Source organism: Columba livia, chromosome 1 (assembly GCF_036013475.1).
Source record: "Columba livia isolate bColLiv1 breed racing homer chromosome 1, bColLiv1.pat.W.v2, whole genome shotgun sequence".
In the NCBI taxonomy this organism is placed as follows: domain Eukaryota; kingdom Metazoa; phylum Chordata; class Aves; order Columbiformes; family Columbidae; genus Columba; species Columba livia.
Window position 1 is genome coordinate 45665380 of NC_088602.1, and position 60948 is coordinate 45726327.

The following is a 60948-nucleotide window of genomic DNA, read 5'->3' on the forward strand; positions in this document are numbered from 1 at the left end:
TATTTGTCTACTCACGCTACCTCTCTCCTTCCTCGCTACTGACACAGCTACTGGGATGCATGGGAGGGGGGATGAGGGTACCAGCCGGGATACAATGGCTGAGCAGGGACATGGTGGCCAAGCAGGGATATGGCAGTCGAGGCATGACACAGTGACCTCCCGTCCCTGGGGCCATCAGGAGGTGCGTGCATGAGGAGAGAGGGGGCTGCACTGGGGGCTGACCTGCCTTGTGCAGGGAGGCAGGCACCGGGGTGAGGAGAGCGCAAAGGGACAGGGAAACCCTCCACGTCCTCCCTCCTCCAGGCCAGGAGGGGACCGTGGATGCGAGGGTGTGCAGGGGCCACCACCTTATCCCTATGCGGCTGCTCAGTCCCGGCAGAAGACATACTCGGTGTAGCTGGTCCAGATCTTGTCATCGGCAGGACCGCCCTGCTCGGGGCCAAAGGCGCAGGTGCCAGTGGAGGAGCAGGCAGCCATGCGAAAGCCAGCCTCGGAGAGCCGGTCGAAGGCTTGCTCGAGAAAGTTGAACTTGAGGTAGTAGCGGGCGGTGTAGCGCTCGGGAGGGCGGTCGGGGTCGCGGCTCTCATTCAGTGTCTCCCCGAAGACCTCCTTGGCCAGCGCCGTCTTGCCGCAGACAGTGATGCGGGCCACCCGCCGGAACTTGGCATCGGCCTGTGCCTCCCGCCCGATGGTGTAGGAGCCCCGGTAGCCGATGGTGATGTAGCCCGAGCGTCGCCCGCCCGCCCCGTCCAGCGACTGCGATGGCGTGAGCAGCGGCCCGCCCGAGGGGCTGCGGCTGGCGGTGGGCGACGGGGCGGACGCCGCGGCTCCCCCACCGCTTCCTTCCAGCGGCTCGGCCTCCAGGTAGCCGAGGAGCGGCGGTGGCGGCTCGTCGGCGCAGACCGAGCCGTCGCGGTGCAGGGCGACCGGGCGAGCGGTGGCGGCGACCCGAGCCTGGGCCAGGCGGCGAGCCAGGTCGGGCAGCTGGAAGTACTCGGCCTCCCGCTGCAGGCGGCTGCGCTCGGGGAAGTGCTCGGGCAGCACCAGCTGCAGGTCCCGCAGATAGTCCAGGATGTAGCGGAAGAGGAAGCCGTCGCGATCGAGGAAGAAGCGGCCCTTGCTGTCCCGGGGCAGCTCGCTGGGCTGCTGCTGCGAGAACATGCGCCAGAGCAGAGAGTCGCGCACTGAGACCACGGTGCAGCGCCGCGTCACATACACCTGCCCGCCCACGTTCAGCTCCACGATCTCCGGGAAGGACGACCAGCCGCCCGCCGCCGCCGCCGCCCCGCTCCCCGCCGCGCCGCTGCCTGCCGCCGGCGAGACGCCGCCGCCGTTGGGCAGCCCGCGGGCGCTGTCCGCCAGGGCCATACCGGAGGGAACCCGCCGCCGGCGGGGAGCCGCCGCCCTTCCTCCTCCTCCTTCGGCCGCCTGGGCTCCGGCGGGGCCGCCGCCGCCCGCGGGGGAGCGCGCAGCCCTCCGCCGCTGCCCGCCGAAGCCTCCCGCCCCGTCTGTTCCCGGAGCCTGCGCGGCCGCTGCCGCTCCGCTCCGCTCCTCGCAGCCGCTCCGCTCCTCGCAGCCGCTCCGCTGCCGGCCAGGCGCCTCCGTCGGACTGCGAGCGGAGAGCCCCGGCGGTGGCGGCGAGGCCGTGTTTATGTAGCGCGGCCGCACCTCGCGGGAGGCGTGGGAGGCTGGCGGGAGGCAGAGCCGAGCGCACGGGGAGGGGAAGGGGACGGCCCTGCACTGACGCAGGGTCCCCCGTCGTCGTAACCCCCCCAATACCCCGGTCCTCCTTCCCCAGCTGCGGCGGGGACCCTCTCCCCGCCCGATGCGCCCCTGCCGCTCTCCCTTCGCCGACTACCGGCGCCGCGATGTGCGGCCGGCGGGGGTCAAACCTTGGGGTAGCCGCCCGCACCCCGGCACCCCTCCGGGCTTCTGTTCGCTCCTCGGCTTCTCCGAGACGTGTCTTCTTTTCGCAGGCAAGAGCCCCCCACTCCGTTCACCCCGAGGTGCGGGAGAGGGGCAGCAGCGAGACGCTCCTGCCCTGCCGAAGGAGTCGTGCTGTGCCCCTGCTCATTTTGTTAAGGCTTGTTCAAACCCTCGCCAAGTGGGACCCTGATGAGCTAGTTGTGTCCTCTCCCTCCTGTCGCCTTCACAGGGGTGTGCTGCCCGCATTGGCCTCAGCCGGGTCTCTTGCCTGTTTCTGGGCTTGCAAGACGCTGCCCCTGCACAGGTTTTTAATGCCCTGAAGGAGCCCGTGAAAACCTCCCGCCGATCCGCATCCCGTCGAGAGGCACCGAGGGCGCTGTGCTGGGTGTCCCCGCCGTCGGGGCTCGGCTCCCGCGGGATGGGAGAAGGGGCTGGCGGCGAGGGGGGACCCTGGAGCAGGTGGGGTCGCCTCCAGCCGCCTGTCAAGCAGGACTTCACCGTGAGAGCCTGGCTTCTCTTTCTGCATGGATATGTGTGTAATTGGGTGTCCTTACAGCTCAGATTTAATTTGGATTAATTAGGTGCATCGGGATCAGCGTGAAACATAAGCACCTATTTAATATGCGTTGCCAGAGAGCATTTAAATTGTTTCACGCTTTCGCTTGAATTTCATCTGCGTTTCTGTGTCTCTTTGCAAGCAACAGCAAAGAGATGCTTCCACCATGTACTTGGTTGCTCTCTCTGGGAGTTCAAGCCTGCTTTCTTCCTGGAGAGAAGAGCTGATAGGGGAGGAAGATTTGAGGATTACAAAGGCATTGAACGGTCAATGCCTTCCTTTTGTAGGGGTGAAAGAAGCCCTCTCGGGGCTACCTTGCTGCAAATTCCCTGATGCAGTGGTCTATGAAGTAGAAATGGAAAGATGCAGAGGCAAGGGGTAAGAAGTCCTTCAAAAACTCAGAAATGGGAGAGGAAGGAAAGGCAAGTTAGTTCTCAAGAGGCAAGCTAAGTTTGCCCAGGAGAAGAAGAGGAAGAGGAAGAAAAGGAAGATGAGGAAGAAGAGAGAGAATTGAGAAATAGAAGTTTCGAAAAGGGAATAGATGACAAAGAAGAATGATGTGTGGAGGTAGAGCTGACAGGCAAATATTGTGGTCTAAGGAAGGAGATGGGCTTGGGGCACCAGACATTTGGAAGTTACAGGATTTTAATCTGAACAAGACTAAGACTAGGGTAGCAAAGATGCAGAACATTACTTTTTCCATGTGGGAAAGACAGCTGCCAGGACTTTAACCACACAGTATTTTCATTTGTGGGAGCAAAATGGCAAAGTAGGTTAACTGATATTTTGCTGACGTTTTGTAACAAGAAGCTTATTATTTCTCTCTTTTTTTTTTGAAAGGAATAGGAGAGAGGTGAAAACAGTTCAGGAAGATCAGGAAAAAAATAAAATACTCCTGAATTAAGTTGATTGCTACTCATTTAAACACCTGACTTTGTCACTATAGAAATAAGGGAAAATAATATGAATTATCTGCTAGCACACAGGGGATATTTCTTTTCGGCCCTATACTATTTTAGGGTCAATTCACCAGACTAAAAGCACACAAAATTTTCACATTGTGGTTTGCAGGTGACAACTTCATGGAGTTACCTTAACCTTTCAGTCTCTTAATGTGGCATCTCTCCGCACATCACCCTGCTCCTGGCCATACTCAAGAGCCTCCTGCAGATTGGTATTTTAAACTCTGCTTCCGTAGTGTGGGCTCTCTGTTGAGAGCACTGTGATTAAACTGTGCAACCAGAAGATGAGATCATGTAATGCTCATGCAGGCACTTATTCATAGCAGAATTTGCAGTGGAAGATTTTGTACCTACCAGCAGGTGAGTGTTACAGCTGCTCCCATATATAAAAAAATTGGATGTTTAATTAATCTGTTAGATAAACTTAATTTCTCTGGTATTAGATGAATATTAATGTAGATTAATAAAAATAGCACTAGCATATTTATTAGACTTGAGCTTTTTATTTGCTTTGAGCTTTGTTAGATTTGAGACCACACTTTGTAAGTCCTGATCTTAATGGTTCTTCCAACTCGTGTTTTCAAAAGTTTTGCAGATGAATAAGTTATGCTGCTCCTTCAGACGCTGGCTCTCCAGAGCTTTACCTCCACCTGCCCATCATCTGGTAGAAGGCCAACAGACGAGGACTCACCATGCTCCTGTGCAGCACCGTGTGATTTCCAAAGCCGTCTACATTACAGGGAATGGGGGAACACAGCTGTAACAAGCACTTGAGTTGTGCCGCTGTTCCAAGTCTTTCTTTAGGGGCACAAACCAATCAGTCCCACTGCAGTGTCCTATGTGCCAGTGTGCAAACTGACCCCCAACCCCCCTTCAAAAAGAGAAGCAGGAGCCTTCTCATGGGAAGATGCAGTTCATGCAGCCTGTGCAACAGTCCTGGGCAAAGACCCAGCTCACAGAGTTTGTGTCTGAAATAGCCATCATTTTCTGGGCTTAAAAACATGCCCAGCACTGAAATATCTGCTTTGAATCAACCACTCTTCAGAATTATCTTCTCTGGGCATCTCACTGCAGCTTTGTGCAAATGAGGATGCTTTGCTTGGATGCAAGGTTGTGGTTACTGCAACTTCTTCCTTTAACAGATTTTTTTACTTCTTTTCACTAAATATTCAACTAGCTGCTTCTCTGTTTCCTATCTCTTTTCATTTGGTTACGTTTGTTTCCGGTGAGGAGACCTGGACTTCATCTGAGGCTATTAAAATGGGTAAATATATCCACTATTTTTATGTACGTGTCAATCACTGGGTTGCGTAACAGAGTCATAACCTCAATGCTTTATTCTTATTTTTTGCAGGAGACAGTAAAATATTAGTCCATGTGGTGTTCAAGGCTGCCACAGAATGCCTTGTAAGGCATACACCAATGTAAAGGGCATTAAATATGGTCTAAAGAACAGGCTAGGTTTTATGACAATAAATGTGCAGGTGGAAGTCTTTGTGCAGTACCAGCTTCAGATAAGCCAGTCACATTCCAGTGTTTGCTATTAGCTGCCTACGAAAACTAGCTATGTGCTGGGTGCATGCTGTCTTGATCTGATGGGTTACAACAGCTTTTCTTCTTTTAGTATTTTGAGATTACACTTTTTTTTGGGTGCTTTTCTTGGGGGTGGGGGGGGGAGAATTTTTTTGTGTCAGTGTTTAGAAAGATGTTTCCATCACGATGGGATGAAGATTGAGCCCCTATTTTCCATTTTGAGTAGGGCACTCAGGGGTGGTCCAGGTTTATTCAAGGAGGACGGTTTGCCTTCACAAACCATAGAGAAAGGATAACACCTAGTGGGAGTAAACCCACACTGCAATTAAGGAATGCAAAGGACTGCGAAGTATTACCATCACGACCCAATATACATAATAAAGAGAAAATCACACCTTTTTACTCACCAAAAAAAAAAAAAAAAAAGAGATGTAAACTATTCTATAAGTATATTCAACATATTCCTGAGAAACTTTACAAAGCAAAATGTATTGTATCCCTGTTCTGAACTAAAATTGGTGGTTAGCATTTATTATTTCTTCTTTCAGTTTGTGTTGTGTGAAATAGTATAACATTGGTTAGAAAATGCCTAATTAGATATGACTGAATTATTTGAATTTTTAATGCTGAATTCAGTGAATTCATCCTCCTGCATAAAACCAACAGAAGGAGTTAGTGATCTAAGCTGAACCAGAATCTCAAACATGTTCATGTAAACTTCACAATCTTGCTTAGAGGATGCAGGAAAAAAGGGTGTGATTCGTCCCTCAGCAGAGTTTATTGCCTAAGAGCTGGGAACTCTTCACATCTTTGGGATTTACACACTCTGTAAAATGTGTGTGGTTCCATAGGTTTGACTTCGACAGTCAATGGATGGCTGTAAGATGAACTCTTTCCCATTTCTGAATCATTACTCAGGGTGAAATGATCAGGCTCAGCGTTATACTCAAGTGATACCAAATAATGTTGCCAAAAACTTGAATTATGCATTATTCCACCCAAAGACAGAACTCAGCTCTCTCTCTGCAAACTCAGTCTCACATACTGTAAATAACTGGGCAACACAAATACACAAATTCATAGATTTACATATTTAACGTGAACTGTAATGAATGTTATTTGTGGGGTTATATCTGATCATGTCTGTTCATAGCGATTGTTTTGCCTGTGTGTTTGCATATATAGTTGAATATGTTTAGCTGGAACTTCATGTTCTACAAAGTCCAGCTGTTGTGAAAATATACTTGTTCAAGCATGAAAAATTTTGAAGAATCCTAGAATAATTCAGATGACCTCAGGAGGTCATCAAGTGCTCAAGCACTTTCCTCCTGCCAGTGTAATACAGACATTGCTTGAATAATTTTGTGAGGGGGATGCTCTGCAGAGCCTGGGGGAGAGAGAGGGAAGGACAGCAGCCATTAGTTGTGTAATCCATGTCCTTGGCCAATACAGACCTATAGAAGTTGGCTGAGAAACATAATCAAGTGAGCAATTAGTGAAGTTCAGGGCTGTATTAATTTCCTGGAAGCACCTTTGCAAAACTTGGAAGCCAGAAGGTATCCTCTCAATGCCATGGTGACAAGCGGGTTGTTTATGCCTCAGTAAAGAAAAGCATTGAAGGGGACACCTTCCATACATCTTAAGCATCTCTGAAATTGAAGGACACAATGAAAGAGGCTCTGCACCTTATGCCAAATGTGGCAGTGCTCTCAGCTGCTTCTTTTCAGGTGGTATCTAGCAAAATGTGATGCTTGATTTCCTGTTTCCCAGCTTTGGTTAATTATCAGGAAGTTACAGCTCTGTCTGATACCGAAAAAAGCAGAAGATAACGATTTCATTTTATAATATGTAGTTGTGTGATATTTTACATGCACTGCATGTGACGTTTTTCTCCTGTGCTAAATTACTCATAACCCCCATGGAGCAGATTTAAATCAGAGTTCTTTTTATGAGCCTTGGCTCTCTGAAATTACCGTATCTCTGTGAAATGCTCCATTCACATCTTTCAGTCTTCCCTTGCTGATTTTCCTGTCTGTGAATAAATAGCATTCTGACCCAGCTTCTACCACAGCAATGACAGAAAGACAATCAGACCTTTACAAACATGAGTAAAAACTACATCAGTCTTCTACATTAACCACCAACATGGATCAGCATCCGTACAACATACCCTGCAGTTTGACAGTATGAGGAAACAGCAAACTTCTTATCAGCCTGCCTTCCTGAAGGGCTGGTCAGGCTTCAGAATAAGTTTTAGTGGGGGAAAAGCGCATTTTTTTGGAGGGAGCTACGACGAAAAGAAGGTTTGCAGAGGAGCAAGGTAAGAATTACCTGATCCTCTGAGAAGCTAATCACAAGGGTGGTATCATTCCTGGGCAGAAACTCTATACAAGAGAAATGCTTTTTAATTTAATTTTCAAAATTTACAGATCTTGTTTGTATCCTTTTCTTACAAAAACGTGTTTTAACAAAGGAATTCAGAATGTATTGCTATACTTACCCTTTGCAACAGAGTGATTCTTCAAGGGTAAAACAGCTAATAATAATGACATTGGTGATTGTGTGTTTCAAATTGGTGTATTCACATTAGCTGTTGTTATTGTAGGTATACTATTCACTAATTTACCACTTTTCAAAAATCGTACCTGTGGTCAGTGAACAGTAATTAATAATTTTGCTTTCTGCCACTATGTACCAATGCAAATTGTGCTTAATCAATGTTAACTCTTTATTTTAAAATAAACAAATGAAATGCAATCATTCATTTTGGCAGGCTCTGAAATTGAATGTTCTGCTTTCTTCTCTTTGCATCTTTTCTTGTTGAAGTAAATTTTAAATTCCTGGTGTGTTTAATAGGAGAAATATCACAAACCTTACTAGGTATGCTGTAAGTATGAAGGGGATGAAAGTCATTAGGTGAAAGCCCACAGGAAGCGCTCTACTATAGATAAGTTCGTAAATGATTTTTGACTACTTTAGCTACCTTTCTTGACTACCTAAGGAAACCATATTTGCACTAGTTTTTTTTCTATGCTGAGACCTAAGCTTACGTCCTCAGTGGCAGAACTGATAGCATTGGTGTCAAACCCTGCGTGTTTCACAGCACGTGTAAACTAACGAGTGATATTAAACTGTCAAGGAATAAATGGCTTCACAACACTTGTATAGCATTTCGCTGTCTCCTGCTTGCTGATATCCTCCCAGGGTATCAGTCCTGAAGGATGCTTTGAATATGGTAGAGGTGGTTCCAGCTTTCTACTGGGCTCCACAGTTAAGTATCTGTCCACCAGCCTTCATCACCTCTTGACACAGACTCAAATAAAGTAAATGAAGAGAGACTTGGTGTTCACATTCACACCTAAAAGATGAAACACAACTTATATACATATAGAGACCCTTTATTGTTAGGATACACAAGCTTGTTTCTCTTTCTTTGGCCTCAGAGCACAGATCCTCCTACATGGAGGGTGCAGCTCCACAAGCTCTTAGCTGTTCCAGGCATCCTGGAAAATATGCATTCTGTCAGGACCTTGCCAAAGCACATGTCACTGATGGCTATAACTAGAGTTCATGCCAGCGGGGACATCTGTGAGTGAAGGCTGTAATTAGGTACTCTTAGCTCCTGCAGTCAGCATATCTCAGCTGTGCAACCCGTGCCAGAACAAGATGCTGGACCTCCTATTCTCTGATACCCTCCCTGACCTGCCACATAAACTAAAATGTCATGAAGAATACATTTCTTTTCACTTACTTGGCACGGGAAAGGATTTGCTGCCCAACTGCCAAAAATCTCTGCCTAGGGAGTGAAATGGCAGAAGTCAACCTCTGCTACGGCCAAAGTTGAATTTGCCAGTACATTTCTTTCAGCCCTCACCCACAGCAATGTTTCCAGAATTTCTCCACTGCGTAACCCAACTTGATTTTCTGCTTGGACTGAGCCAAGCTCAAAGAAACCTGGAATAAACTTCATCAGGCATTGCTGATAACTCCCCGGCTTCCTGACATGCTGTGCTAATGAGATGTTACTGCCTAAAGTAATGAAAAGCAGCTGCTTCTTACCTGTAAAGAAAAACTGAGAGTTACTGCAGGTCATTTGGAGGTGAGTTTGATAAGGCTGTCTTCCTTCTTAGGAAAGTTCACTGTGTATATTTTGCTGTTTAGTTGGAGAGGCCAAAATAGGATTAAATTAATGTGTCTAGAAAATTCTGAGTATGCTTTCCTGTTTGAGGTGTTTACATAGAGGGATTAGCACTCTGCTTTGCATGGATTTCCTGTAAGATATCATCTGTCTACGATATCTGGGGGTTTCAGTCTTGTAGGTAAATATAAGTAATCCATTATTACTGAAAATACACATAAACAGAATAAATGTTTGAGAGACCATCACGACATTTAAGAAATACGTGAAATGAAGAGTAGAAGTGTTTAGATTTAATGAAGTAAATGTCTGGATTCACAGAAAAATCACAGCCACTTAATTCCGGCAGTCTACAGATCCTTTAAGCCCTCAGGAGTATAGGAATTAAATTTTTAGGAAGCTCTTGTCTCTTTGTATACTTGCAAGCCACTGACAAATTAAACACTGCTTATTAATTACTGATGAAATAAGCATAGAAATTATCTTTCCTGTATCTGCAACAATACAATTGCAGAAGTATATGCCATCAAGTTTTGCTAGCCCAGAAAGAACTATGGCCATGCAAAGGAAATTGTTTGTTTCTTTTCACCTTTTAATTTTTCATGTGTGCGTGTATGTAGTTTTTGCCAAACTGCCTCTCTCAGAATAATTGAAAGCTTCCTTCATTGCTGTTTGTATTTTTTAACCATATTCCACAAGTCTAGAGTGTATCAGAACTGTGTCTCCTAAATAAAATCCTTTCAAATAAAACACGCAAAAAAAAAATCTATTCATCTCAAGGAAGTTAAATCACATAGAAATAGGTTGAGATTATAGGATGGATCTTAGTGAAGGGAGAGCTTATCTGAGAAGTATGAGATAAGCATGAAGCCTGCAGTCATAGTAACAAAAAATGCTTCTGGAATAAGAAAAGATTTCTTTGTAAGTCAAGACACTGTCTGTGACTGACAGTCTGAAAAAGGAAAAAATTAAAATTATCAAGCATTAGGTTTGTTAAGGGGTAAAAGGAAAAGGGAAGAAATAAAACATATAGCTAAGGGCAAGTAAAATAAGTACACAGAAATTCTTTCTGTATTTTATGAGCCATCAGGTATATATTTTCAGTGGTTTAGAGTAGTACAATAGCTAAGTATCCAGGTCTTTAATACTGTATAAAGATAATAAATCACAGTATCACAGTATGTTTGGGATTGGAAGGGACCTCAAAAGATCATCTAGTCCAATCCCCCTGCCGGAGCAGGAACGCCTAAGTGAGGTCGCACAGGAACATGTCCAGGCGGGTTTTGAATGTCTCCAGAGAAGGAGACTCCACAACCTCCCTGGGCAGCCTGTTCCAGTGCTCTGTCACCCTCACTGAGAAGAAGTTTCTTCTCAAATTTAAGCGGAACCTCTTGTGTTCCAGCTTGATCCCATTACCCCTTGTCCTATCATTGTTTGCCACCGAGAAGAGCCTGGCTCCATCCTCGTGGCACTCACCCTTTATATATTTATAAACATTAATAAGGTCACCCCTCAGTCTCCTCTTTTCCAAACTAAAGAGACCCAGCTCCCTCAGCCTTTCCTCATAAGGGAGATGCTCCACTCCATTAATCATCTTTGTTGCCCTATGCTGGACCCTCTCCAGCAGTTCTCTGTCCTTCTTGAACTGAGGGGCCCAGAACTGGACACAATATTCCAGATGTGGTCTCACCAGGGCGGAGTAGAGGGGAAGGAGGACCTCTCTCTCTCGATCTACTAACCATCTTCTAATACACCCCAGGATGCCATTGGCCTTCCTGGCCACAAGGGCACAGTGCTGGGTCATGGTCATCCTGTTGTCCACCAGGACCCCCAGGTCCCTTTCCCCTACACTGCTCTCTAATATGTAATTTCCCAACCTATGCTGGAACCTGGGGTTGTTCCTGCCCAGATGCAGGACTCTGCACTTTCCCTTGTTAAATTTCATCAGGTTATTCCCCGTCCAAATGTGGTTATTCAGACCTATTTGATAGTGGAGTGACTTTAAGCAGCAAAATACTGATCTGTAACCTATCCAGGTGACCTGTCTTCTTAACTAACCTCTCAACCTCTGTCCTCAGGTCAAAGCTGACATGGCTGTCCCCTTGACTTCTGGTGGAAAAAGATGATGTTTGGATCACTGACATTTGACAGCAGGAGATGTACTAGCAGGGAATGTTTGCTTTCTCCAAGAAAGCTCTTCATTTTTCCTTTTGCTGTGCTGGTGCTTTTTTCCATCATCTGGAGTGAATATATTCAATGGACCCATTTGGGGTTTTTGCTTTATAGTATAAAAAGTATTGGGGAAGCCAGAGGAGGTGCTTACCTATATCCCCAAGAACTGTATCTGTGCAGGTACAAGAGGCCAGATTATCAATAGCACCAAATTAACTGCACGTCATGGGTCCAGAGCAGGGGTCGGGACTGAGTTGGACTGAAGGAGCACATGAATGGAATGAAGACGGTCTTCTGCTACCTATACAAAGGAAAAATATTTCTAACTATGTTTAGTAATAGGAACTACGTTACCCACAGGAGCTCTTCAGAAGCAAGCTGGGTACATTCCAGCAATATATATTTGACATGCAGGTTGGGAAGCATCAAGATAATCTCATCTGTATTTATTATAATGAGTGACACTCTGTAAAACTGATTATACAACCACTGCCCAAGTGGTTTTTCTTGGTTTCACGTAATTGATTCTTCTGCATAAAACCTTTTCTTCCCATCCACTGAGCAAAAATTGTTTTCCTGATATTGTTCTTTCACTGTGAAGAATAAAATTTAGTTTACTAATCTCAGCCAGGTATTATCAGTAAGCTTCTTGAGCATTTAAACCTTACAGATCACACCAGCTTGAGCAAAAACATGGTTTGTTCCATTCACCGGTCCTATGTCTTATTTTGAGTGTTCTTGTAGGATTTAAATAATTCCTCTTCTAGATAATGTTCATCTTACCTGGAGCACAAACACTATGTTCTGTAAGAAAATTCATGGCACTAAAGATTCTTGGTTCAAGACACAAAGCCAATTAACGGTCTCAGCCACACAATTCCCACCTACAGTAGTTGGAGCTGTTTAGCTGAATCTTGGACTAAATGGTCATTGTAGGTCTCTTGCAACCAAAATATTCTATTTTCCTCAGCTTTGAGTATCTCACCCCTTGTTATTATGCAAATCATAAATCCATCATACTTCTTAAGGCAGATTGCTGCACAGGAAAGCATAGCTAATTTAATTAATTAATCCCTAACCCTAAAGCACAAACATCTATCACCTGAGCTAGTTGGACAGTAAATAGTTTTGTGCTTTTTCAAACTGCTGTATCAATGTGAGAGGCAATGTGTTGGTAAATGCACGTGAAGTCTGGATCTGTTTTGTCTGTTAACACTGATGAATATGCATATATGTACTAATTTACCCCATATAATTTTTTTCTTAACTTCTACTTTGCATCGTTGTTAAGTTTGAACTTCATAGTAGCTTACTATCCCAAGATGATTTATTGATTTATTTTTTTAATCTGTGTGTGTGTGTGTGCCATGTTTTAACTAGTCTGGGAGTATCACATTCAGTGTCATAATTTGTGTTAAGACTCATAGTAATTCTCTTTAGAAAGGACTCTGAGTACATCCACAGTGCTTTGGCTGGGCAAACATCCCAGCCTGATGCATCCAAATGAGAATCCAGTCAAATATACCTCAGCCAGGAAATATTAATACCAGGCATCTGGCTGTCCCAGAGGCAATGGTGTAAGTCCCTTTCTCACAGCTGAGAATTGTGCCTGGCTGTGGAACTATTCATTTACTCCACTTTTGTTCAAACCACAAGTGCTAGAAGATGACTGTTTGAATTTGCACTGAAGGAAGAAAGAAATACATTGGCACACATTTGTCTCAGTTGGCTTTTCTCGAACAACCTGAAGAGTTTCCAGGCATAATAAGTAAAAATGACTAGAGGCAGTAGTAGAGCAGGGCTCAGGTTCAGGGATTTGAATGATTTATGAGTGAGGACTCTAATAGGGACAAAAGAATGGGCTTACAAAGCAGCATTAATATACCTCTAGTAGGGAAGCAGTAGGCAGCTTGACTTGATAAGCAAGGATGATCCCGATTCAAAGCATTGGAAGACAAAATATGAGCAGGTTGTAATACCACACTGTGTGCCGAGTGCTGTTTTTAATGTGAAAAGCAGTTTTCTTTAGAATCTAGCACAAAGAAGTGACGCTCCAAAAGCCAGAAAGCAGATCTTGCCTGGTGGAATTTACATGCAAATGTAAATATAGAAGTTGAAATTCTGGCCTCTCTCAACTTCGTGGCAAAGTCCCTTTTGATTTGAGCCAGGATTTCACCCAGCATGTGTGACTGAATGCACTGTCTGTTTGCCTTCCCATAGACACTTCTTTATTTCAGCTATTTTCTAGAAGATCTGAAATTTCACTTCCCAATCAGTGCAGTGACTTTCCCTCAAAATCTACATATGCCTTGTTGTGAGACAAAATCACCACTCTTTTGCCAGTTTTGCAACTCAGTAGTTAAATCAGAAATTCTAATCAAAGTCTTTAATAAAGTATCATTGAAAGCTCCAGCGTCACAGGCCTAGCTCTTAAAACCCCAGTAAGGTTTCTTCAGCACTGACTTTATAGTGACCTTACAACTACCACTTCCTAGTCAGGTCTGTTGTGACTGAATTAACCTGGATGAACCACATCTCTTGCTAACACAGGTGCCCCATTTACACAAAGTTTTAGAGTATCTGTAGTAGCTATTAACTTCTGCCACTAATATACTATTTTAGCACTACGGATGTTCTGACAGTTTCTGTTATAGCCTTAAAATGGGAACTCTTTGGTGCATTTCTGGTAGTGTTTATCAATCAAGGACAAGACTTCTAAGACTCAGGCTAAGAATTTCAGCTGTATGGGATAGGTGATGTAGAAAAAAATGTAAATACATGCACTATCACTTTTAGGTCATACAAGATTTTGGTCTTGGTTTTCTCCTGTGCTGTAATTTCTACTTTTACTCTTTCTGCCTATTGCCCATCACATGTTTTTTAAGGACAATGTTGTTAGTATAAAGCCTTAGCCTGGTGGGATGATGATTGCCTACATTTTCGGTAAATTCCTAACAAAACGCTTTACACTGAACCAGCCAAAAAGAACAGCATCAAAACCTGTAACTACAAAGCTGCAAAACAGATGGCAAGATGGCTTGTTTTCTTTTTGAAACTGTGGCGGGACAGTAATGAAGGCTTATTTTATTTCCTGACACCTTGTGAAGTACAAAGTTCTTTTTTTAATTTTATGGTAAATATTTTTTTAAGTATTGCGTTTTGGATTGGTTTGTTTTTTTAAGTTTACTTTGACAATCAATGTACTTTTACAGTAACTACCCACTTTTAGCAGGCAAGCTGTGGTTGCCCTGGTGAGAGCTGGAGCCATTCCATTACACCTGGAATATTGTGTCCAGTTCTGGGCCCCTCAGTTCAAGAAGGACAGGGAACTGCTGGAGAGGGTCCAGTGCAGGGCAACGAAGATGATTAAGGCAGTGGAGCATCTCCCTTATGAGGAAAGGCTGAGGAAGCTGGGTCTCTTAGTTTGGAGAAGAGGAGACTGAGGGGTGACCTCATTAATGTTTTAAAATATACAAACGGTGAGTGTCACAAGGATGGAGCCAGGCTCTTCTCGGTGACAAACAATGGTAGGACAAGGGGTAATAGGTTTAGGCTGGAACATAAGAGGTTCCTCTTAAACTTGAGAAGAAACTTCTTCTCAATGAGGGTGAAAAAGCACTGGAACAGGCTGCCCAGGGAGGTTGTGGAGTCTTCTACTCTGGAGACATTCAAAACCCACCTGGACATGTTCCTGTGTAGCCTCATCTAGGCGTTCCTGCTCCAGCAGGGGGATTGGACTAGATGATCTTTTGAGGTCCCTTCCAATCCCTAACATTCTGTGATTCTATGATTCTGTGTCCCTGGGAGCAGCAGGTGGCAGTGCTGTCCCTGCTCTCTGTTTTTAAACTACTGCATTAGCACAGCTCAAACAGGCCTTTCATTAAGAATATTTAATAATTCAACTTCCTTCAAACAGAAGCACTTCTGCTCAGGGCCAGTGCCAACTAGCCTCATGAGGGTGGTGTGGACTTAGCCTCCAGTCTCCGAACAGTATCATTCTCCTTGCAAAATTAATCTAAGTCATGCATACAGCATTTGCTCCAGTGTACATATCCAGGAATAGGTATATATCAAGGTGTACAAGAGATTTTTAATTACTTTTCTTTTCAACCAAGATTTATTTACCTAAGAGTGAACAAACTGTTTATCTTTACAGCCGCTGTTGACAACCTTCCCTGGCAGGCACAGCTGCCATCTGTTGCCAGAGGTTAATAAAATGGTACCAGCATTGTGCAAGTAAAAAATTATTACAGAATTGCATGATAAATTAGCGATCACGCTTATTTCAGTTCTTTTCTCAGAAGTAAATACAGTAGCAGTGTCACTGACAGGAGCAAACACTGCTAATGCAATAAAGCTATCTCTTGATCAAGAAGGCAGTAGACAGGATGCCTCACCATGCCTTTGTCTTGTTGCACACAGGTGGTGGGAGTAAGCCACAAGACCAGGCCTTAATGATGAGTATCATGAGACAGATCGAGTGGTGTCATCCTTCCTTTTTTTCTTCTCTTTTTTCAGCCTGTATTTGAATGACCAAGACGGACACAGAACCAGTGAAAACAAGAAATGCCATCTGTGCAGCCTCTGTTATCCCAAGAGGACTCACATAAAGGATTAATTGGGCCTCTGGAGTTCTAGGGAAGTGAGATAAAAACCACAACTATTAACTGGGAGAATAAGCAAAGAAAAATATTTTTCTTTGAAAGTATGAATCACTGAGGTCAACAGTTTCAAGACATGCTAAACCTAGGTGTCTGCATAATCATCAAAGCATTTCTGCCAGCTTATTTACTATAGAAGTATGGATCTGGTTTTATCTTCAGTTGGACTTCTCAAATGGGACATCTGAGTTACCTGATGGGCAGTATAGAATCATAGAATAGAATCATAGAATCATTTGGTTGGACGAGACCTTTAAGATCATTGTGTCCAACCATTAACCTAACACTGCCAAGTCCACCTCTAAACCATGTCCCTAAGAACCTCACTTATGTGTCTTTTAAATATATATTTGATGCAGTGCCACCAAAACAAAGAAAATGCCCATCCTTTTAACATCACACCCTAAAAAGACACACCTGTCAAAATGGGGACAGTTCAGAAGTTTGGATGTTCCCCCAGAGACCAATTTTAAAATTCATTCCTGTAAGAGTGTCTTATGAAATGCGTTTTGCAGAAGGGGTTTGGATGAGAAGAGGTATTTTGGTGAGTCAGCTGAGGAAGTCATTCCTTCTACAAGGGCAGACAAAAGCAGGAGAAGGAAATGAGCAGAGGCTGTTGACACAAGGGTCGCTGCCAGGACAGAGAAAGGGGAGATTAACTGGTGCATCATCCTGCTTTGGACTCACTGAAGTAGACGGGCTACATCTGGCAATGGGGGAACAGACAACATCAACATCAGCACAGATCAGTGCTAAGTGAAAGTAAAATAAATAAACACACATGCATAGAGGCCTGGAGGAGCTGCCAACCCCTCTTCAGGGTTTTGTTAGCATTTTGTTCTTTCCTATTCCATGTATCAGTTATTCCTGCTCTTGCCATTGATTTATCCCTGTGATAAAAATACGCCTCTCGTCACTCAGGCAGTCACAACCATGTATCACACACTGCTGAATCAAGACCACAATGGCTTTAAAAATGTGTGACTGACCACAAAACTTCAGAGCAAAAAGTACATGTAGGACAGCAGGGAGAAATACGAGAGAGTCCCATCTAAGGGGGAGGACCTGGTTATTTTACAGTGTCTGCAAACTTCAGCATTCTCACACACAAGCTAAGAGAAGATGCTAATGTTAAAGAGCAGAATGAGGAACAAGCTAAAAAATAAACTATGGTACGTATCACAAGAGGTTGTCAGTGAAGCCTTCTAACTAGTTAGTTCACAGAGGCAGTGAAGTCTTTTGAAGTTTCCTCTCCCTCTTTAATCAGTCCCATTAGAACAAGTAGATCGGAGCTTCAAAGGTAGCAGGGCTTGTCAAAGAAGAAAGCTGCTCCCTCCTCAAACCCTGGATGGTAGCTCTGTGTCCCACAGCGGTGGTTCCCACGTGGGGCTGCACAGCATCAGCAGAGTGGGCGTGATCAGTTCTGCGCTCAGATTTCTTTGAAAGGCTAACACGCTCTCCCCAAATTATTATTGATCATCTCAATTTGACAAGACTTCCAAATACTTGAAAAGATACTCCATAAAGCACACTTCTTAGCTTGATCCCTCACCTGTATAGTCTAGATGAATCTGCAGGCTTGCTGCATTTGAACTGTTTTGTCTAGTTCTTCAGCTAACAATTTTTAACGAATTAAAGCAATTGGCATACGTTCCTGTATTCTATTCTCCCTACAAGGCTTTCTCAGGACTTCCCTGCAGTAAAGGGAGTAGAGGGCTTTGTATAGGAAAGATGCGGTGTTTGTCCACAAAACACTTCACTAGAGAATATCATTAGTAATGACATTTATTGACTGTGGGGAGACAGGGGTATTCTATAGCCTGTCATTTCTAGAAAAGTTTTCCAAACAAATAAATAAATAAATTCCTGAATACAGCACATCCCTCTGCTTCATTTCAACTGCAGTTTCACACTTCTGTAGTTTGAATATGAACGTCACTTATGGTTCAACAACAATCTGCTGGGTTTTATATTTTGCTTCTGATATATAGATGAAATTGTATATATCAGTGTACATACTTCCCCGCTGGTGACCCTATTTCCAGTAGCTGCACCAAGACTTCCATCACGCTCAAGCAACTACTTGCAAGTGTTGCAATCCCATTTGTGGCCTGAACCATAAGCCTGGGAACCACCTCTGAAGTGTGACTTGTTCTCATAGATTTATTTTCATCGTGCATTTTGAGACCAGCTGTGCCAATCTAGGAAGTTTTCCAGAATACAAAGATCATGAATGTTGTGTCTGATAATGTGTCTGTGGACAGCGTGTTCACAGAAGCTTCTCTGGTCTTCAACAAAATATTATTTAAATAGCAGTATTAGAATCCGACAGTGTTGTTGTTAAAGCCATTTTTCCAAGTAGTACTGCATTCAGTTGGAGCTAAGTCAGATAGGATGAGTGAACTCAGTAAACTGTGAGGTCAGAAAAAGGGAGGGATGGGATGAATCTCAAGAGATTCAGTCCACCTCTGCATTGAGACAGAATGAGAAACCTTGGACTAATCCTAGAAGACATCAGCATAATACACTGGTAATGATTCCAGTGAAGGAAATTCCACAATACTCTTATGTAGACTACTTGAATGTTTGAGTACACAGTACCCTTCCCCTTATAAAAGGTTTTTTCCACATAAACCAAGAATCTTGGTAAACCCTTGCCAGATTTATTTTTGTTTTCTTTCTCAGTGGATACAGCAAAGTTGCTCAACATCCTCTTCTTCCTAAAATATACAGATTGCATTGCTGTCTCGTGGACCCATATATGGTACACTTTCACATTAAAGCTAAGCCAGGCTGAAGATTAGCTGCTGCCAAAGTGAACCACCCCACTTTTTCCCCATTCAGCCAGCCCCCACGTGATTGTGTTGAAACAGTTCAGAGGATGATGTGGAAAAGATTTTGGTTCCTTCATAAAACGAGTTTTCTGCGGACTTAGTTGATCGAATCAAGCCCTGGGGTGGGCATCAAACAAGTGTCAGTGGTTGGACTGGCTTAGCTTTGATATGAAATGGTGCAATTTCTCTTTTCTAGGCTCCTCATACCTCTTTTGCAGGCCATGCTTTCTAAGCCTGTCTTCATTCTTACCCTCCTCTAATCCTCAACAGTTTTTCTGTAACTTTTTCATGCCTGGTGCATTTAACAGATTCATGTATCCAAATAATGTTTAAAATTTAGAATTCAGTTATGAGTTAACAAGCCACCAGAAAGGTTAAGAAGACTTGTTGTTGCTCATATGCTCTTCTGCCCATTTTTCCATGCCTAATTTGTGTGTGCCATTACCCTGATTTTTCCTGCCTGTGTAATAGTCATACTTACAAGGTGGATGGATAAACACAAGTTTGTTATCTTGTGCTGTGCTTTTTCAGTTTAAGGATGGTCATTTCAATCTGCACCCATCCTCATGTGGTCACTGCTCATGTGGCCATCACATCATATTTAACATCAACTTAGGACTTCATCAAAATTCCAGCAGAAATTCAGGCGAGAGGTTCTCTAGGTGGAGGACATAATTTCACGGAATTGCAGAATGGTTGGGGTGGGAAGGGACCTCTGGAGACCATCTAGTCCAATCCACCTGCTAAAGCAGGTTCACCTGGAGCAGATTACACAGGAATGTGTCCAGGCGGTTTTTGAGTGTCTCCAGAGAAGGAGACTCCACAACCTCTCTGGGCAGCCTGTTCCAGTGCTCTGGAACTCTCAAAGTAAAGAAGTTTCTCTTCATATTCAGATGGAACCTCCTGTGCTTCAGTCTGTGCCTGTTGCCCCTCACCCTATCGCTGGGCACCACTGAAAAGTCTGGTCCCATCCACCCTTGACATATTTAAAAGCACTGATAAAATCCCCTCTGATGCAGAGGTCTGACCACAAGCCATTTCTCCTTCTCCCAGACTCTTGAACGTTTCCCCTTTGCTGACCTACAGTCTCAAGGAAGGCTTCACAGCACACACCCTCCTGAGATATGGGAATGAAAGCTGAGTTTGGATGCATGTTGCAAAACTGCAAACTCTGGAGCAGCTGCCTTAACAGGTAGTGGCTAGCAAAGACGTCTCTGCCTATGGGAAAAGTCTTTGGGTACAGTCAATGATGTGGGAGAGCAGTCTGAAACTAGGAAGGAATTATGTGCTTGGGGTTTTTCATTTGCTTTGGGGCTTTTCTTCTCAGCCACACCCCAAGAACAGTCATCAATGTGGTCAATTCCCATGCTGCATCAAACCCCTGATTCAGGCAGTCTCTGGCACAAAGTCAAATCACAGACAACCTTCTTACTGCATCTGACAGAGGCAGGCAGCATATCTGACCAGAAATCATAGCACTGACAGAATGAAGTCAGGAGCAGAGGATAGATAGCATCAAGCTCATCTGGCCTAGGTCCTTGCATACACAGCCAAGAAAATAAAGGGAAGGAGCTGCTGCCACCACTGCTGAGCAGCTCCCGCTCCAGATGTGCCATACAGCTGGACACAGCCCCATGGGTACTTCAAGTTGCTCTTTACTGTCCACAGGAAAAGGAAGAGGCAAGTCAAATGCTGCCAGTAAAGACAACTAGGGCAGACAAAAAGCCATGTAACCTTGGCTCAAGGAGACACGCAGGGCAGCCAGCTTGGCCTGTGTTAGTGCCTACCAAAGCCCAGCAGCAACAGAGGGACTGCAAGCCACAGGTGGACCTTACTGCAGAGCTGGACCGGGTACAATTTCAGCTCAGGTGCAGAAGCTTTCTGGGCCAGCTGGTTACTCCTCCATCAAACAGCTCTGCATACATCGCCCTGTGCCCCAGTATACCAGAAAATGATGAAAAATAGGAGCAGTTGCCCTTTATTTCACAGAGGTTCATTAAGCAGAGGAGACTGTCCTGTCTCAGCCTGCTGTTGCTGCTGCTGCTGCTGCTGCTGCTGCTGCTGCTGCTGCTGCTGCTGCTGCTGCTGCTGCTGCTGCTGCTGCGGGAGGCAGGAGAAATTAGCACTCACTCTCCCTTTACAGACAGCAGGGATTTATTCAAGTTCTCAGTGGAAGAAAAGTTCAGTGTTGCTGTAAAACACATTTCTAGGTGCTGGGAAAAAGAGATCTGGGAGGAATCAGAGGAGCTTAGGAGCTGGGAACATATAAGGGCTTGTGGCCTCTTTCTTTCCTGTCTTCTTTTCCTTTCTTTCTCATCTTTCCTTTCCCTGCTTGACAAAAATGTGCTTTTCCAGCATCTTTAAGAGGCAAGGCATGGTTTATTCCCATGCAGCCATATGTCTTCTCTTTCCTCTCCTCCTTCACCTTCCCCAAGGAACCATCCACCCTTCCCTAGTTGATTCTGAGTGGATAAGCTTCCCAAATTTCCAGGGAGCAGAAAAGCACGGGGAATGTTAGCACAGGAGGAAAAGGGGATGAGCAGGGCTGGGCTGTGCTTGGAAGGTGGAGCAGAGTCCTGTTGCCAAGGGTAGCAGGGCGAGACAGCAGGAACCTGTGGGGAAAAACAACTTCTCAGCATCAGCCACCCAGTTCCTCCTCAGGAGCCCTTCCAAAGGGCAGCCACACAGGAACACACAAGGATAAAGCAGTGATGGGACAACCAGGCAAAACAAACAAAGAAACAAAAGCTCAGCTTTATTGTTTTGTACGTAGGCAACACAGGCAGCAAACTGCCTTCTAAAAGTTGCTATCCAAGGCAGCTGCCTGCTTTTCTTGTGCAGTGAAAGAGTATTGCCTTGGTTCTACCCCGTGTATTGCTGGTTGAGCCGTATGACTTTCAAGTCATACCTAGGTTTTAAGATGTGCCACATCATTTCAGTATTCCTTCATTCATTCGCGACTCAGTCAGTTAGTTGGGAGAAAAAAATGAACGTCCTCTCTCTTCTGACACTCTCCCTAACAAAGTATAATAAAATACCTTACCAAATCAAGGAGAAACATCCCAAAAGAAAACACAGACTTCAAAACTGCCAAATTTGATAGAGAATGGAAATAGCCAGATTGCAGGAAGGGGACAACTTTCTAATTGTGGAAAGGAGGAATAAGATTTGTTTATTTGCTTATTAGATTAAAACCAAAGTCACAGTGCTGGCATTGCACCATTCAGAACAATTACCAAAGTAAGTAGGATAAGATGTGTACATCGGTGGTAACGCTAACATCATACATTCCAACTGCATATGACCTGGAATAATTTCTTATGACTCAAACAAGATGTTCTTTTCCTTACAGCTAATTCTATTGCTCCTGCAATATCCTAGGCTACATAAGGAGGGACATCTTCAACTATTGCAGGGAGGGAAAAAGGTAAATAAAATACTTTCTGAGTTCCACTACATCTGACAGTAGGTACCATTTTTCTGTGAATAGTTTTAAACCCTGCTGATGCTGAAGAATCAACACAGATAATGAAAGGTTACAGAATAATTCCTTTCATTTTGTGAAAGTAGTTATTTTCCTTGATTTTTGTATGCTTCCTGCGTTTATCTTAATCTACGATGATGAAGATGAGTAATGTTAGGGAAAAAATAGTGTCATTATAAATTCTAAAAACCAAAATTCTTCAAATGCTACTTATGTAAAAAAGGACCAATTTAAATCAAATCATTAGCTTCTGCTTAAATTTTCAATTAGAAAAGTGTAATAATATGAATGTTTTATGTATTCATAGCTCTCATCTTCAAATTTAATCTTTCTTCCAGTTTTGCTGTTATTTCTCCCTTTCATAAATGTTGGTGTAATTATACCCATTTTCTCTTTAGAGGTGAATATACAATCACAGCTAGAAAATCCCCAGTATGTACTACAGTCTGGAACATGTAATAATCTCACAACTAGTAATGCTAAAACATGGCATGTTTTAGCATTACACCATAAATCAGAGATTGCCACATTTGAAGTGTAATTTTGTCCTGTTTTGCAAAATTTCTTGGCATTTTTTAAATAAATTCAGTGGAAAATGTATGATCTAGCTATGTACAACCACAGATGAGGAAAGAAATATCTTTCCCCAGTTACTAGCTAGAGTGACCCAAGAATGACCACAGGATGCTAAAGGGCAGTGACATGCATGTAGCTGATGGGATATCTGAGCTGCCTCGGGAATCCAAATGAGAACATATTTTTTGAGCAGAGGTTGTGGTCCAAATATTAAGGGGGGGCAGGGCGGGGAAACAACCTATGGCACAAGCTTGCAGAATGAGCAAGCCATTAGCAACAAGTGCTCTGTGGCTTTTTCAACATGGTTTGTTGTTTAAATCCTTCCGAGGGGGATTGTGCTTGGGAGGGACTAAGCTGAGAGGAGGAGAGCGAGCATCTGCAGTGAAATCTGGAGGAACAGTTCTGCCAACTCACACAGCATCTCCCAGTACCTGTCTCAAGTGCTTCTGCAGCTGCTGACAGGTAAATGATGGACTCCCACAAAATTGGGTGAACTTTTCTCCCAAAGCCTGTTTCTGTTTGAAAAAGAATGTTTTATTATTCATTCTGGTTTTGCTGTATATGCTTTAGGTATCATTTTAGCCCTTTCAGTGCAAACAAAAATCTGTAATGGAATTGGGGATAATTTCCTGGGAGTTCAAAATCCCGGAGTAATAGTTTAGACACAAAGAGGCTCCTTTACCCTTTAATTAATGTTGAAGCTTTTTATAGATGAGATCTTGATATCCACACCTCCCCACTGGACTGCCACAACAGGCTTGCTGGGACCTGTTATGACGTGACATCTGGGCTTGCTCTGAAATGATCAGGAGAGTATCTTTGCTGGATACCTTTCCAAGTGCGATGCAGCAGCCCAACATAGTGGCTGATGTCTCATTTGCACCACTGGAGTTCTCCTGGTAATTTAATTAAAATCAACACCTCCCTCACACTGATTTGGTTCCCGCTAATCAAAACTCTGAATTTATTCTAGTCAAGTTTTATCATCTTCTCAAATGGCACATATCCTGTACTGACATCTGGCAGCATTTGGCAACTCAATATAGACATCATGACTCTTTTTTGATTAAGAGAGCAATGTGTGGCACAGACTGCCCCAGGCTGCCAAAACCATCAACAAGGAGAAGTTATGGAAAAGTCTATGCAAGTGCAGAAAACCTATGTGACCTCTTAAACCTGTTGTTATTATTCAGGCTGGAGGCTGTGCCATTTAGAAACCCTACAGCCACCTGCAACTAGCTCAAGTAACCTTAATTCTTTAGAAAATAGGGTGGGAAGCTACAGTGGGGTGAAGAAAAGCCTTGGGAATGTGACTGTGAGGCATCCCAGGGAGAAGTGGTGGTACCCCAGCATGCAGGGATGATTCACTGGGGCTGGAGCTGCTAGGTCACCCTCCCCTGCATCTGGTCCTCCTGATCTGCCCTGCTGTGTACCCATGGTAGCTGAGTACAGTGTAGCCCCCTGCACTGTCAGCATCTGAATACAGGCACTAGTATTATAGGTAAAAGCTACAGTATGGGTGAGATCTAAAATTTACACTGGGTCAATGTGTTTTTATAGTTCAGGCCCCTTGATGCTACTCCCTAAGCAATGTTGAAGGGGCTTCCCTAATCATTCAGTGACACACTCTTGGGCTTCAAACATGCTTTTGCTGCTAGCGAAGCAGGAGTTTGTGGTGTGTCTATACTGAGATAATAAATTTATCTTGAGCAAGGTCCTATGTGATTATCCCAGTTATGTCTGCTGCCTCTTTCTAATTAAACTTGCAATGTGCTCACTGATTTGCTTGCACGAGCTGTAGTGATATATTAATGTGATTACGTTACAAGTTTAAAAACAACTGTGAGGACTTGCCTTTAGGTATAGCACCACTAGTTTATGAAGGTGAAAAGAACAGTGTAAATGTAGACCAGTGCTCTGACTCGTAGCAACCTTTACCGGAATACAGACGGGTACTTCCAAGATTTCCTGTGAGGAGTTTGAGAAAAGGAAACAAGGGTGTTGCAACTTCTAAGAGATTGCACTGCCCTTGTCACAACATAGGTTGTGCAAGTAAGTGAGTAAGAGAACTACTATAGGCTAGAAATTTCCATAGTTATGCACTTCATGGTGCAATTATCGCCTGTTGCTTTTGCTGTGTGTTATTGCTGACTGGCTCAGTAATTGCTGTTGGGGTGGACATAAGAAGGTAGGCTTGAGGAAAAAGAGATGCAGAAGACTGTAATGGTCGTGGTACAGAACTAACAAAGGGTTTATGGCTGCAGGGCTGTTAACAGGATTTAAATCAAGCCTTTTATTCGAGACCATCTGCTAAGATTTGCACCTCTTTACTGTACTGAAAATATCCCAGTAGAGAGAAAAGGAGCAGGTCCTGAACTTGTGAGGTGCTTTCAGACTCTCAGCAATAGCAAAGGCTCTGTAAATAGGGCACGTTGGCCCCTGCCTCCTGTTTTTTCATCTTAGCACAGCCCATGAACAAAGTTACTCCTTAAAAAGCAGCTTAGAGAAAAGGAAGCCTGGCCTCTGTATTTTGTCCTATTTTTTATATATTTCTTTAGAACAAAAGGAGCATAAGGCTAAGGCCAAAACTGCTTTCAGACGCAAACCTACAGATTGCAGGTGTGGGCAGAGTTTAGCCTAAAATAACTGGAGACAAAAGAAAGCAAAAAGCTGCTTAAAAATGTAATGTCAGCAGGAGAAAATAGGCCCTGTGGGACACTGGTTTTCTAAAGCCTTGTTCTGTAATCAACATAGCTCATTACTGTAGCTGTGCATGATGTTGCAAATGGCATTTGGATGAACGCATTTTGTCTTTCCATCGTGCTCGCTAGTTAACAAATTGTCTGCCCAAATTGCTGAACCATGCGTATTGTGTCAAAGAAGAGGAAAGAAGCAGATTCCCTTTGTCAGGCTGGACAGCCTGTGCCAAACCCTCAGTCAGTGTTTTTCAACCTTCTTCTGTTCAGACCCCTATGAACTCTCCTGGGGAGGTACAGGACTTTGTATAGATGCCTCTTCCCCCTGCAGTGATAATCATATTGCTTTCCTTTCCCTCCCAACCTACAGCATACACCTGACTGTAAGGTCTGTAGGCCACATTTTGGAAAACAGTCTCCCAAGCAATTGAACTATGTGCATTTGGAATTTCACTTCGTCCTTTAAAAAAACAAAACAAAACAACAAAACAGAAGTAGTAGCTTTCTCACAATATATCAGCCCACTCCCTAAATAGTACTGCTACTGTTGCAATGAGTAGAATCATAAACTCATAGAATAGTTTGGGTTGGAAGAGACCTTCAAAGGTCATCTAGTCCAGCCCCCTGCCATGAGCAGGGACATCTTTAACCAGATCAGGTTGCTCAGAGCCCCATCCAGCCTGGCCTGGAATGTCTCCAGAGATGGGGCATCTACCACCTCTCTGGGCAACCTGGGCCAATGTTTCACCACCCATATTGTCAAAAATGTCTTCCTCATGTCTAGCCTGAATCTCCCCTCCTTTAGTTTAAACCGTTACCCCACATCTTATCGTAACAGGCCCTGCTAAAAAATCTGTCCCCATCTTTCTTGTAGGCCCCTTTTAAGTACTGAAAGGCCGCAATAAGGTGTCCCTGGAGCCTTCTCTTCATGGGACAATCCATGGGACAAAACAAGATTACAGAAGAAAGTGACCACATATCTGAGATCAGCCAACAGCATATGACCACACATCACATCACAAGGCACATCACAAGTTCTGGCTCCCAACTGAATTCACTTTGGAATCTTAACATGGGATTATAGGTAACTGGACCTCTGCACTTTCCTGTAATAGATCTTTCAAAATGTTCAGGGGGAAACAAGACATTGTAAGCTGTAAGATGTTGTACAGGCCTTGTTTTGAGGCACGATGCAGGCTGAGGGTGCAGTCTTGCAGGCTGAAACTACATTATGCCTTCTAGACATAAGAAGGTTTATGGGCCATTTTTGCCCTATTCTGATTGTGGGCTTTCCAGTATAATGCCACCTGTATTAGAGCAGTTATTAGAGCAATAAAGCAGATTAATCAGGAGTTACGTTACTGCATACTTCTCTCAGACTTTCCAGCTGTTCAGTTCTATTCACTGTTCCATTAATTGGACTTGTCAGGGGAAATGAAAAAGGTCCCACATTACTTCTTATGTCTGGAAAACTCCCCTTAACTGGCTGTGGGGCTGTTGTGTCTCCTTTCTGACATCCAGAAGCACAGAGAGAGGCCAAGGAGATGTTCAAATTGCACTTCAGTCTCACTTGAGGATGAGGAAGAAATTAAAAGCAGAATGAGATTATAAATGATATCCCAAACTTAAAGGAAAAAGATGACTGAAAGAGGGCTGACTTTGGGATTTGAATATCTTTTATTTAATATGTAATTTTTTTGTGGTGAAACACAAGTTGCCCAGAGAGGCTGTGGAGTCTCCATCCTTAGAGATATACAAAACTCAACTGGACGCAATGCTGGACAATCTGCTTTGGGTGGACCAGATTGCCTCTGGAGGTCCCTTCCAACGACAGTCACTCTGTGATTCTGTGGTTCTGTGATTTAGATGTTTATTTCTCCATTTTTCTGGAGGGAAGAATGAGCTGGAAGAACAAAAGTGAAAGTTAACAAAAGCTTTCTGTTTTTCAGCCTAATAGTGTTAACTTCTACTAACTTTTCTAACCATTGTCAACCTTGTCAACGTGAGCAATCCCATTAGCTGGGCTGGATTTTATCAACACCAAACATAATTCTTCAGCACATCCAGGTTACCTCTGAGGTTTCCCTTAGTGTGGAAATAGGGGGCCAAGGAAGAAGCACTGATGCACGCTCTGGTTCTGTCTCTCCACGGGGTCAGGATTTGGCCAAAGTGTGCATCTCACCCAGGACCTAGGAAATCCTGCTGGGATGTTTTATGCAGATTTTTCATGCATGAATGAGGAAGATGTCATGTACTCACAAAGAAATGTGTGTGGGAAGAGGTTTAGTATCCATGCTGAACAGCTGCTCATATTTAAGAAAAAGACAGGACAAGGTTTTAAATGGAACCTGTGCATAATGCAGGTTAGCCCACACAGAAGGTATGTATGTGTTTTTAAGGCTGAGATTTAGAAGTCCTGGGCCTCAGGCTCTTTGGCTACATCCATGAACAGACACACTGCTTCTTCTATCATTTAAGGCACCCTGTTACCCAGTGCAATTTTCATCATCAGGTTAGGCATCTGAAGATGATGTCCATAAGCAGAGCTGGCTCAAGGCACAGGCAAAACAGGCAAATTACTGGGTTAGAGCTTGCTGGGGAACAGCTGACCCCCTCCCATCTCTTTTTACCTGCCCATGCCCTCCCAAAATTTCACAGAATACTACTAGCACAGCTCTCTCCCTCTGCTTGTGCTGCTAAATGTAATTTCACATTTCTGAGGTGATGAAACTCAGTTTTGCGTGACAGCTGAGAGTCCCTAAGCTGGCTCTGGAGACAGGTTGAACCAGCTCAGAAAGGGGTCTGCTCAGCATGAGGAGGAGGAGGAGAACTATGTGTCCAGGGCCAGGAGTGGGGAGAGGATGCAGCCTGAAACAAACCTTTCAGTGGTAGAGCCACTCAGATCAAAGTTTAACTTCACCTATAGATCGATGCTGATCTCTTCCTGGTGAGTGCTTACTCAGGAGTTAGATCAGGCTTTACAAAAGTGTTTAAGGCTAGGCGCAGTAAAGGGCTGAGGTTTCTAAAGTTTTAGGCAGCACTTAAGCATGGAAGTGCAAGACTGCAGTTCTGAATAGACTTGATACTTGGTTCCCTAACCCAGGAGATTCCCAGGCTTCAGACATATGTTACTTTTTCTCTTCAGAATTATTCAGTGGCCTCTACTCATGCTCCATTGAGGTCTGCTCCCTTCCTGAGGGGATGGGCAGGGATTCCTCACTCACTATATTCTCGTAGTCCGAGATTCCCGCAGAAGCAAAATCCCTAAACCGGTGGTGGGAGAAGTGCCTCCTTCCTCAGAGAAAACACCTTTGTCTGAGATGCAGAAAACCTGCTAGTAGAAATGATGGCCTCACATAGCAACTCATGCTGTTAAAACACTATTAAATGCCAAGAGCTGCCTTAATCCAGTTTATGGTCTGATATTCTTATGGCACACATTTCCCGTGTCTGAATTGTGTGTGTTACAGAGGAGACAGATCTAGTAAAGAAGCGTGGTTGGGGGCGGGGAATAAAAAGGAAAAACAAAGCACAAACAAACAAAAGGTTATTTAAGATAAAATAGCCTTTGCCATCCTGGAATCTAGTACTGGGTTGATCAGTCTCCCATCCATGGCCTACTGTGGTTCTCCAAGGTCAGTTTGACACACCCGGTGATATCTTCCCTCCTCTCCATTCTACCTAATGTAAGTCACTCAAAGGCACTCAGTTTCTATCCGGTAATAAAACATCACATCTATCAGTTTTGCACATGACGTGCATGTGGAAGAAAAAGTCCTATCACACGTGTACCAGCAGTTCGTAGTACACTTAGTCAGAGGAAAGTTGAAAGTGAAGAAAAAGGAACATTTCTAGGCAGAGGAGGAAATGGGCAGGACAAGATGAGCAAGAAAAAGGGCCTAATATTTCTTCCCCCACCCCAGACACACGTATATAAACAGAAAGAAAGTGATTTCTCCTGCTCGTTGGCTGCTACTTGTTTGCTGCATCTCTCTGGGACCACACACCATCTCTCCAAGATGTGGGCAAAGGTACTGTCTTGTTTCTTTGCACTGTAAGATAAACTTTTCTGTTTAAGCTTTTGTATCCTCACTCCATACGTTTCAGTAGGCGTGTATCACACCATGGGATACATGGTTCACCTGCTTTAAATTACTTCTGTACCTCAAGATAATACTGCTTTAGTACAAAGCTGGGTGAGAACTTACTTGAAATCATGGGTAAAGTTCCAGTCACCATGGCCAGAAAAGAGAAATCAAATTGCAACAATGCAATGAAAAGCTACTGGCGTAGTGGGAGTGAGCCTGTATCATAATTAGAAAGGAGAGAGCAGCACAGTTTGTCTGTTAACTTAGCAAAACAGAGACCGAGGGGAAATATCATCACTCTGTGTGGACATGTGCAGGGGAGTAGAGGAAAGGGAAGGATAAGGAGAAATTGAATGGGACAATTTCCAAAGAGAGAAAAGAGCTATATTCTGTAATGCAAATATATAAAAAAGCAAGTGTGTATATAGACTGGTTGTAAATAACATATGCCTCTACAGAGAGAAATTCTAATGGCTGGAGAAATGAAGTTCTAGATTAGTTTCTGATAGAGATATTAACAGCAGCTAAGAGCTCCAGCTAAGAAGCAGCAGTCTGACTTTGCATAATGGGTCAATGCCCAATGGGAAAGCAAAAGAAAATTAGAGATATAATTCCCAGATCAGCAGGAGCCAGGAAAAAGGAGCCACTGCTTTTCAAAGAGGTGAGAGAGATCTTGTCTTGGAGAAAAGCTGGGAGTCCAGCTGGTCATGAATTCAATGGGAGCCAGGAGCAGCAAATGCAAGGTAGGGCTGCCAAGTCCCATCTCCCACTGAGCTGCAAGCTCAACAAGGTTTGGGATGGTAATTCTGCTATTCAGGGAGATCAAATCTTGACCCTTTGTGTGGTAGAGGCTGCTCTGGATTGAAATGACAATTCCCCATTGATTTCAATAGCAATGAGAAAGTGCTATAGAAAGCCAGATGATTTTTGGTTCTATTTGTTTTATATATGTGTGTGTGTAGTTATAGAGATAGAGATAGAGAGAGAGAGAGAGAGGGATGAATGGATAGATAGATAGATAGATAGATAGATAGATAGACAGACAGACAGACACAGATATCTTGCAAAGTCACATCACCTGCAGTGCTTACCCTCAAGGATGCAAGTCAGGGAGGAAGCAGCAGAAATACAGAACAGACAAGGACACTGATGAAAGTATAACTAAACTATAAATAACACTGTGGCATTTCTGGGAATAAAAAAAGGAAGAAATCAAACCTTAGTTTTGCTGATGCAACTCGTGTAAGCAGAGGCAGGGTAACAGAAATGGCCAGCATGCTGAGCAATAGCTCAAAACTGAAAGTAAAAACAAAACAAAACAAACCAAACAAAAAACAGGAAAAAAAAATAATGTTTTTTTTTTAAAAAAGGTTTTTTTAAATAAAGAGAAATGTTTACTTCTTTTTTTTCTTTTTTTTTTTTCCCCTCCCAGACAATTACGGGAAATTTTGCCGATGTGATTCATGGCTTGAATGCAAACCACTTGACAGACCAAGTCATTCAGAGAAGCAAGCGAATGATTCTGGATACTCTTGGAGTGGGGCTTCTGGGTACGAGCACTGAGGTCTGCCACAAAGTGACAGAGTACAGCAAGGTGAGGAGTCCACCATTCATGGCATACCCTAAGGTTTAGCTTTAAGAAAAGCAAGGGAAAATCCGTCTATAAGGGGAAGGTTTGTCATGGAGAAATTCTTTTGGGGCTGGGAAGAGAGACACAGTGTTCTTCCCACTGGTGATAGGGAAACTTCATTGCTCGGGTCACATTTAACTCTGGATGGGCAAAAGTCTATGTAACAGATTGTATGCTAAGACTCCCCACTGCAAACACAGTTAATTAAGAATCCCTTCCTTACTGTCACCTACGAGATTTTATTAAAAACATCAGCAATGCAAACATCACTTACTGCCCAACTTTCAAAAATACAGAACTGTCAAAGGGATGGAGAGTTAGTAGTGGGTTACTTCTAGTCCGTAAAACATAGTTGTTGTCTGAGGCATATTGGTCGTGTTTCTCCTCCAGTCATGTTCTCCTTAAACTAGAGGAGTACTTGGCCTTGAGGAGAAGTCTTCCCAACACAGGAGCTCATCAATGAGGAGGAGCTCAGCCCACTGTTTTATCAGTCAGACCTGTCTAGTTTGACTCAAGTTTAGGAGCTCTGTGTGCCAATAAGTCTCTTTGCACAAGAGATCCCCCCTTCTCAAACTGTGGTAGTTTGTGCCCTTTTATTTCATTCTGTAAAGATCTCTTCATTGGCTAAAAGATCTGCACAGCAAGAGGAAAAGAGCAGAGCCCTTTACAATGTGGGGACACCAGCATCAGGAGGCTGTGTGTCATCTACCCAGGGACTACTAAAATGTAGAAAATCAGAACTTTTAACTGGAGATCTTCCCCAAGGTAATGAGGGAACTGCCGATGGGTGGTGAGAAGCGACATCGAAAGTCAGAGGCTGTGTGGGGGAACTGAATGGCCAGGTGGATGGTGTTGGTCTACCCCCTGACGTCTGTTTGGGTGGAGAGGGACATAAACCAACGGGAAATGGAGTTTCTTGTCATACTTTCTGAAAGAACGATATTTTTCTGGTGAAAGGAAACAGTTGGGTCCTGAGAGCATACAATTTGATCTTGGTTACATCAGAGATACAGCGCACATTTATCTTGGGTTCAGACTTCAAATTAATTGATGTCAATTTGTTTCAGATCTACAGCTCAGAGATATCCAGTACCATCTGGGGCCACTTGGATTTTCGACTGCCTCCTCTGTATGCAGCTTTTGTGAATGGAGTCGCTGTAAGGGATACACTTTTATTTGCTCTTAAATCACACTAATTGATGCCATTCTTTCTCTAGAGAGAACAGAATGCTCTTAAAATCCTAGTTTACTTTATTCTTCTGCCTGAAGCCTCCTATAAAACTTTCCTAGACTGTTCTCCTAATGTGCTTCAACTGTCTTCCAGTGAGACCAAGCTCAAGGTATAATGTATATCTGATGCAACTCAACAGCACCCCTTATCTTTAATGTGGGATTTTGGACTCTTCAAGGTCAGAACTCTACAGCTTGTCACAAACTTTCTACAGCCACATTACAAAGAGATACTCTAGCTCTCACTGATTTCACTGGGATCCAAATTTCATGCCAACTGGCAAAGGATAGTTACAGAAAAACACAGACAGATGCACATACACATACGCATATAATATCACAAGGCAATTTAATCTTCAGTTACACAGTTGCAAAAGCTGGTTATATATTTTGGACACATACTTTCTCATTAAAGCAATAACTGATTCCCCAGACATTTGTCTAGATTCAGATTGAGGTTGAAATCATTTGAAACTGAAAGATGCACAAGAGGTGGGGTAGACAAATTTGGCAATTATGCTAAACTAGGGAAGGTGACCAACCAAGGGAATGGTAATATTAAACCTATCTAAATTAGTGTGACAACGAGATCAGAGGTCCAATTTGACACCTCGTTTCCAACGTAGAGAAAATTACCTTGGAAATGAGATCTGGTACCTCTCAGCTCCTATCAGCCTATGTGATATTCAAATCTGGCTGTCAGCATGTATATGATCATTTCAGTTTACATCCTGGTCACAGGTCAGTTCTAAGCGCTTATTGAAGACGCCGGGAATGCAGCTTACTGGGTATCAGCAACAATTTTCCTTATCCTGCACTACAGGGCATCTTCCCAGCTGGCAGCAAAGTTTTCCAAGGCAGGGACTGAGTTTTCTTCTCTCTATTCAGAAGCACAGTCCTCAGAAGTGCATATTCCCAGTATTACGGGGCAAGATCTGAGCACTGGGGAGCCTGACCATCTTCCCAGTTTGCTATGAAGTAAGACACAGGTGAACAGGTGTAAACGTTCAGCTTTTGAGGCATTATTATGTTATTAAAAATGCTGTTTGTGATGCTCTCAATTCTTTGGGGGTTCTTAAAACTTTGGGGGGTGGTTCCAGCAAGCAATACGTTGCAAAAACTGACGGCATTGCTGGGAGCAGTTTGCTTCCAGAACATCAGCTGTATGCCATGCTGGAACAGCCCAAAATATTACCAAGCAGCTGGGCTCTGAGCATGAGAAAGAGGAGGCACCTCTCTCAATACTCCCAAGGGCTAAGCAGCTCATCCCAGTTTTAACACTTTGGCTTTCCCCTACTCCCAGCAAGCCTAGGGAGTCTGGTTCCTCATGTGACAAATCTTGTTCCAACGTGCTGAAAATTCAGGCTAAGGACCCATGTACATTTGCAGGCCTGTGTCTGTGGATGGTTGCACTAGGGAAGTTGTTCTGATGATACAGCTTTCAATTAGCAGCATGGATTCTACAGCTTTAATGGTGTGAGCACTAACGGCAGCATCAGTTGCTGCACTGGAGAAGTAATTTCATTATGTTTATATACTGGTTTGGGGAAGTGAAAATTCACTGTTCATATGGTAGACCTAGAACTGCTGCTTTAATCATACCAGTCTACTTAGATAAGCAAAAGCTTAGTGTAGGAAAGAAGAACCACTGTCATACTGGTTTTAGACTGGTGCAACTTGAATTAGAGTTGTATTCCTCTGAAGCAAGATTTGCATTGCATTGCCACTTCTCACAGATCCTTATTGGTAGTAAAGGTCTTTAAAAGAAACTTCTAAAGTTTTGCTTTCTAAGGAAAATCTAGTTCTTCAACCCTTTTTTATACGAGTTATAGTAGTTTCATTTGACTGAGCCAATCTTGTCAGAGTTTATTTCTGATGACAAGTCTGGTCTTCTCTTTCCATTAGGTACACTCCATGGATTTTGACGACACGTGGCATCCAGCCACACACCCGTCTGGTGCTGTGCTCCCTGCAGTGATTGCACTCTCGGAGGCCTTTCCCCAGAAGAAAAAGATCTCAGGTCTCGATCTGCTCTTAGCTTTCAACGTGGGAATCGAAGTGCAAGGCAGGCTGCTGCGCTTTTCGGGTGAAGCCAGGAATATTCCAAAAAGGTATACAGAAATGCTTCAAGTATAAAGTTGTGTGGAAGGTTTTATTTCTCAGTGTTAATACACTTAATTAAATGCAAGTTAAAATACAGCTGGCCACAATCAATCATATTTTCTGTTGTATGTCTGGAAATTTAGGAAAGGTTCATCTTAAACATGAAAACACATGACTCCTTATGGGTTAGCTAATAGTGTATGTAGGGAATTCATGTGACTTTTTGAAATATAGTAATCAAGAGATCTTGTTTTCTCAGGTTTCACCCACCAACTGTGGTTGGTACAATGGGGAGTGCAGCAGCTTGTGCTAAACTGCTTGCTCTTGACCGTCTGAAATGTAAGAACAGCTTGGCTATCGCTGCCTCCTATGCAGGTGCCCCACTGGCTAACGCAGCAACCCAAACGAAGCCCCTCCACGTTGGCAATGCTGCCAAGCATGGCCTGGAAGCAGCCTGCTTAGCATCCCAGGGCCTCCAAGGAAACAAACAGATCTTGGACATGGAGTCAGGGATAGGTGCCTTTTATACAGATTACAACCCACAGACTCTACCAACCTTGCAGTCCTATCCCTGGCTGTTGGACCAACAAGACGTGGCCATCAAACGCTTTCCTGCTCATCTTGGAACGCACTGGGTGGCTGATGCAGCATCTTCTGTTAGGAGGAAGCTTATGGAGAGCAGTGGCAACTTGCTCCCCCTTGATAAAATTGAGAAAGTCATTCTCAAAGTCCCAGAGGTCAAATATGTGAACAGACCCAGCCCTACCTCAGAGCATGAGGCTCGACACTCCTTTCAGTTTGTCGCATGCTCTGCTTTGCTGGATGGCAGCATGTCGGTCCAGTCCTTCACCAGTGAGAACATTCACCGTCCAGCTTTACGGGAGCTCCTCTGCAAAACACAGCTGGAACACCCTGCTGATAATGCACCCAGCTTTGAGAGCCTTTACTGCGAAGTGAGTGTCACACTTCAGGATGGCAACGCCATCAGCGACCGCTGCGACACGTTCTATGGACACTGGAGGAAACCTCTGAAAAAGGAAGACTTGGAGGAAAAGTTCCAGTCCAATGCCTCCAGCGTTCTGCCTGCAGAAGCCACAGAAGCCATCATAGAGACGGTGTACAATCTGGAAAAAATAGAGAACTGTTCAGTACTAAGCATGTTTTTATCAGGACAATCAGCTAGAGTGCTTTCAGAGAAGCTGCACTTCCTTTGAATGTTCCAACTGACAGCTGCTCACAAAGCAAACACAAAATTCAGGACAAACTCCTATTTGTAACTCAACCACTTTTAAATTGGACTCCTGCAACAGAAGAGCCATGCTCAGTCCAATATTGTGTGTTTTGGCTTAGTAAATAATTTAGCGATTACGTGCACGGCTCAGTCAGGCTCAACAGAAGATCTTCTGCTGGAACAGTCGACTTCAATTATGTTTATACCTCTAGAGGCAGAGCACAGCTTGCGTGTGACACAAAAAATACCCCACTCTTCTGCCAAAAGAAGTCTGTATGTTCTGTTTCTGCTAAATAACTCCATAAAGGAAATCCAGATTCTGGAGGAGTATGGAAATGCTGTCTCTGTGAGAAACATTGCTGTGAGAAGGACAGAGAACAAAAGCCTTTAAATATGCTTTTCTGTAGATTTAGCTCTAGAGCCTCCTTGAAGAGGCCACCTGCTACGTCAGAGCTTTGACGTTTGTGCTAAAATAAACATGGCATACATACAGAGCAGTAGCACTTGATACTCTGCAAGACGTCAGGCTTTGCTGCGAGGACTGGTCTTGCATCGACAAGGTAAAATAAACCTTAGTGCCCTTCCTGGTCACTCCAGCTGCAGAGCAAGAGGGACAACTTACCACTCCTCGTCACAAAGTGCAATATTTCTCGGTTCCATCTTCTGGCTGCTCTGTGGCACAGGTTTATTCCTGCTGTATTCCCGCTCCAGTTACAAGGTGCTCACTCAACAAGACACGATTAGAGCTAATTAGCGATGACAGGTCTAGATTACTTAAAGCATTGCGAAGCATGAGCTACAGTAGTTATGACTGACAGAGACCTGTGAGCTCCAGAATGATGCTTATGCTGAGACAATTAAGTCCACACTATCAACTTATCTTGGTAACGAATTATGGGAGTTTTTAGTTCCTTTAGCAGAATAAAGCCTTGCCAGGTTGTGTTCCCACGAGAGGCTGATGACCTTTGCTCACACTTGAAAGATCAAAGCGCATGTTCTAACATATATAAAATGTACCTTCCTTAGGGCGTTAACATACGTACACAAAAAAAAACAAACCAAAACAAAACAACTCCACAAAATAAAGTTAATTCATTTTATTAAACCTCAAATTATTTACTAGAGAGAAAGCTGTGTCCTTCCCACAATGTGTTCACCTGCACTTAAGCCTCTTGACTCTTGGTTTATGAAGTCAGTCTATCTAGGGGGGCTTTGCAGTCATTTCAGAAGGCCGCTAGTTATACTTGCTTAGAGACTTACAAAGGAAAAAAAAAAAGACATTATTTTATTTTTAGAAAGCAGAATTTAATTACTTGCCTATACTGAAGGTATACAGACTCATATACAGCTATGTTATCTGCAGTTATAGCTAGGTAATATTAATAACAAATGTGAATTAGTGATAATCATTAGTGATGTGATAAAAATCTCATTGAATGAGGAGGATTCCTGCTATTGCCAGGTAGACCAAAAGACCTGACCATGAGGCCTACTAGAAAGTTGACATTAGATTAATAATGGATGAGATATCTAGCAGTAATTAACTTTCAATTGTAGAACAAAACCTACCCTGGAATTGAGAAGTCAGCCATGGACAGTTGATTATCTAGTGATTGTTACCAAATTTCATGGATGTGCTTAACCTAAAGTAAACTTTGCTCACTATAATATCATTTTAATCCAAAACCACACCTCCTCATCAAAGGCTACTCACCTGCAGAAGACCCCTACTCACTGAACAAGCATAGTAAGAATAATGTTATAGAACCTGTATGCAAATATTGTAACCAATCAGCCCTACAGGACTGCCCTGAGGGTGTGTGTGTAGTAATAAGATCTTGTCTAAGTGATTGAGACTTTTGTATTGCTGGTATGCTGGTTTTGTCCAGCATCCAGACTGGTACAACTCTGTAATAAAACAAATCTCTTGTCTCTGTGTGAAGAATTTGGCTTATTTGCATGCACACTGGGTAAAGAACCGTATTTTAGGGACAACACTACATTATCTTATCAAGACTGAGTACATTCAGATTCATGAGAAAAAAGAGGAAAAAAACCCTACTGCCACAAGCAACACAACTTTCAACATGTACTTTCTACATTAAAAGAGAAATAGATAGGATACACTTTGCAATAACCATTTGATGTATCACAGACTAGAACAAACAAACAGAACACCAAGAACTGTGAAGTTTAACAGTTGCAGTATTTTATTAATACAATCAAGAGAAGCTAATTGCTCATGCTTAGCTGAATTGATTTCCCTGCAGAAGTCTGCACTTCCAGTCAGGCAAGTTTCAGGACTTCTTGTACCATTGTTCCAATTCCATCAAAGATTTCATGCAGAGGTGCCTTGCACATGAAAGCACAGGTAGTAACTATTTTATTGGCTTTATCCACATGGGATTCATTTACATTTTTGCAAACGTGCTTACATCCAAGCTCTGCTATAGCGGATGCTGTTTCAGCATCAGGAAACCTGTAAATAAAAAGACTGTAAGTAACATAAAGAGATGAAACAACCATGAAGTTCTGCCTTCAAAACTTGAATGAGATATTTAATAATATTTAAGTGAGTCTCCAGTTGATGATAAGGGAGTCGGACTGCCAGTGCCAGCTTCTCCCCACCCTTATGGATGCAAGTGATCCGATTTTTTGAAAACAACATCTGAAATGCAGAGGGGCACAATTCTGTTTTTTTACAAAATTTCAATAAGTTTACAGGATGATACCAAGTGCAGCCATAACTGATTCTCAAAAGAATGAGAGATGCCAGCTGAACTTGCAGACACGTTAGACCTTCATGTAAGGTCATTCCGCAGAGATTCTGCAGGTTGTTTGTTTCTGGTGGGTTTTTGTGTGTTTGTTTGTTTTTCCTGAGGATAAGGGAGGGACAGTGGTAATCGCTCACTACTGCTACTGATAAACAATTCCATTCAGAAGTTTTATCAGGAGTTGACAGTTGTCAAAGCAGCACTGACTTCTACCAGGCCCTGCTCTCATCCGCCTCCCCTAAACTGGCACCAAACCACTATCACCAGAAAAACTTTATTAAGATGGCCACCCAAATTACCACAGGGTACCAAATTTTTGAATGCCAGCTGGCCAGATGCCCAATCTTCATTCGCACATTTGCAATACGAATCATGGCGTTCAAAGGCACTGGTTAAGCAAATTCTGTATCTCAATATGAGCTAGAATCTATTCTATCACTCTATTACCACGAATGTAACGTGAAAAAATAACTTGACACCCTCAAGTCACCTGCGTTTTTGCACAGTTACGCTTCTATAAAAGTCATTTTGTTTTGTCACTTTTAAGATTGAGAGATGCGACATCCAGTGACTCATTAGCACCCACACTGCACAGTAAAGCCAGTGCAGGAGCCTGTGATACCTTCGGTGGCTCACAGACTGATGGCTTAGGCAAGAGATAAGGCCTCCTAGAGTTTTCACGCTATTAATTGTAATGTGTCTGTGCGCGTTGATATTGTGGATCACAGACCAACGTATTTCTGAATTTAGGGATAAATTTTTCCAGTGCTACAGTGCACTAGTCATCTGACCTCACAGATTCAGTCCGTCTGTTCTGTGCCTACTGTTACTATGCAAGTGAAAACTTGAAATTAAATTATCCAAGGGTTACTGGCGCCAGAGATCTCAGACTTTTGCACAAAAAACTATCCATTTCTTAACCCTAATTCCCACGTAAAATATCTCCATCTATTTCCTTCTTACCTTCCATCTACATTTTTATCTTGGCCGACTGTAACCTCACAACCAGGAAAGACTTTAGCTGCCAGGACTGGCGATATACAGCACAAACCAATGGGCTTTTTAGCACTGTGGAAAGCTTGGAGTGTGGAGTTCACGTGCTCATTGACAGTACAGTCCTTGCCATCTACAGCCCAGGAACACAGGTTCTTTGCTACACCAAAACCACCTAAAGAAGAAAAAAAGAAGAAAGAAAAAAAGCTCAAATGTTAGACACTGCTAAAAGCCACTAAATATACCAGAAAGAAGTTCTCCTTTTTTACAGTACAATCATGGCATGTGTAGGACTGTTAAGTTATCATACTGAAAGCTTTCAGCACATGAAACATGATGGACTTAAAATGTTAAAAGTTTAACTGCAGATTTTTTATACCATGGATGTTATACAGGCCAGAAAGCTTAATCTTGCTTCAATAAGTAACAAATGGATAAATACAAAGCCTCACGTTCATTTGCTAGTGACTGGAAAAGCTGCACCATCTCATATGCACCCCTTGATAAGCAAGAGGATTAGAAGAAAGAACAATGATAGTTAAAAGTAGAAACTGCAGTCCATGAGAATAATGCAAACAGTGGTTTGACTCTACAGTAACTTCACTCTCGAGTTTTAGTTCAATACTTAAACAATTACAAGGGAGCTTTTTTCCCACCTAGAATTCTTTTTGGACTTAAAAAAAAATCAAGGTTAACATAATAAAACCAAAATGCATATTAGATAAAAAGGAATTGATAACATATGATATTCTGAGACATATCACTTGTGAGTGATAAAATAATTTCCTATTAAGAATAATGCTGATTTTTTCTTTCTAGAAATAAGTTTTAACAATCCTTTACTTGCATTTAATCTTCATTTAATTGTACAAGCAGATTATGTTTTATCGCACCTTCATTTGCTGGCTCAATAACCACCAGAATGATCAAAGAAAAAAGGTTACTAGTAAGTGTAACCATCCATTATATTTGATTCCTTGTGGAATGCGCACGACATTAACGTTTCTAAAATAAACAAAAAGAAAATTCCACGAGTATTTAAATAGACAACATCAAGTAGCTTTGCATTTTTAATATTTTCCCTTCACTCTTTGCTCACTTTCGAGTGTTATCTGGAATCTCTGAGGCAAGATTTTTAATTTTCAAACTTAATAGGGTTTATTTCCCTCTAACAGTTATTACAGCAACCCCACTGAGCCTGGGTTATAATAGCATGAAATTAACGTGGAAAATATTTGCTAGTCTCTACTCCCTGATCAGTCCTGAAGTCAGCCACTCATTTTAGCGCTGGAAGTCTGTTTCTCTGCGTTATACACACGCTCCCTCTGCTGGCCTTACAACAGAGGACAACTTCAAAATTAACTGCTAGGCGCAGTCGTGAAGGAAATATTTAACAGTACTATGAATACTCTGGCAAGTGATCGTCAGCAAGTCGTAATTTCCTCGTGACGCCTTGGTTTCTTCATCTCTAGAATGATTACAATTACCTCCATCAGAAAAGCAACTTTGTGGTCTATAAATAAAAAATTATCCATATGCATATTTAGTATAACTTGATCAGCAGCAGACCAGATACACAATTAAAACAAAATGTATTCATATCTGACAGGGAATATAATCTACTTAGCAACATGCTTGCCTGCCAATAATTTTAGAGGCCATAAAATTAAAGCATTGCCCTGTAATGTCAAGTTCTGGCCTTAACTTTTCTACTCTGGCCAGTGTTCTTGTCCTCAAGTAGGCACTAAAGTTTTCACAATCTTTACAAAGAAGGAAGGAACGGTGCGATGTATAACTTAGCAAAAGAACACTCTGACATTTTAAATTACTGAACTATAAATTAATAAATGAACTGAGATGGCTTGGCGGCTCCTGAGAGCTTGCTAAAACATTTTCTCATCCTCAAAATAAGAGAAAAAAAATACACACCTCTCAAATTCAAGAGTGTAATTTATTCTCTAAATGGACTTAAAACCAAAAAGTAATGAAGGCAAAGCAGTTATTTGCAACCAAAGACCCACAAATGATTTTCTTTAAAAACCACCTACCAGGGAAAATGACCGCATCGAATTCACTAGCTTTCAGTTCAGCCAAATCCTGAATGTTTCCTCTTGCCAATCTGGCACTTTCAACTAGAACATTTCTCTTCTCTTCTGCTGGACTTCCTTTTAGGTGATTAACTACATCCCTTTGCTCAATATTGGGGGCAAATATCTTCACCTAGAACACAGAGATGAAGCATTGTTTCGAATGTAAACATAACTTACACGTACTGGTGACAATAAAGATCTTTTAATGAAAACAGTCTTTGTTCCTGAAGTCTCTTATCCAAGGGAAGTGGATTCCACAGGATGGATCTATTGCATTAAATATCTAAAGTGACAGATGACATATTAGGATGGGTAAACTCAGGCACTTTCCACACCCTATTCCTGCAGCTTTTTGACAGGAGCACATTCTTACACCAATGTTAAGCTTGCTGATTTTGCCAGGGCCTGCAGATATCTCCTCCACAGACAACCTCAAGGACAAACAGAGCACCACAATTTATACCAGCAGCCTGGCTGGACACAGAGCTGAGCCTGCAGAAAGGCCGCTCTTAACAGTAACAGATCAGGGTGTTAAAACATGTTTTTTTTAAAAAAAAAAAAAGTTTAAAAGATAAAGATATAAACTTTATAAGCATTTCTAGCGCAACAGTTACTTTCTAGTACAATAAGTTATTTGTACTATTAAGTTACTCGAGTAGCAGGAAGGAAAAACAAAACACAGGAGAACATATTTTGGTTAGGCACAAATGGAAAAAGCTGCATGAAAAACACATAGCTCTGTGAAAGGTGCTACTGCAGGGGCTGTTTTTGCTTCTCTGTTCTGACGCTTGCCTTGCAGACTTCTCAGTGCTTGCCACTTTGGTTAATTTTAGAGAGGACAATTTTGCGGTAAATACAGAGTACTTTTTTTGTTGTTCATGTGGTGCTGTTGTTACCACCAGACAGCTAAGCATGGCTACATGCAGACAGAAGGTGACCACCTCCTGCCACCTGCAGCCACCACATCCCGCTCCAGGCTTCTCTGACGAACCCCAGTTACCCCAAAAAGCCCAGGAACAGCCAGCAGTAAACAAGCAGGTGAACCTGAGTGAGGGCTGTGGGGAACTGAGAACAGGGCATGGCCTCTTCCCTCTCCCTGGTTCAGCATGTGACCGCTGCTCCTGTCAGGGACGCACGCACGTCTTTGGGGAGAGGGGTGAAAATAGGGAGGGAGGGCTAAGACAGGGAGGGGGGTTATGGCTGAACAGGCTTTGTAGTATGTAGTTTTGGAGGAGAGCACATCTGGAGTATTGTGTCCAGTTCTGGGCCCCTCAGTTCAAGAAGGACAGGGAACTGCTGGAGAGAGTCCAGCACAGGGCAACAAAGATGATTAAGGGAGTGGAACATCTCCTGTATGAGGAAAGGCTGAGGGAGCTGGGTCTCTTTAGTCTGGAGGAGACTGAGGGGTGACCTTATTAATGTTTATAAATATGTAAAGGGTGAGTGTCAGAAGGATGGAGCCAGGCTCTTCTCAGTGACAACCAGGACAAGGGGCAATGGGTTCAAACTGGAACACAGGAGGTTCCACTTAAATACGAGAAGAAACTTCTTCTCAGTGAGGGTGACAAAGCACTGGAACAGGCTGCCCAGGGGGATTGTGGAGTCTCCTTCTCTGGAGGCATTTCAAACCCGCCTGGACGCCTTCCTGTGTACCATCACCTAGGCGTTCCTGCTCCGGCAGGGGGATTAGACTGGATGATCTTTTGAGGTCCCTTCCAACGTCTAACATTCTGTGATTTTGTGAAAGCCCACCGTGACGCTCCTATCCCGCAAACACCAGGAGCCGCTGCGGCGCTCGAATAGGTGGGGAAACCATATCTACCCCCCCTGCCCCGCGGAGCCTGTCACGGGCAGCCCCCACACACCCGGCGGGGGTGCCGGGGCGCGGAGCCCCGCCTCTCCCCGCCGCCCCCCTACCTCCGCGCCGCCGCGGCTCAGGTGCACCAGCGCCGCCGAGGCCTCGTGAATCTCGCTGCCATCGAAGACGCCGCATCCGGCGAGCACCACTGCTACCCGCTTGCCCATGGCGGCCGCCCCTTAGGCCCGGGCAGAAGCTGCTCAGGCCGCCGAAGCCGCGCCCCGCCTCCTCCCGCTGCGCTTGCGCCGAGGGGCTGCGGCTCGGCATCCATCTTGCAGCTTCCCGGGGGGCCTGGGCCGCAGCTCCCGGGCTCCCAAGGTTCGCGGGAAAAAAAAAAAGTCCTAATTTCCTTTGGCTTTAAGCGAAGTGGAACGGGTCGTATATTAGCTCTGATTTCTTTTCTGGCGTGCTTACTGCAGCAGAGCAGGAATGCAAAGAAGGTGCTGCTCAGTAGCCCCTGCAATGTTGTCACACATCTCTGTTTCTGCGACTCGCCTTAAAGTTGCTCTGCTGGCCATAGGACCTTGCAGAGGTTCAGCAGTGTACGTGAGAAGAAACTTCTTTACTCTGAGGGTTCCAGAGCACTGAAACAGGCTACCCAGGGGGGTTGTGGAGTCTCCTTCACTGGAGACATTCAAAACCCACCTGGACACATTCCTGTGTAACCTCATCTAGGTGTTCCTGCTCTGGCAGGGGGATTGGACTAGATGATCTTTTGAGGTCCCTTCCAATCCCTAACATTCTGTGATTCTGTGACTATAATGGTGTAATGAATATAGTGCTTTGAAAGACACAAAAAAAAAAAAAAAGTGGAATTTGAGTGCCAGTACTGCTGGGTCCAAGTTTCACCTCCTCAGGCCCACACACCCTCTTGGCTCCCTTAACTTTGTATTGGCCTCTCAGGAGTGACTGCTTTTTACTAGGAAAAACAAAGAGGTTATTTGGAAACCCAAACCTACCTTCTAGCACCTACTCCCTGCTTATTTGTTAAGGCATCACCCTCAAGAACCAAAGGGCTCCCTTAGGGCAAGGCAGAAGTTCATCTCTAGTCTTTTCCTTAGGGCAGAACACACAAATGCCACACAGGAGACCAGATTACTTAATTTTAGCAAGGTCCCTTAGCTCTTCAGTCCTTCATTTTTCATCAGCTGCTTCTTTTATCAAACGAACCTTGGCCTTACTAATGAAAAATCTACGCACTTACTGGAACAAAAGGATGAAAGGGTAGATCCTGTAGAAAAATTAGTGTCTTCCAAAAATTTGGAGTATAGGAATTCTGCAGGGGACACAACAGTGCACAGGGCTGGGAAGAGCAAAAATGGCATATGAAAGTAAAGTCTCTTACTGCAGCAGAATGCATTCAGCTGTATACTGCAAGGTGAGGAGTCTGTGTGGGATGATGTATAGGGAGATTCTTCAACAGAAAACAGCCAGGATAGGGAAACTACTTACATAACAGCAGGCTGTTGCAATGCTTTACTCCAAATAAATGCAGGGCTACAGCAGTAATTCCACCACAGCCCATACTCTGCCTCTCAAGATTGAGCAGGACTGCAATGCAGCTCCAACTCAGAAAGTCCTTGATTGCCTGACCACCTAATCTACAACCATATGGAGGAAGATCCTTCTCAACTCAAAACATTTGTGGAATTAGAGCTCTGTATAGCACCAAATACTCACCTTATTCTCCAGGCTTAGCAGGACCCCTGGTAAGTTCCAGTGGAGCCATCTCAACCCAGAGAAGTATGAAATATGTTTGGTGGGGGTGGAGTGGTAGTTCAACATGCTTTCTGGCACGGGACTCCCTGAGCTCAGCTGCAGGAGAGCAGAAAGTTTGATTAGGTTTGGGGATAGGGGAAACAAGAGTTTCCAGAGCTGGAATCCTCCCCACACCTGAGAGGTAGGAAGAAGATGCTGTGTGGATGAAGTTCAATGCATGTTTGGAGATATGAGTGGGTTCTCAAACTCTCCTGTATATTAGGGTCAGGGTTAATGTTATAGCTGGCTCTGTACCATGGTCTAGCTCTAACTTGCTCATGCCATGTCCCTTTCCCAGCTCTGCGACCTTGTGATGGCCCTCTGTGTCTGTCTTAGATCCATGTTTTCATCACAGCTCATGGCATGTCCCTGCCCTGGCTCTGCATCACCATGAAACAGCACATGATGACTATTCTCTGTCTTGAGGCCACAGCAACAAATAACAACAAAAGCACTTCACAAGCAATACACCTCTGCAGACAGATCTTTGTAAGGTGTAAGGACTCACCTTGATGGGAGAAGAAACTACTGTCAGGGCTCTGAGTGCACTAATAGCCCTTAGTTACCTTGGCCAGCCTCAGCTGGGGCCTCTACCCACACACCCTCTGGCCACTCACTCATACAGGCTGGTTTTCCTGCACAGACTGTGAACCTCTGCCACAGGAAGCCTGATCTTCAGTCCTGCCTCCTGGATGGACATTGGATGCATAGGTAGTCCTGTGTCTTGGCTGGACCCTGGGCTTGACTCTACCTTGCTGTGTCTGGGGCTGCTGGTGGATTCAGCCACTACTCCATACCTATTCTCACTCAGAAACTTCAGGACTACACTGTGGTCATTGAGGTCACTGCCCTTGCCTGCACCACGGTCACCTCTGCTTCTGGCTTGTCGTGCTGTGCAAAGGCAGCCCTACTCCTGCTGCTCCCTGGCACCCCAGAGCTAAGCAGAAATGACAAAAGCTATCTGACTTCAGATAAACATGTATTTGAAGTGGGAAAGAGGATTCACTGCTCTGCTATGTGGCAGCATCCCCAGGAAAGCAGCGGGGATCCCCTGCTGAGCTGTCTCAGCAGAGCTGTTTGGGAGAGCCCAGGCAGGAACAGTTTCTGACTTTCTTCACAGTTCTTATCAGACCTTGAGCAACCAGCTACACAATGCGAAGGGGAGAACACGCCCTGGGCCTTGACTTACTGTGTCCTTCAGGCTTCAACTTGTTGAATTACATTTCTGCCCTGGACCCCAACCCTTTTCCTACTGCTCAGAATTTAAGAAAGATGTTTTCTCTACTGGAAATCGTGTTCTGAAGGCACTTAGTTGCCTAACAACAGATTCTCAGATTACCTTAAATTTGCCTTGGATGGCTTTTTGTATTCCACAGGCTGTATCCAGCTGACTCATCAATTCGCTTATCCCTACCCTGCAGCAGATCCCAGAGAGTCTCTCTCAGCTCAAAACTCGTGATGAACTTCATCTACATCCTTGTCCTGAGCACAGCCCTCATCTTGGCTCTCAGTGTTGAGGAGGCCACCTGAGGGGACACCCTTACCTTGCATAGGCACAAAGCCCAGCCATTCTCTTTTCCCATAGAAAAATACATGGCTTTCCCCCACCCTAATGCACAGTTCAGTTTGCATCTCAGGCTACGTAGCAGAGTAGAGGTGCAGAGGAGTCCTGTCTCCGGCTCCTTTTCTCAAGACTTCTCTCACACCCCTCAAAGGTGGGGAGGGTGGACCTCACGTTGATGAACTCCTGTCTTTCAGACTGGCTTCAGTGTGACTTCAGGTACTGTGTGTATTTCTTAGTGTGCATCCAGCTGACTCGATAGCTAACATATGCCAGAGTAAATATAAAAAAAAACCTGTGAGCAGTAAAACTGCCATCTGTGTAGTTTTGTCTGCTGTGATCCATATATATAATCGTAACTTTCTTTGGCAGATGTGCAGTTAAGGGTGTAACCACCAGCCAGAGAACCCCATTTTCATGAGACAGGAGCTGTTACCTTCAGGTTCAGCAGCCTCTTTGCTGTGACTGTTACAGTGTGATGACTCATACAGATGTTAAGAACCAAACTAGCTGTTCAAAAGCACAAGTTTTGGCAGCAGCAGCAGGATTTGTTTTCCCCTTTCTCTCTGTGCCTTCCATCCTGTCGCTCTCAAAGGCAGAGGTGGAGAAGACACTGTTCTATAATGGGAAATCACTATGAGTCGTCTTCATTTTTTCCAGGAAAATGTTTGGTTTTCACTAATCAAAAGAAAATGCTTTGGGAAATAAGAAAAATTTAGGAATCCTGTCAACTCCAGAAGTTAATCTTTGTAGCCAGTCTCAAGCCTGCTAGTGGACAAAGATGTAGATCAGCTCTGTGGGTTTATAAAGGGCAGTTTGACATATTTCTGGATAATAAATGAGACAGCTGCTGAGTCAGAAATTGCTGATGTGAGCTTTTTTAGCTCAAGCATGTTTATTCACAAATGTATAAGTCATTTATTTTCTATGTTAAAATATAGTTCACCAGAAAGCTTTGATTGTGTGAGAAGTAAAAAGGGTACTGTGCTGCAAAAGTTTCCCACAGGATGCAATGAAGTGAGATACATAAATGCTACTAAAATGAAAAACAAAACAAAACAGTATGCCATAATAGTGATTTGACCTGATACCTTCAGCAACCACAGCAGTGCCTGAATAGTTTTACTAGTCCAAACTGCCAACATATGCTCAGCCAGGTCTAAGAACCAGTCCATACAGTATTTCTACTTTGGCTAATGAGTAGCTATGGCACCTTCATTATGTCATTTCACTTCTCTGCATCCCAGTTTCATAGAAGGGATAAATTATCCTTCCCTTATTTCAGAAAGTATTTCCAGAGTTACATGTCAAATTCTTTAAAACTAGGAATTACAACTATATTCCACACAAACATGTATCTTCTTGAACAGATGAAAGAGCTGGCATTCTGTACTACCCTTATGAGTAATAGCACACTTTATTTTATAAAGAACAAAATCAGAGCTTTACTTTAAAGCAGACACAAATAACGTGCATGAGATTGAAATGGTATATGGAAATATAGGTAAGTATAGATTATGTATACATGAATGAAAATAATGTGTAGTGCTGAGTGGCATGGATTTTAAAGATAGGTGTTATAGAATCAGGTAGCGATGGAGTGAGATACAGAAATGTTGCTGAAATTTAAGATTTTAATTGCTGCATCATCTTACAGTTTTTGGAACACTTTTAGTACCTCCAGCATTACTGAAATTGATATTCAGCAGCGTGTCCTGCATTTTTATGTAAGACACAGTGTTTTCCACCTCCAATTTTGTTCTAATATAGTCTAGCGTGGTGCTGACTGGAGAACTGATTGTTCTTTAGGGGCTCATATGCAATAAGCAGGGATATTTCTCTGGCTCCTGATAGTCAAAAGTCCACAGCACAGTTATTATTTACCCAGTGAATAGCACACACCAGTGCTTTCACTGCTGATGCCAACTACCAAACTTAGCCTCCTGGACTCCGATGCCAGCATAGCTGGTTTTGAACTCTACCAAGCTGGAAAAAGCTGTGTTTACTGCAGGGCTGCTGCCAGCAAACCTGTCCTTGCTGTTTATCTTAGCCAGAGTTCATTTTAAAGATAGTGCTTGCTATTGTGGTAAAAACGAGAGAATAAACTCCTATAATCACTGTAATGTAAGTTACAACCTGAATAAGTGTTCTGAAATGGGTGATGAGTATACAAACTCAGCCTGAAGCCCTGAAAGGCTTCAGACAAGACTTTTGGGCAGCCAGAAGAGGCTCAGGCCTGTGCGGTTTATTGCAGCAGTTTGGTGAGGCCTCATCCCATCGTGCTGGGTCCAGGCCCAGAGGTCATCCCTCTTGGTGGATTCTGGTTTTAAGGATGGGCATTTGACGTGTGTTTTAAATCAGCTTCAAAGCAATGCTTGAAACAACATACTAGGCTGTTAAAAAGTACATTAGCTAAATGACAAGAATGCGTAGTTGTCTGGATCTCCAGAAAACTGAAATTGTAGTTCAATCAGGTTCAGCCCAGAAGGGCAATTGTATCCTGGGCTGCATCAAAAGGAGTGTGACCAGCAGGTCAAGGGAGGTGATTCTGCCCCTCTGCTCTGGTGAGACCCCACCTGGAGTCCCGTGTCCGGCTCTGGAGCCCTCAGTACAGGAAAGACATGGACCTGTTGGAGAGGGGCCAGAGGAGGCCACCAAGATGGTCAGAGGGCTGGAACAGCTCTCCTAGGAGGACAGACTGAGAAACTTGGGGTTGCTCAGCCTGCAGAAGGCTCTGGGGAGACATTATTGTGGCCTTTCAGTACCTAAAAGGGCCTGTAAGAAAGATGGGGAGAGACTTTTAACAGGGCCTGTTGCGACAGGACAAGGGGTAATTGTTTTAAACTCAGAGAGGGCAGATTCAGGCTAGACATGAGAAAGAAATTTTTTACAGTGAGGGTGGTGAAACACTGGCCCAGGTTGCCCAAAGAGGTGGTAGATTCCCCATCCCTGGAGACATTCCAGGCCAGGCTGGGTGGGGCTCTGAGCAACCTGATCTAGTTCAAGATGTCCCTGCTCATTGCCGTGAGTTGGACTACATGACCTTTGAAGGCCCCTTCCAGCCCAAACTATTCTATGATTCTAAGAGACGTTTTTAAGGGCTGGTTCAACACACGGTTGGTTTTCCTCCAGCGAAGGAAAAAAACCTGCACTGGGTCCCGTAGCGCGGTGCCACCCTCCCGTCCCACGCCCTGCAGTCCGTGCCCTCCGCGGCCACCACCAGCCGCCCCGGGCCGGGTGGGCGGGCGCGGGGGCGGCTCCTTCCCGCCCAATCTCCCTACGCCCTGCCGCTCTCCCGCCTGCCGGCACCACCGGGGCCCGGCCGTAGCCCTGCAGGCCGCGCCGCCATGGGTGCCGCCCGCCACTGCCGCCTGCTGCTGCTGGTGCTGGCGGCGGCTTGGGCGCCGTGTTTCTCGGAGAGGCTCCGCTCCCGGCGGTGGCCGGTGCCCTACAGGTGAGTGAGGCGGGGACGGGGCCCGGCGGCCGGGGCGGAGGGACAAGCACGGCCTCGCCGCTGCCTGCGCCCGACCGCCCGCCTCCTCGGCCCGTCAGCTTTCCGTTTGCTTTGTTTATGTAATTTGCTACAAAGGTCGTGAATAGTTTCCCCTTTTTAATCACGGGGGTATTTTTCGTCTGTTTAGCTCACAGGTGTAAGGGAACGGGTGTCCCGTCCCTGGCTCCGAGCTGCGCTCGGTCTGGCAGCAGCGAGACCGCCGCCCCCGGGCTGTCTGCCCCTCCTTTAAAAATGCACCTGTAGTTCCTGTTTTAGCCACAAGTTGCGATGAGGAAGTCAGGCTACCATTTATTTTATTTTTTAAATTTGACTTTACTTCATGTTCACGGTAAACAACATTATATAAAATCCAGTTTGCTGCTCCGGAGCTGTCTTGTCTCCAGGAGGAGGCCTGGGGTGCTGCTGTGGAAAGCAGAACAATGCACGTTATTTCATTTTATTGAAGTAAGTGGGTCCGGCTATGGCTATGCTGAGGAAATAAGGCTCTTCAGGAGAAGTGTTACGCTTCTGTGTGTATTTTGTGTGCCCTTGCTGTTTGTAAAGTGAGGCGTTGTAGCTTGAACTGCTCTCCAATGCATGCCTGAAGTTTTGCAAGCCTGTTGTGTAATTTCTAGCAGTTCAGTTTGTATCAGGTGATGCCTGAAGGAGCTGATCTTGCAGTCACAAGGCACTGGGGTTCTCCAGCAAGTTCAGGAGTTGAAAGGCTGGGTTTCAAGATGGTCAAAGTAGTACCAGCCTGTCAGTGTGAGACACTCAGAACTGTGGTGTTTTAATGTTTTTTAACATGCTTGCTTGTTACCTTCTTGTCAGATGCCAAGTACAGTGGGAAAGGAAATTGAAAATTTGAGGTGTGCAATCTAAAACCAGGACTTAAATGTGTGGCTGGCACAAGTCTTTGTTTTTTAGCTGTGTGTTCCTTTTTTTCTTTTCCTGGACAAAATGAAGGTGGACATGCTGAATTACCCATCAAGCTTGGAGGAGAAGTCCACAGGGAAAATCGGTGGTGTCTCAGCAGGGCTAATGGCCTTGCTATGGCTCAGAAAGTCTCATGTCTTTGAGTCATCTCATGGCTGGGGTATTTGTGCCGTTCAGTAGCCCTGGGCAACTGAGTGTGCTAGACTCTCAGGCTGTGACCTGGGCAAGCTCTGTGCTCTGATCTGTCTTGATAATAGGAATATAGGAACCTTGTTTTAAGTGAAATACAGCAAGTGAATTTGAAGGCAATTGGGAAAGGAAGACTTATCAGAAAGTGGTTTTTTTTGCTGTTTGTATATGGTGTGATATGTAACCAGATTCAGTCTTTCGTTCTTGAGGTTTAATAGGAATGATGAATGGAAACAGTGATGCTAAGTTCTTAGGCCTCTTTACCTAAATTAGCATAGAGGAACAGAATATGTCTTTCTGATATTGGCAAAATTGTACAGTAAAAATAGCTCCCTCTGGGGACCTCTTACTATAGGGTAGTTTCCCAGAGCAAACTGGTCAGTCCCTGGGTAGACAAACTGTTAAGAGGAGGTTTTTGAGGCAGATCTCAAACCATTCTCTATGTGTCTCTGACTTTTGGAGTATAAGTCACCCTTTGTAATCTGTATCATGTCCACTCCTTAGCTGCCAGCACTATGTAGAACATGATTTGCATTCGGAAGTCTTAAGTCCTGTTTCTGCAGGCATGCACCTCAGCAGCCTTATGAACTTGTGTGCTCCAAGTGTTGCAGCGTCTGGATCGCAGAATCTGTCTTTGGGAGTAGCTGCGTGCTTGAGCTTCCCCAGTCAGGCCCTTGGGAAGCCATGATGCAGTTACTTCAGCTGTGAAGCTGTGCTTATCATTCTGTGTGCTTTTCTTTCTCAACACAGGCGCTTTGATTACCGTCCAAAACCTGATCCGTACTGCCAAGCTCGTTACACCTTCTGTCCCACTGGATCTGCCATTCCAGTTATGAAAGAGGAGGATGTCATTGAAGTATATCGATTACAGACTCCAGTATGGGAGTTCAAATATGGGGACCTATTAGGACATTTGGTAAGGTGGTGTTTTTGTTTAACAAAGTTAGAGTGGCAAATCCAGCTGAATTCAACTGCAAATGTCAATAGCAGGAGCTGTAAGATTGGGATACGCTTGTATGGAGGAGTATTGGAGCACACAGGCTAAGCTATCTATAGGAAAGATACCCAAAGAGCAGTGAGTTTCAAACAGAGTTCAGCTCAGCTAAAGAAAAGAGCGTGACTGATGCTGTCACTGGGTTTGCATGTGTTCCCCCACAGAGCTGCATATTGAGAATGTTTTGTATACATACACACTATTACATTTTAGGTGTCTTTTCGTGTACTAGCACTGGATCAGGAGAATACGTTTATCTGTCCCCTTATGTCAGATGAAGTGCTTGCTTGGTGGACAGCTGTAATTTAAATAGCTTGTCAGAATGACTGGTTGCTTTTATGGTTCTGTCTTGGGTGTTGTGATCAGTATTTAATTAAAGTCTGAATTCATGGAGTCATGCAAATATGAAAAAAATCACAGCTTTGATGACATTTTTAGCTTTAGAAGTACCATAATTCAGCTTTGAAGCATGATCCCTAACAAATAAATACTAGTGAACATGAAATAGCAACATCAAAACCAAGCACACAGAGTCATAAATGGAAATAGCTTAAAATGTCATTATATTAGTTGTTAAACTAAACTTGAATTTATGTATTTACAGGTTTTAAAATAAACATTAATCTCATTCCTTTTGTGACTTTCATTTGTAACATTTGTTTTTGGTAGCTCTCTTCTGTTCTTTATTTCTTTCGTACCCCTGTGAGGTTTAGGATTCAAAAGTAAGCTTGAGTTTTGATGATGAGCTCCCACTGAGCATCTGCCTCCAAATAACAAATTTACAATGGATGGATAGACAAGCACTGAGACAGCGTGTCTCTGTGGTAAAAGTATATACGTGATATAACCATGTATGTTGTGCACTGATGCTACTGAATCCAAGATGTTACAGGAACCCTTTCCCCACTTCTCACCTTGTTACACTACAGCTCCCAAGCATCTTAGGTTCTGTACAGGTCAAGCTGGAGTTGGTTTTATGTTAAAATTTTGGCTTTTGGGGCTTTTTTTTGTTTGCTTTTCCAGAAAATTATGCACGATGCTGTGGGTTTCAAGAGCTCTCTAACAGGCAAAAACTACACGATGGAGTGGTATGAGCTCTTCCAGCTTGGGAACTGCACATTTCCACATCTCCGGCCTGGCATGGATGCACCGTTCTGGTGTAACCAGGGAGCTGCCTGCTTTTATGAAGGAATAGATGATGCGCACTGGAAGGAAAATGGAACTTTAGTTCTTGTGACCACAATATCAGGTAGATTTCAGATGCTTTGGATGGTGCTAATATAGTAAAATATTTAGTCAGCCTTGTCTTTGTGTAAAGCAGCATATTTTAATTTATGTTTTGTAGGTTATCATCTGCAATGTAGTCACTGATGCTAATTTCAAACTGAAATACTGTCTCTGCACTTTAATACAGAAAGTGGTATGAGGTTGCTGCCTTTTGAACAACTCACACTGAAGAGTTGTTCTATGAGAATAATTTGGTGTTGCTGTAAAAAAACACTTGAGTCTCTTAAGTGTAAAAATAGCAAAACAGCTGATATAGAACCATTATGGACTCTTTTCACATAGCTTCACCAAAACAAAGCCTTCTGTTGTGAGGTGGCAGGTGACTGACTGCTGAGATAGAAAAACTGGTGAAAATGTGTACCTTACTGAGCAAACAAATAGGGGATATTTAGAAATAGTCTCAAACAAACAAACAAAAAAACCCCTCAGTTTCCATCTGTCCCATTATGGGTCATAAAAACTGTGCAAATGTTCCCAATAATAGGCCTCTGTCATATGTCGTAGAACAAAACCAGAATTTACACCTCTGAATATGTCAGTGGTGACCAAAATAGCTTTCTGGTATATAATGAATCCCCAAATTCTCGAATAAAAAGGTCATTTAAATAAATCTGGGTGGTTAGTGTAGTCATATAGTGAATGACTTACAAGCAAAGTCCCCTGAGGACCTGGAAAGTTGCATTTTTCGTGAACAAAACCACTTATTCTCCTAAATTAGCACAGTGTACAGGGCCCAGTGAAGAGTCAGATTACAGCCAGTGTGGTGCTTTATGTTTGCCCATTTCTACCTTTAGCAGCTTTGCTGGACTCAGTCTCTAGATCTAGCAGTGCTAGGAAATACTAGACTGTTCTTTAAGCGGTGAAATAAGCAGAGCTGCTTTCCTGTGAGTTTGTAGCTCATGACCAAAGTCCTTGATGCCCAGTATAGTTCGATTCTTTCGTATGAATACCAAGTTAAATATTTTCATACAGCTGTGAAACTTGTAATGCTTCCTGCCCGTGTGGGTTATGTGATGCCTCAGAAGGGTACGGCTATGCTGGTGTCTTCTGGTGGTGATGTTACAGTCCTCCTTGTCCCTCTTGCTTCATGTTTCCACAAAACTTTTAGGAAGGTAGCGTCTCTGAGAGTTTTGAATTGTCTGAATTTGACTAGGAATCTGAGAGCTACTGTGGAAGGGGATGAGTGGATGCAAGCACAGATAGACAGCAGCATCACAAGCCAAACGTGCTTCCTTCAGAGAGCAGGCAAAAGCATCCCATCTCTTGGGAGAGGGCTTCAACAGCTGGACCCTTTTTGTGAGATCTTGTGGAGCTGTTTGTCAGCAGTGTGAGAGACCACACTGAAGCATTCTAATTTTCTTTTAAAGCCCATCAGCCAGGTTAATATTACTTAGGGGTATGTTTATTTTGTGGAAATAGGGCAGGAATAGCCACATCTGATTTTCACTGTTTAGGCATCTTCCAACAGATCATAATGGAGCCATGTTATATCTTTGTTTAATTTAAGAGGTTAAGGCCAGAACTTCATACTAAATCCATCTTGGTCTTGTTAGGAGAGGTGAATCCTTTTCAATGACATGCTGTGCAGAATACACCCTAGAAAGCTAATTTGGTAGGAATTAGAGATGATAGAAGGGAGCTTCAAGCCCATCTACAGTGTATAGTAAGTACAGTTCTTGATACAGATTAAATGACTTGCTGTTTGATTAAAGTAATGGGCAATTAAAAATGAAATAATCCAACACTTTCACTAAACAGAATTATTTTTATGTGTACTGTGAAGCCCAAAAGCTCTTAAGTGTGGAGTGAAGAGCAGTTACAATGGGGTAGCCTAGAAGGTGAAAGTGCAGAGCTCTAGTTACTCCAAGGTAGTAGCTTTGCATGCATGCATGCTTACCTTAGGGTAAGCGTGAGATGTATTTACTCTCTGATGAAGAGTGGACCCAGCTATCCGACCTTTGCATCTTGTTTTGGAGGGAGGTGTGTGTGGCACGCAGTGCTCTGCATTGGCCTGCAGGAACACAATGTTGCAGTGAATTCAGACGTGATGTGAGAGGCTGGTTGTTGTGTGCAGGGTGGTTTTGGTGACACAGTTCTGTGCGATGGCTGTCACCTTGGTTTCTCGACTTCGTAACAGTCCTGCCTGTCTTTCAGCAGCTACCAAGCACAGTTACTGTACCCCCAGCAGTCACACTTGCAGCTGAAGAGAGGTCATGGCTTGGAACGCTGTCACGATTGCAAGCTGTCATCTGACTGCGTCTGATTTAGCGCACAAAAAGAATCTGCAAAATTTGGCTGTGCTGTGAATGTGAGGTGCTGGAGGGATCTGAGTCATAGATGGTTGTACTCTGTGCCCTGAGAGGGAGGGAAAGGCTAGGCTGAGGTGCAGTGCTGTGCTTCAGCTCAGTTTTGGGGAGGCAGATGCATCATATGTAAGGAGCTACTGGAGGTCTGAGCTGAGTTAGAGGTGTCTTCCTCATTCCAGTTGTGAAATCACCAAACCACTCCAAACGTATTCTAACAAAAAAAATATTCCACGAGGTGTTTAAGTTTACTGGTTTTCACATCCAACTCATATAATTTGGCTTAGTTCAACTTTGCTGGCTGAGGAGCTGCTAAGGTGTCTCAGTCTAAGGTTACACAATCTTTTGTCATGGAAAGATATGAAAACTTCTGCCCTGAATTGCTGAATTTAGTTAAAACTGGAGGAATTGCAGAAACACCTTTTGCACTGGTGAGCACATTATCAACATCTCTTGTAGACTGTACTACCTGCCCTGTTTGTCTACGTGAATAAAACAAAATGAGAAGTGTCATGGTTCTCTGATGTTTGGACGTTCTGGCACAGTAGCAGGAAATAGGGCAGAAAAGGGAAACAGAATTTAAATAACTTAAATGTAGTTTATTTAGTGGGGTATCACTTCTCCCTCCAATGTGAGCCTTGTGTCTTTGTATGGCTAGATGAGTTCTAGGTAAACTTTTGCAGGGGAGGGAGGTGAACCTTGAAATAGATGGAAAATATTTTGAGTCATGTTTATTACCTTGTCTCTGTAATACATGTTTTTATCTCTTTCAGGAACCATGTTTAATGAAATGGCAAAATGGGTGAAATATGACAATGAGACTGGGATTTACTATGAGACCTGGAAAGTTCAAGCAAGTCCTGACAACCAGTCAACAGTATGGTTTGACTCTTATGAATGCTCTAAATTTATACAGAGAACATACCAGAAGCTGGCTGACTTAGGAGCTGTATTTAGGAAGATACAAACAAACTATACCAGCATAATTTTATTCAGTGGAGAACCTGTTTATTTGGGAAATGAAACATCTATTTTTGGATCGCTAGGAAACAAGACATTGGCAGGAGCTATAAGAGACTTTTACTATCCATTCAGACCTCACCGGACAGTTGGAGAGTTTTTTGTGGATCTTTTAAAAATAATTGATCGTGTCATCTTGAATGGCCAGTTTTACCTCTTCTACAACTTGGAGTACTGGTTTTTACCTATGAAGTACCCTTATCTCAAAATCATTTATGAAGAGGTCCCTTTACCTGTTGGAAGCAAAACGTCCTTTGATGTGTAATTGCTTACTAAAGAACCAAACTTGCCCTTATACCAGGTTATCCTAAAGGATTTTGGATTGCAACCATGGAGGTATATAAGTGTTGTGTGTTTCACGGCTGACTGTCAAAGTGGCCTTGGGAAGGCTTTGCTAGACCACATGAAAGACAATGCCTTTTTTCTTAGTGTTCATGAACATATCACACAAGTACTAAAGCATCTCTGCCTTGGCCAGCTTCTGTGTAACCATGGACACCTGCTGCTTGGCTGATGTAGCTCCTCTTGGCTCAACTCTACAGGTAGCACCTGGCCACCAACAGAGATGGGACACAAATCTTACAAGGACCTTCTGGTCTGACTGACTCAGCTAATCCATGTGTTGGAGCTAACAAACCCGAGTGCCTAGATATGTCATTTCCTGTAATGTGTGCCTTAGTTTGGTGTTTCTATATTTCTTTCAGTCGTCCACCTGAAGCCTATGAGCTGCTCTCTGGTTCATGAAGCAGGCGTGCAGCAGGGTGGGAAGGGACAGTGAATCTATTAAAAGATGGCAGGAGGGATATCTTGTCACCACTTTGCTTCCTTCACCTGCACTATAAACGCAATACAGATGGCTCTTCCTGAGATTTGTGTTGGAGTTTTCCAGCACAGAGAGAAGGCAAACAGCCTGTTTTGATATCAACATTGATGCATAACTGAAGTGTTCTAGCAGCCTCCTGTCTTAAAGTCTACTTGAGGCTTCATTTAGGTCAGTTGCATAGAAGTAATGTTTATATTCCTTTTACACTTCTTTAAAAAGTATGGAATCCTTAAAATGAAAGCAGCAATGACGTTTGTGGTGTGTCAAAGTCAGTTAAAAATAAGCAAATGTCATAGATTTGCCTATAAAAAGTATGTGCAGCCTCTTACTGGCAGTGATGCTCTGGTGTATTTGGGTCCTGTTCCTCGCTATGCCTAGAACAGCTTGGCAGCTAGTGCCTTCTAAACCCAGCTGGCCAAAGCCAAGGGCAACACTGGCTTTTTGGAGAGCAGCAAGGAGCCTCTACACACAAAAAAATACACCTGCAGCAGCATAATCATCCCTGAGTGTATACTGCTCACTTTGGTTTTCTAATTCAGCTGCAGAATAAGTAGCATTCCTGCAGAGGTTATTACTGCATCATGGGCAGGTAGGTAGTAACGCAGTAACCTGGTACTGCAGTTTGATTTGGCTTGAGTTGAATTAATAGTCTGCTCCAGCCAAAGACAGAGTACACAGTGATTTGATTCAAATAATAAGAATGGCAGAAAATTGACCTTGTGTTAAAAAAAAGTCACTAAAGTTAGTTAGTTGAATTGTATTGTCATATAAATGTGATGAGCATGAGAGCTCACGTGAGAGGAATGAGGTGATGAGCACACCGGTGTTCTGCAGGGGAAAGCTGCTAATTAGTTCCACTGTTACATGAAACTTCACCTTCTACCTCAGCTTGAAAGATTCTTTGCAGCCAAAGTCACAGGCCCACACTTTAACCAGCAGAGTTTCAGATGACCCACTAAGAAGGTTATCCAGGAGGCACTAGGGAAGATAAAGGGGAGCCACAAGCCTGTCTACAGAAGGTGCATTCTTGTCGATGCCTGTTTTTATGACTTTGAACCCCTCGGCATTGTTGAGCCCACATTTATCCTTTCAGGAAAAAGCCTCAATCTCAAAACCAGTGTCCCAAGCAAAGGGGAAATAGGATCATGCAACCAAGCCAGTAGAAGCCCCAAAAGCTTCTTCTCTAGCATTGGCTAAAAAGCATTGTAGCATTGATGCAACTAAGGAGACATTTTGGAGCCTGAAGCAGATGCCATATTGGGGAGGGTTGTGCTCTCTCCTAGTCAGTCTCTGCTCAGCCTGACAGTGCTGTTCCTTCACTGTACAGCACTGCTTGGTCTTCATACAGGACCTAGGGAGCTGAGACACCAAAGTCATTCTTTTCCCCAAATAGTTAGGATATGTGAAAGCCCTGGAGAGCTGAAAATGGCAAATCTTGAAATACACAGGCAATGGTAGCCGAGTCCTGCACATCAAAGCTGCCTCATGCAGCTCCTAATGAAGAAATGGGTGTTTGTGGACTTGTAATATCTAGAGAGATTATACAATGACGACTTGACATAGCTGACTGGTTACAGAAGTAAAAACCTTCATATTAAAGAACTTGATCAAAACCAATTGATGTCTATATGAAAGAAGTGATAGCTTTTCATGGCTGTGGTCAAATGTAATATGGTTCTGTCAGTACAAGTTTATATCCCTGGCTTTTTGTAACTAGATAACAGCCCCTCTCACTTTCCCAATTTAATCTGTACATTCTACTTAATTTAGCGTGTTCAATACTCCGGATGGCATAGGGAGCCACTTCAAGGACAACAAGTTACATCCTGGCATGTATTAGTTGCAAGTTAGATGAGGTAAATTTCAGGCAACAAAAAAAAGATGAAGACAAGTTATTTGTCAAGGACACTGCATCCCTTCCAGTCAGAAGTATTAAAAACCCCAAGTATTTAAGACAAAAATCTGTGAGTATATCCAGCAGTAGATCATACTGATGATCATCCTTTATGCAGCCATGTGTGTATGCAAACCTGCATCTTGCTCTGAAAAGAAGAGGAACTCTAACCTCAGTATTAAGGTACAAATTATCAATGTAGTAGTTGTCATTTTTTAACTTGACAGTTCCTTCTGAGGCCACTGTTTATTCCTTCCATAGGCACAACATTTGAAGAGAGCAATCTTCACTTTCTTTGATTTTCTCAAGTATTGTGTTCTCAGGTTCTGAACAAGGAGCCAACTGTTCAGACTGAACGCACAGCCAGACGGAAATAAACTCCACTGGCACCAACTGCATTTCTGTAAGAGGTGCAGTTGTTGAAGTTGACTAATTATCACACTGAAAATATTAATAGTTTCACTAACATTTAGATGGCAGTTAGCAAGCGCAGTGCTCTCTTGTAGGCAGAATCCAGAATCCTTGAATTAGGCCTATAGAGACAGATCCAAAGTAACACCGAGGTGATGCGTAGGCTACTTCTGGGAAATTTAGACAAGCCCAGAATAGATCCATAAAGATTACACTTTTGTCACTTAAAAAGCGAGTGTTAGCAACATCTAACTGGAGAAGGCTTGTGCTCTTCCACTTACAATGGAGTCTAAACTGTAAATCTAGAGCATAAAACCCCCCCTACCATCAGCTGCTGATTGCAAATTAGCAAAATTATATAATGAAAAGAGACTTCACCAGCCATCATGTTTTCAGCCTGGGGAGAACTGATAGAACTAAAACTATTGCCTCACAGAATGTCCTGAGTTGGAAGGGACCCAAGGATCATCAAGTCCAACTCCTGTCCCTACATGTGACAAACCCAAAATTCACGCCATGTGTCCGAGGGCATTGTCCAATTGCTTTTTGAACACTGTCAGGCTTGGGGCTGTGACACCTCCTTGGGGAGCCTGTTCCAGTGCTGCACCACCCTCTGGGGGAAGAACATTTTCCTCATGTCCAACCGAAACCCCACTGGCACATCTTCCTGACATTCCCTCAGGTTCTATTGTACGTCACCAGAGAGAAGAGATCAGCGCTTGCCCCTCCTCCTCCCCTTGTGAG

General features: G+C 43.7%; 4 protein-coding genes across 6 annotated transcripts in view; 2 read left to right on the forward strand and 2 right to left on the reverse strand.

The window, feature by feature from the left end:
• The window catches only part of KCTD12 (potassium channel tetramerization domain containing 12), a 4773-nt gene extending 3093 nt beyond the window's left edge, over window positions 1-1680 (reverse strand). The window contains exon 1 of the mRNA XM_013366756.3: window positions 1-1680. This exon is cut by the window's left edge and continues 3093 nt beyond it. Coding sequence (XP_013222210.2) covers window positions 367-1368 — 1002 coding nt within the window. The 5' untranslated portion in view covers window positions 1369-1680 and the 3' untranslated portion in view covers window positions 1-366.
• A 21482-nt stretch (window positions 1681-23162) lies between these two features.
• ACOD1 (aconitate decarboxylase 1) lies at window positions 23163-35976 on the forward strand. 2 transcript variants are annotated; one of them, XM_065056321.1, is made up of 5 exons: window positions 23163-23304; window positions 31059-31220; window positions 32324-32413; window positions 34392-34597; window positions 34849-35976. In XM_065056321.1, exons 2-5 carry the CDS (start codon window positions 31143-31145, stop codon window positions 35801-35803), a joined length of 1329 nt encoding a protein of 442 aa, XP_064912393.1. In that variant the 5' UTR covers window positions 23163-23304; window positions 31059-31142; the 3' UTR covers window positions 35804-35976. The 2 variants fall into 2 exon arrangements, with proteins under 2 accessions (XP_064912393.1, XP_005501830.2); XM_005501773.3 differs by lacking the exon at window positions 23163-23304 and adding an exon at window positions 29363-29569.
• A 2031-nt stretch (window positions 35977-38007) lies between these two features.
• Window positions 38008-43787, reverse strand: LOC102096417 (glutamine amidotransferase-like class 1 domain-containing protein 3, mitochondrial). Its single transcript, XM_065056369.1, has 4 exons — window positions 43595-43787; window positions 41636-41807; window positions 39558-39762; window positions 38008-38299 (listed from the first exon to the last, which is right to left on the reverse strand). Exons 1-4 carry the CDS (start codon window positions 43700-43702, stop codon window positions 38107-38109), a joined length of 678 nt encoding a protein of 225 aa, XP_064912441.1. The 5' UTR covers window positions 43703-43787; the 3' UTR covers window positions 38008-38106.
• Window positions 43788-50046: 6259 nt separating this feature from the next.
• CLN5 (CLN5 intracellular trafficking protein) lies at window positions 50047-59516 on the forward strand. Of its 2 annotated transcripts, none has more exons than XM_065056355.1 (4): window positions 50047-50308; window positions 52223-52388; window positions 53490-53715; window positions 56830-59516. In XM_065056355.1, exons 1-4 carry the CDS (start codon window positions 50202-50204, stop codon window positions 57339-57341), a joined length of 1011 nt encoding a protein of 336 aa, XP_064912427.1. In that variant the 5' UTR covers window positions 50047-50201; the 3' UTR covers window positions 57342-59516. The 2 variants fall into 2 exon arrangements, with proteins under 2 accessions (XP_064912427.1, XP_021142413.1); XM_021286738.2 differs by lacking the exon at window positions 50047-50308 and adding an exon at window positions 50663-50812.
• Window positions 59517-60948: the final 1432 nt, after the last annotated feature.

Excerpts from the sequence above, each read along its gene's own strand:
- LOC102096417 (XM_065056369.1), bottom strand. The coding sequence starts at position 43,702 with ATGGGCAAGCGGGTAGCAGTGGTGCTCGCCGGATGCGGCGTCTTCGAT. Across the intron at positions 39,763-41,635 it reads CGATGCGGTCATTTTCCCTG|GTGGTTTTGGTGTAGCAAAG; the intron begins GTAGGTGGTTTT and ends TTTCTTCTTTAG. Across the intron at positions 38,300-39,557 it reads GATAAAAATGTAGATGGAAG|GTTTCCTGATGCTGAAACAG; the intron begins GTAAGAAGGAAA and ends TTTTATTTACAG.
- CLN5 (XM_065056355.1), top strand. The coding sequence starts at position 50,202 with ATGGGTGCCGCCCGCCACTGCCGCCTGCTGCTGCTGGTGCTGGCGGCG. Across the intron at positions 52,389-53,489 it reads GGGACCTATTAGGACATTTG|AAAATTATGCACGATGCTGT; the intron begins GTAAGGTGGTGT and ends TTGCTTTTCCAG. Across the intron at positions 53,716-56,829 it reads TCTTGTGACCACAATATCAG|GAACCATGTTTAATGAAATG; the intron begins GTAGATTTCAGA and ends TATCTCTTTCAG.
- ACOD1 (XM_005501773.3), top strand. The coding sequence starts at position 29,420 with ATGAGCAAGAAAAAGGGCCTAATATTTCTTCCCCCACCCCAGACACAC. Across the intron at positions 31,221-32,323 it reads AAGTGACAGAGTACAGCAAG|ATCTACAGCTCAGAGATATC; the intron begins GTGAGGAGTCCA and ends AATTTGTTTCAG. Across the intron at positions 32,414-34,391 it reads CTTTTGTGAATGGAGTCGCT|GTACACTCCATGGATTTTGA; the intron begins GTAAGGGATACA and ends TCTTTCCATTAG.